This window comes from Cydia strobilella, chromosome 1 (genome assembly GCF_947568885.1).
Source record: "Cydia strobilella chromosome 1, ilCydStro3.1, whole genome shotgun sequence".
Classification (NCBI taxonomy): Eukaryota; Metazoa; Arthropoda; class Insecta; order Lepidoptera; family Tortricidae; genus Cydia; species Cydia strobilella.
The window spans coordinates 10,573,594-10,645,682 of NC_086041.1; the positions used below are offsets into that span (position 1 = coordinate 10,573,594).

The following is a 72,089-nucleotide window of genomic DNA, read 5'->3' on the forward strand; positions in this document are numbered from 1 at the left end:
GAGTCTCTTGCCGTCCGCATCCGTGCACTAAAGAATGCCAGACCGACCCGAGCTTGGAGCGGCGCGTCCTCATACCGGTCCCGGTACCTATATACGTCCCCGTTCCTTGCGCCATGTGGTCGCTGCCGTTCCCTGTCCCGGTGCCGATTCCGATACCGATCCCGACCCCGGTGTTCATACCGACGACTCGGAACTCTGCGAAGGGGATCATGAAGGAGATCAACAAGATCCATGACAAGATGCCGACGGATCCGTTCGAGGCGGAGCTGCTGATGATGGCCGAGATGGTCGCCGGCGACAAGAAAAAGGATCAGAGTGACTCTGATACTGATGATGATAACGGTGAGAAAGTTTTCCTATCTGTATGCGTTTATTTATCATTTTATCTCCCTAACCCTGCGGCGGTAGCATGGTCGCGTTTTTATCGCCTGTCACCATGCCTGTCACGTTCTAACAAGTTTGTAAGTGCGAAAGTGCTGCATGTAACGAAAGGCGATAAAAACGCGACCATGCTACTGCCGCTGGTTTTGAATTGTTGTTTTAATAACCTTTCTAAATGTCCTGGACATTATTAAGTGAATAATAGTTTAAACTGTAAGTCTAATATATATATATATATACCTCCTTAGTTAATTGGATAATGATAACCTTTCAGTACCTTCAAAGAGTAAGTAGCATTTATATAACTTTTTAGTTACACACTACAATTTTCGGAGAAAACCACAAACACTTGATGCCACCCCATGTTTTATGAACAATTTAAGCTTATGTACATGAAAGTAGCGCAATATTTATACATTATAAATAAATATACCGGGACTATCGCGTGTAAGCTTATGCTTCAACTCTTTGTCTTTTTCAGCAGAGGAAGGCTTCAGCCCAGTGGCCGGAATGGACGGCAACAACGCATTCGGCGAGGATATGCTGCAGATGGCTTTAAAAATGGCCACCGAGTACGAGGACCAGCCTGTCGACCTCGAGTCTGCCATGACAGCCAATACTATCACGCCGAGCTCGCACCCTGGCATGCCTGGTAAGTGACGAAGTTTGGCAACAATGCGTAGAGAGCAGATGGCGGCTATAGGTGGTAAGGTGGCCTACCGTTTATAGAAAACGAAAATCAAGACTTGAATAAATGTATGGAAATAATGACGTGATTATTCGTCGTATGTATAAACATCATCATTGTCATCCGGCTACGGCCCATGGACTATCTATTGTTGCGATGGCCAAAATCGTCATCGGCGATCTAGTAGAGTAATACTTATGATATGAGTATGAATCATTGAATCTATTCATATAGGGGCTGGGCAACTTTAAGATCGGACGTACATTGTCGATTTAAACTCGGACGTACTTGTTATAATAGGAAATAATGATGAGGGTCGTGAAACGTGTCGTATGTCGTATAGGTCTAGAGGGCGAGCCGATGCACCACCACCACATGATGGTGCTGGAGCAGCAGCGCGCGGTGGCGGCGCTGCGCGCCAGTGCGGCGGCGCCCCGCAAGCGCGCGCCGCCGGTGGCCGCCGCCGCCGCCGCGCGCCCGCCCACGCGCGCCAGCAAGCGGCGCCGCGCCGAGCCGCAGCCGCCGCCGCCCGAGCCGCCCCGCGAGCCCGCCGAGAAACCCGACGCCAACATGTGTCTCAAGGTACGAAATTTCAATGTTCGCGGTAGGCCCTCTAAGCTACCAAAATTTATTACACTCGGGTTGGACAGTCAGGTAGTTCTTACAAGACGATAACTATGTTGTGCGAAAACCTACACTGAAATATTAATAATTTATCCCTTTATTCTAGCTTTTTGCAAAATAAATATGAGATTTGGATTATTTGAATAGGTGAAATAGGTAATCTTTTTTAATAATTAATATATATTATACTCAACTTCACATAAAATTACGTTTTATCGTTCTGTTTTTGTCTATACAGTAGGCGCTCGGTAATGCGGCACCCGTTTTTCCCCCTTTGCCGGATAGTCGAATCTGCCGGGTTAGCGAATATGTATGGAAAATAAAAGCACGAAAACAAAGACGACACCACCGAACAATGCAACCGCTCTGTAATCTGGCGTTCGGCTGTGTAAACTGCCGCATTACCGAGCGCCTACTGTATTTGTAACAAAACAAATCAACTTATTCCAGTACACATTCGGCGTGAACGCGTGGAAGCAATGGGTCATGACAAAGAACGCCGAGATCGAGAAGAGCTCGATACGTCGGAAGCCGTTCAAGTCTGAGATCCTCCAGCTGACCGCCGACGAGCTCAACTACTCGCTCTGTCTGTTCGTCAAGGAGGTGCGGAAACCGAATGGCAGCGAATACGCCCCAGACACTATTTATTATTTGGTTCTAGGTAAGTAACATTTTTAACGAAAATGTGTGTTTTTAACTGGTCTAGTGGTGATGCGTAACGTTAAATTAAAACTGACGCAGTTCCATATATCTTGTATAGATAGATTTATAAAAGTTATTTCTATCCTATAATCCTATCAAATGCCGTGACGGTAGTACTCTTTATTATACCTACTGTGGCCGTGGCGTGGTAATATAAGCTATTAGTGTTGGAGTACCATTTTTATTATTTTATAATGGCAACTAATATAATTTAGGGTTTCGTACCCAAGTAAAAACGGAACACTATTACTAAGACTCCACTGTCCGTCTGTCTGTCTGTCACCAGGCTATACTGTGTGTCTCGTGAACCGTGATAGCTAGACAGTTGAAATTTTCACAGATGATGTATTTCTGTTGCCGCTATAACAACGAATACTAAAAACAGAATAAAATAAATATTTAACCTTTTCGACGCCGTGTCAAACACAAAAGCTGTCATCCAGACGCCACGTCACCGAAGTGTCAAACTTTTTTTTTTCTCTTTATTTAAGAGCTTGTCACCGAGGTGAACATGTCGCTACATAGAAGACAACAATACAATGTTCTTACAGTTAACTTATTCTATTAACAATAGCCTTTCGTACAAGCTGCAGTAGCGCCATGGCGGAGTCTGACAGAGGAGCAGCCAGAACGCTATTGCAGCCCCCAACATCAAAGCCCGTTGTATCCGAGCAGCTTCATTCCGGACACATTCCATTATAACATGGTACACGTCTTCTACTACATCACATTCATCACAATTAGGAGAAGGAACTTTCTTCATTAAATAACCGAATTGGTTCACTTGGCCGGGTTTTTTTTATTTGTAAGATGATTTCGACGCCGTTGATAGGGAGATAGGGACTAAAGGGAAAGGAGTCCTTTTCCCAGCAATGGGGCACGTTAGACATAAATATTGAATGCTAATCATTTATTTGGTTTTCAGGTATACAACAATATCTATTTGAAAATGGTAGGATAGACAACATATTTACGGACCCGTACTATGAAAAGTTCACGGACTGTTTGGACGAAGTCGCCAAGAAATTCTCAGTCTTATATAATGACTCGCGTAAGTTTAAGCAATATTTTATTTGCTACGTTTAATTAGACAAACATACGTTTTTTTGTAGTATAAAAAGTAATCCTTGCACACTTGGACTCACTTGACCGGTTTTCTTTCTTTGACAGAGTACATAGTAACGCGAGTGGAGGAGGAGCACCTATGGGAAAGCAAGCAGTTGGGAGCACATTCTCCGCATGTCCTACTTTCCACATTAATGTTCTTCAACACTAAACATTTCAACCTAGTTGTGAGTATCATACGACCACAAGAAATATTTACGTGTCTAACGGGTTTATATTAGTAGAAACTCCAAAGTGTAAAATAATATGTTTAATCTTTCTTATGGAAAATTCAAGATAGTAACGCGTAGAAATATTGACTGTTCTGTTTTCAAACTACACATTTTTAGTAGAATTACGGCATCGTTATATCCTCTAATATCCAGCATAGCATTTGATATGCATTTTTTTACCCCTGGTCGTAAATATCCTCCCCTGGGGGGTTACGGAATTCTATTTCCTTTATTTGACATTGGTTATTCCTATTTATGTAAGATACTCTATATTTAGCATTTCTTATAAATTACTTTTTTTCCAGACTGTTGAAGAGCATATGCAGCTATCATTTTCACACATAATGAAGCATTGGAAACGAAACCCTAACCAGCCAGGACAGGCCAAAATACCTGGCTCTAGGAATGTTTTACTGCGGTTTTATCCTCCTCAATCGGCGCTTGGTAAGCACAAAAGATTTAAAAATAGACATTACATGTTTTTAATTTACGCGTATTTAATTAAAAAAAATCTTTCTTGGTTATTAATCAGTAAAACATTGATATACTGAGTACTAACGTCTCTCTAATGGCTCCTTTACACTATCGGCGACGATAGACGATGACTGGCGGGCACGATAGTGTAGAGGGCATACTCGGCAGTACCCGTCAGTCATCGCCTCGACCCGTGAGTTGTCGGTGTTTTGGGCACACATCAAAGGGAATCGCCGGGTGGTTGCGTTGACAAACTACTACAGGCGATCGTGTGGATGCTTGCACGATTATCTTGCCGATGATACTATCAACAATCATCGGCGATAGTGTAGAGGAGGCATCAAATGGATTGTTTTTTTTTTTTACAGAAGCGAATTCCAGGAAAAAGAAAGTATATGAGCAGCAAGAGAATGAAGAAAATCCTCTTCGGTGTCCTGTCAAACTTTACGAATTTTATATTTCCAAATGGTATGTTTTAATCATTTGATGTTTAGGGTTCCGTACCCAAAGGGTAAAACGGGACCCTATTACTAAGACTCCGCTGTCCGTCTGTCTGTCTGTCACCAGGCTGTATCTCATGAACCGTGATAGCTACAGTTGAAATTTTCACAGATGATGTATTTCTGTTGCCGCTCTAACAACAAATACTAAAAAGTACGCACTTGGCCGGTTTTTTTTTTACTATCTAACTTTGAATGATGTAAATAAATATGTATCAAAGGACAATCTATAGTTGGTCAAACCAAATTGGCAGTAAACAAGAACCAAAAAAACTATACTCATGCTTTTCTTTTGGGTGCTAGTACTAGAGTAAGACAAAGATAGTATGATTCTCTCTGTCTATTTGAAATGAGACAGTCCTTTGACAAACTATAGTAATATTGCACAGTCTACACTGCGCGCACACGGATGCTCGAATTTTCAATGATATAATGTTTATTGCAAATAAACTCTTGGGCACAAGCCCTATTTTAGAGATATCTCTCCATAAACATCCTGGAATCAAACCAGGTAAACCCTGTAATATAGTTTTGTTTATCTACGAAATCGGCCTTGTGGTGCCTGCTCAGTTTAATTTACCCTCATGGTTTGGATTAAACACTACAGGTGCTACTCGTAGTTATCGTCAAAACTAACATAAACACGTATCCCGCAGCCCGGAGTCGGTGCGCACCCGCAACGACGTGTTCTACTTGCAGCCGGAGCGGTCGTGCGTGCCCGACTCGCCCGTGTGGTACTCCACGCAGCCGCTCAGCCGCGCCGCGCTCGCCAAGATGCTGCACCGCGTCAAGATGGTCAAGGAGATCAACATCGCGCTGCTCACTAGCTAAAGTATGTGTGTGTAAAGTATGGTGAAGTGTGTAAATAACTATGTATGTAATGTACGGTCAAAGAAATTAATTTCGATACCATATGAAATCAATATGAAAGTCTCTAGAGCTCATACTATTGTAACTGTGACAAGGTACGAAATGGTACTGAAATTGAATTCCTTGATCCGTATGTGCTAATATTAGGCACTATTAGCACATAAATAAATGAGAATAAACGAGAAAAGCACAACGCAGCAATTGTTTAAGTTTTATTTTCCATATTCAATGTCTTTGTTTATTGAGTTGAGAACAAAAAGGCTCCAAAAAATTGATAATTCGTGTCATGTTTGCGAATTTAACGAATTTTACTTTTATATTTATATTATAAACACCTAATCAGAGATTTGAAATGAATCAAAGATTAATAAAAAAACACACTGAAGTTAGCTTGGTACCGACTCTAAACCATAGTTGGTAGATATTCCTTGTTCTGTAGTGAGTGGCAGTTTTTACCCTCATCGAAGTCTGGACTTATAATATTTGTATTGTTACAGATTTCTCAAACCAGTGTTATCGCCGGCTTCTAGATTCGCAATGCAACTCCCTCGCGTTTGGTTTCGATCCTTTTATTTACTACGTACTAAGTCAAGCCTCAAAACAGTCTCCCAAACGTTGTAAAGATGGTAATTTTAAGCACAATGTATATTTTTTTATATCACTTTGTATATCAGCCTGCTGAAAGGACGGTTAATTTTAAATAAAAATGATTTATCAATAGAAACCTTTTTTTACAATGTTGCAATGTAGCTGTAAGTTCTTTGCGGTCTGTACAGTTTTCATTGGTAGTAGAATAATTATGAAATCAACGGTATTTTAGTTGGCAGTTATAATTCGAATATCAGTATGAACTCTGATAAAATTAATCTTACATTTGTATATAAGTACGCCAAGCGAATCACATCATGTTTTCGGCCACCCGAGAAATGTAAATGCTTCGATGTACATTTTGGTGAATGGCGAAACACTTTCCTCGGTGCCAGGAATACATTTCTTTATACTTACCCATGTGTAATAGACTAATATGAGATATTGAATAATAAATTAGGCTGTAGAATTAAGGTGAAATTCCAATTTTTGTGGCAGATAATCTTATTTGACTAGCATTATTTTTTTTAACGATTGATATGTAATATTGTCACAGATAGAAATTTTTATTATAGTAATATAGCTTGTGAAAGAGTCAGATTCGTATTAAATATAATAGCGTTAACCGTAAGTTTAGCTGTGTAAAAAAGAATACAGATTCTCCTAAAAAAAATTCTTTTACTTCTTATTTTTACCATTGTAGCTATTTTACAAGGTCTGTTTGTAACATATCTTGAAAGATTTTATCCCAGCTTTAAGTCGTACATATTTCGTTAGATTTATTAATCGCAAGCTAGGTGGAGCTGTTCTGTGTAGTAGAAATCCTGAATCGCGCTAACGATAATTTTTAGATGACCGCATTTCCTCGATTCATGATAATTTTTATACTTCGTTATTTTCCGTGGTTATTTTAGAAGTATCTAAATACGATCAATCGATCATGCACTTTATGCAGTAAAATGTGTCATTTCCAAGCAAAAAGTTCCACTTTGTCGCTTGGCATAAGGACGCTCTGACAGGTTATTAGTATAAAGATACAAGCAAATCTCGTCCTTATGGTAAGCTACAAAGACCTTTGACTAGACTAATAATCATTAAACCTCTCACGAAATCAATGGACGCCTTCTTTTTACTGGCTTATAGTGAGCGACGATCGTTAGCTTTCAGTTCAGTTCAGGTAACTGACGTAGACTATTTTTGCAGTGAATTGACAAAATTGTAGTTTATGACCGCAGGTGGTCACTGGTCACAGCAGGGGAGGCGATGATGCTAAATGTGTAGTAACTCGAGCGTCGTAGAGACCTACCGGAATCCAAAGATTAGATGACACGATGACAGGAAGAAAAAACATGTTATATTATATTTTCTCTTTTTTAGCGAGCAGAGCGTCTACAGATTTTTTTAAATGTACACAAAACCACCATGTGGAGTTACTCGAGCGCGTCAGATATTGGTAGTGTCAGTCGCGCAACATGTCTCTGGGGGCCTACCGCGCAAGCCGAAATTCGCAAATTGCGGGGATCTTTCTCTTTTACTCCAATGAAGGGGAGGTTTAGAGTAATTGAGAAAGATGCCGGCAATTTGCGAACTTCGATTTTCGCGGTTATAGCCATGATAACAAGGGGATTGTTAATCTGCCGATTTACATAGGCAGGCAGAAGGGAAGAAAATTTGGAAAAAAAATATATTTACTCGAGCGCGTCAGATATTTAAAGGGGTTGTTAAATGGACCCTACAAAAGTGTCTATTTCAATATCTGTCGATTTCAGCGATAACAAATAAGCAGATGCCATAGTCACAAAGTTGCAAAAAAAAACCGTTATCTTGAAATACTCGAGCGTGTCAGATTATTATACAGACAGGTTCAGATCGATGTCCCAGTTATGTAAAACCTTAATCTGACGATAATGTGGAGCAGTATCCCTATTCTGACGATTTGAAAATAGTTATTTGTTATCCAAGGGTGCAAAGTTGTATTTTACCCGCGAGTGTGGAATTGAAACACGAGCACGCGAAAGGATTCTATAGTTGAACTACGAGCGAAGCAAACCAAACACCTAAAGTCGATATGCCTAATGCACGGAATACCTAAAGTCGATATACCTAAACCACGTATTACCGAAAGTCGATATACCTAATAGTCGATACCCCTAAACTTGATTTACCTATTGAACGAAATACCTAAAGCTAATATACCTAATGCACGTATATTGGTCGTTAACGTTTACTTCGGCATACCAGGTGGAAAATACTATTGTAAATGAATCTATTGCTGTCTAGCAAAGTGTAATAATTTTGCATTATTTTTTTCCGTATTTTTGAGAATATATTTGTAGAAATAATACTAATAATATTTTTTAATACAGTTGCACAAAAAGTTCTACTTTATTTATGTAGCTTTTTAGCGTTCGCAAAGTTGGTTTTTTGCGAACAAGTGCTTTTTCCTTTTTTCAACTTTTATAAATTTAATTCTGACCGTAATCCATACGGTCCATACACACGAGAAGTAAAATACATTTGCACCCGTGGTGACCCGTGTGTAACACAAAACTTTTCCCCTCACTATAGCGAGGAAAGTGCAACATCCACAGGCGTTAGATAATCTTCATCACTGAAATCACTCATTTTTTTACAATAATACGATACTATTATAACCGAAAACTGGACGTTGTGTATTTTTACGTGTCGGACGGAGTCGGTAAGAAAATTTTTGTTGACAATGTTGACATTTCTGACGCTGCGTTTTGAAATTGCATCGACTCAACATGTGCGTTCAGAATTACATTCAACATCATTTAAAAAAACAAATGTTTCTTATGGAATTTAAGGTTTATGACTTAAAATCATTAAATAAAGCTAAATTTGGTATTTTTTATTAATTCTCAAACCATTAATTTAATGATTATTAATATGGAACAAACCATTATTATGAGCGTTTTACGTTTTGTTATCTGTCAAAAGCTACTTAAACACGCTCCATCCAAGGTCAAATTACTTTCCCCACTAGTGGATAAAATGCGTTTTTCCCCGCTTGTTTTAAATGATAAAAGACGGCTTTCCGAGCTAATGAGGGGAACTTTTTTTTATTTTTCAAGATAATTCAAGAAAATCCTTTCGTATGTATTTATTTTATTTGTAAGCTTTTTTGTGCCTAAAAACTGAGCAGAATGCCGCTAAGTAGATCATAATCGACCAAGGGGTTCAAGAGATATCACTGTTTAAAGATTTCTAAATAAATAGCTTAACAACGAATTTTTTTAAGCTCGAGTTACTTCAAATGTAGCATCTTGGGCTCACCTGTTACTAACATTGGTTAATTATATCGTTAAAAGCGTATTATTAAAATAATGACAACGGAGGGCTATATGGGAACAGTGTGAGAGAGAAAGAAAGAAAAAAATTGCCGCAACTAAAAATATAAATAACAATTAAATTTTACACCCGTAAGTTATATTTAACCTAGATACAATCTACAAAAGAGCTTAATTTACAAATAGGAGTCAGAGATAGAGAAAAAGTTAAAGGGAAAAAGAGCTGGGTGCACTAAACTTCATAAATGATTTTTGACACTTCTGCTTGCTAACATCAATATCAAACATTTATTCAGCAAATAGGCCACTGGGGCACTTTTACATGTCAAGCTATACTATATAACACTATACTACTCTTTGTCAAATCGGCAGTTTTTTTTAGTTATTCCATTGCATTATTCCCTTCAAAATAAAATAAAAATCAAACGCGCTCGAGTGAGTCAAGGTCGCGATTCTTTTTTTGCAACTTTCTGACCCTGCCACTCGCTTATGGATCGCTAAAATCGTCAGATTATTGAAATGGGCACCATATCTTAATCTGAACACCAGAGATATTACATGCGCGTTGCCGACCCTTTAAAAACCTGTACACTCCTTTTTTGAAGAACCCCATACTGCAAAGGATGCAAGGTATCCCCCATATTTTAATCTGACGCGCTCGAGTGACTCCAAAAATTCCCTCTTGGGCTCCCCGACCATCAGGCCTTTGCCTCGTCAGTCGTCACGTTTCGGGTCGAGTTCCACTCGCCTCTGCTTTTCGAAGGCTTGAATTCTTGTACTTACTGTATCAACTGTAAGTCTCCCAGTGCGACGGTTCAACGTCACACCTCCGCATGATGTGCTGAACTGCTACAATTCTCTTCGGCGCGAGGCACTACACACCTTTGTAGCGCAAAAGTTGGCCACGCTGTTTCCGCAGTTTAGTTTACTCAGAGTTGCAAAGTGGCAACACTTTGCAACTCTGAGTAGAAGATATGCGCTTCGCTTAGCCATTATACCTCGGCGAGACTATGTTCATCGCGCTGCCGCGATGTTGCCCGCTCCGGTCACACACTGCCCGTGCAGTACTCGCGCGATTAATCGCGACGCTCCATACTTCATATTGGCGGTCCTTTGACTCGCGCCAAAAAAGGGACAAAATAGGGAGCGGTGGGCATGACGAGTAGCGCGGCCACACTACGTCTCTGCCCACTTCCCATGCCACTCGTCGAGTATGTGGCCGAGGTATTAGCCAAATAGCCAATCTGACATTCATTCCATTCCATTGGACATACGGGACACATAGGGATGTTGCGAACATTCGCATCCGCAACCGCGGAACTTCCGCATTAATTTCAACATCCGCATCCTCATAAAATCGATGCGGAGCTTAATGCCGATGCGGATGTGGAACAGTTAGGTATATACAGGAACGTCTTAGCGGCGGCGTAAGTGCTAGGTAATTTCGTCATTAGCCAATAGGAATCTCGTTTCGTTTTTGTGATTCGTCGATCGAGCACTTTAGCCTATTATGGACAGCGACAAGAAGTGAATAATTTGTTTTATTTGGACTTTAGAATACTAATGCGATTGTGGGGCACCTATATTCTTGTTCAAATACTATGTTTCGTTTTTTTAAATAAAAATTACTAGTGTAATATAGACGTTTTTTATGTGCCTTTAAAAATCCGCATCCGCATCCGCGGATGTCAAAAAATCGGCATCCGCAACATCCCTGGACCACACCATCGCAGCTGGCGCCGGTTTTAGATGTCAATTTTTTATAAAGTTAATTTTTTTCGTCAGATTGCTTTACGATTGAACTGCTTATAAAGTTTCCTATGATTTTAGACCTTGTTTCAGTTGTTTCGGTAATTTTAGATGGACGGACGAACACACAATATGTGTGTGTATACAGGTTCCATTTTTTCCATTTGAGGTATGAAACCCCAATAAGGAATATCCCGGGCGATAATAGGTCAGGAGGTCAAATCGGAAGACGAAGGTGAACCCTGTACATTACTTCCCTCCCGTGACCCCATAGGAATAGGATCTCAAGTGCCATCCCTTATCCACCCACTGGTTGCGTACGTAAGTACTGTAAATAAACTTTCGCTGTGACATGCGCAACTCGCAGAGCGCTCATAGTCATGTCATGTCTGTGAATTGCTGTAAATGTAAAATAATCAAAAATTTTAGTTAAAATTATGTGAACGAAACGCACTGGCGAATCTGTTGTTTTTTTTTTGTTTTTCAAAATATTCCTATGGTTTCCCACCATTCCCACCGTTTGTCAACGACTCTTTTGTGTTGCTGCCCGATAGGAATTCGACTCTGTAGTGTTGGTCAATAGGTTGAATTTAGGTAGCACAGAGTGATTATTGTGGTAGTGAAATGAGAATTCAAGGCTCGTTTTATGATTGGTCGTGATGGCTAGCAAAGGTGAAAATTTAAATGTCAATGTGAAAAAAAGACAAAGTAGTTTTTATCTCACTTGCCCTCGAATAAACCGAAGGCGCCAAAACAGAACAGCACATCATGTCAAACGGCTCTTCATGCTATTCGGCTAAAATGGAGATTGAAGAAGTTTGATATACAATTTCTTTATTTCTTTTTAAAAATTAGTAAATACAGTTTGCAATGAAGACCCAGATCAATAAATCTAAAGACTATTTATCACTTGTGCAAAATCGATATTCCTCACGTTGGCCTTGAATAAAATATTAAACGTAATCTAATTTACTTACACGTGAATAGATAGTTTTTAATGAATGGGTGCTATGTGTGAATCTCTCAATCGCCATTACTATCGCTCTTTAATTGTCGTTAGCAAGATGCCATAACGTGTTAAGAAGTGCGTAATTAGCGAATTGGTTTATCAAGATAGTGGATATTCATTATTTCGTAAATAGAACGCGATTTTCTTTCAATTTTGGCGGGATAGCTGGCACGTTTCGGTAACGTTGAATGGCGGTCTGTCATCTGTCGTCGGTGGACTCGGTGGCCTCAAGTTGAGGCCCTGAACACCAAAACTAAGTTTATGTCTTGCAATCTGGTATCTTTAAATTAGCAGTGCCTTTGTGAAAATTATTGTAGGGGTCGTTCGATGTGGACGTTGGATGATGCGTCAGGAGTAGGCGCGTCGGCTATGGATGGAAGACGCGTGAGTCCACATTACGAGGCGGGATTCGATTCGTGCGATCCGTTGGGGTCTGTGTTGTGGTCAGGAGGGTCGGGGCGCTCGGCGGGTCGCGTTCTGCGCCGTCGCTGTCGCAGCGAGGGCGTGGATCGGTCGCCGTACGAGGATGCGTCGCGGGAGCCCCTGAGATCGGCAGACGGGATTCCGCGGCACCGGGCGCAGCCCAACAAGAGTTTCTTCACGTTGAATAACTCGCCCGATAGGTACAACCACGAGTGCACATTACCAAGAGCGCACAACGGCGACTACCTCATGGCTCACGAACAAAATAGACACCATGGGTAAGTGACGCACACAACATAACCTAACGTGTTATGATTCAATCACAATAAGCATGTTTCTTTTAATAAACATTTCTAATTTCTTTACTATGTTTCTTCATTTGTGTTTGTTCTCATGTACAGCTTATTTTCAATATGACAGTACACATATATAATGTTTTCTAGACAGTGTTTTTAGAAAATGTTTATCAATATAAATCCTGATAATATTATTATGAAATGTTTAAATGATTTTTTGTTTCAGTTACCAGCCAAGTAGAGCAATGTTCAATCGAACAAGCCCCATCCGACCTTTAATGGTGACAACATTATCAAATTCTAAATTAGAAGAAACTAGGCTGCCAAAAGTAGAAGAACTCATAGAAAAATTAGACCATGACATGGTTGAATACACTGTAAAACAACCTTTAAAATCAATACTCAATAACCCTTTACCAAAGTCATCGCCACCAGGTACAGTTGTTTTCTTAATTTTAGAGTATTACACTAAACTTTCAATCTTTATTTAACATCTGTTACTGTTTTGTTCATTATCATACATCAGGGTTTTTGGTGCAGGAATGATGTCGTGTATTTATAACTTTGTTTATTGTTAAATAATTAACAAACTTTTAATTTAAAATATTTAGGTATTAAGCTCCAAATGTGCTTCGAAATATTAAAATAGTATCGGTTTTTGCATATGTTTTGGCTAGTGTGAAACATTCCCGCACCAAAAATCCTGAAGTATGTTTATCATACTTTAATCTTCTTTGTTGTTAAAAGACCATAATATTTGTCATTAGTTTTACCAAATCAATTATCTTTTTATTTGTCAAAATATCAGACTGCTCATATAAAACCAAGAAAGTAATTCCCATATTATCAGGGAAGTTTTATTTGTTTTAAATATGTATATTGTTGTTTATTGTGTCTATTTAAGAATATTTCTAAATTTGTTTTAATAGGTATACTCAAGAAACCGAAGGGGCGATCACACCAGGAGCCCAGGAGTAGTGTAGAAGGTCGCAGACGACAGAGAGCTGCCAGTGAATCGGACAATATTTATACCAACTTTAATAATCTTGGCTCTCCTATATCTGGCTATGATAGGTAAGAATGCTGTTATAATATTTATGTGATGTGAATGGGACCCCTATTACTAAGACTCCACTCTGTCCGTCTGTCGCCAGGCTGTATCTCATGAACCATGATAGCTAGACAGTTGAAATTTTTACAGATGATGTATTTCTGTTTGCCGCTATAACAACAAATACTAAAATTTAAATTTGTAGAGAACCCTCGGTGGGCGAGTCTGACTCGCACTTGTTCGGTTTTTTTAAACTGTCCCAACTAGTTGCAAAAAAACAAACCAAGGGACTATTTTTTATGTGCACGGAACATTTTGATAAATTTAGAATGTCCTATGTGTGTAAAAATATGCATATAACATTCCATCTCAGTGTGCTATTATAAAAACTTGACATTTCGAACATATACATACTAAAGGTCAACTTAACAAGCCCTGGATCTACCGGGCTAAAGATCAATTAGTAGATGGTTTTATCTCTGTAAATACTGTGAAGGGTAATTTAAAATATTTTAAATCCACAATTTCCGCAATTAAATTGGTCAAAACTTATATTGAGAGAGAGTAAAAGAGAGTGGATATTATTTCACTGTTATTAATATAAATTAAGGTTCAACTTCCTTGCTTTTGGTATATGAGGAACATTTTTTCGTTATGCAATCTGTTAATTAATTTTTTTTTACTTTTTATTTAATTTTAAATGAGCATATATTATCATAATATTGTCTTTGCTTACCGCGATAGTTACTCATGAAATAAAACTATAATAAATTATGTATGTTGTGGGATGTATTTTATAAATTCAATTTCCGCAATTAAATTGGTCAAAACTTATATTGCGAGAGAGTAAAAGAGAGTGGATATTATTTCACTGTTATTAATATAAATTAAGGTTCAACTTCCTTGCTTTTGGTATACGAGGAACATTTTTTCGTTATGCAATCTGTTAATTTAATTTTTTTTACTTTTTATTTAATTTTAAATGAGCATATATTATCATAATATTGTCTTCGGTTACCGCGATAGTTACTCATGAAATAAAACTATAATAAATTATGTATGTTGTGTATGTTGTGGGATGTATTATAAATTCAATATACGCGATATAATCCGTTTTCATAGTTTTATTTCATATATTATCATTTAATATAAATTAGTTTGAAACATTGCTTGCGTAATGTAATTTTTTTAAAGTAATTTTTTTTTAAATCATATGACAACCGGTCTGGCCTAGTGGGTAGTGACCCAGCATCTGAAGCCGATGGTCCTGGGTTCGAATCCCGGTAAGGGAATTTATTTGTGTGATAAACACAAATAATTGTTCCTGAGTCATGGCTGTTTTCTTTGTATATAGGTATGTATTTATCTATATAAGTATGTATATTGTCGCCTAGCAGCCATAGTACAAGCTTTGCTTAGTTTGGGGCTAGGTTGATCTGTGTAAGATGTCCCCTGATTTATTTATTAATTATACATACATATACATATGTGAGTCTTAGTGTTTCATATATTTAAAGTTGTCAAAGGAAAGACACAATATTTAAGACTATTAATTATAGTTAACAGAATAAACCTACTTAGTGAGCACGTACTATGCCATAAATGACATAATCAAGTTGGCCTCATTGACATTGAAACTAGCAATTACATAAAAACTAACAAACAGAGGAACTATGACGGAATTTCTTTTAATATTTTGGGTTAATAGTTTATCAAATCAAAAGCTACATTAAGTCATGGTTTCTCAATGTTATAACATTTCAGAATAGCCTAAAACTGAGCCAGGCAACACCAATTACATTTGCAAACAAGTATTATATAGTGCCATCTACAGTGGTGCTTCCCACTCCGTCCAGTACTGAAAGACAAGAAGTAGGAGCGCTATAGATTTACAATATTTGAAATTTCAACTGTCAAGTGCACCCATTTCAAAAGATCAAATGTAATTCACGGTGCATTAAGCCGGTGCGTCTTTTATTAATTAGTAGACTCGAAGTTTTGATGTAGGAGACTGACTATATATAAACATTTATGAATTTTATGATAGTCTTGATTTATGAGTGTAATGAAGAGTTAAAATATGATAAAGACTATCATTTAAGTACCAATATGAAAACTTACCTAAAAAAATATAACAACACAAAGGTAGGGTCACTGCATCCATGTTATTTAATTTAAGAATTAATCTTGTACCTATATGGTAAATCGTTAATATATATCTAGTTTTAGTATTTTTTATTCTATCAAATATTAGACAAAATTAGATATAAAAATCTACTATAACAACCTATTGAAGATTATTACTTTCACATTCTTGTAATATTGAAATAGAAATTGTGTGTAAGGTTTTCAAAGACTCATTCTCATTACAGAAAAAAACTATTCATGACAAGTATTAGTCTCATATTAATAGTGTCTTGGAGTTTTATAAATTTAAATAGTGTTATATTATAATTATGAAAACTTTTTTTTTCATATGTTGGCTTCGCATTGTCAGGTGATATAAGGAAAGAGCCCTTTATTAATATTTTTATTAAAAAAACCCATTATGAAATTATGTCAGAATGAAGTTTGCAGTGCATGTAAACACATGCACTGCAAACATGTGCATGTATACATCAGGTTAACTTCCATACAATTTTCAAATCAGCAATGAATATTCTTAGCTACTTATTTATCTGACAACCTTTATGCGTCCAAAAGGTCTTTATGCGCCTTTTGGACGCCAATGACGGATATATCGGCACCGCAGGTCCGACGCCAAAGACCGATTAATCCGTCACAGAGCAACATAGACCTACGTGCATGTGCATAAAGTTCAATTTCAGTTTTGACACTTCGGTGACGTGGCGTCCGAGTGACAGCTTTTGTGTTTGACACGGCATCGACAAGGTTAATAACTTTGTCTATTTGTTAATTCATCATGTTTGTTCCAGCCGCATATCCTACCTCTCAAGCAACAACAAACGTCTTAAGGACAACTCGGGCTGTGGCTACTCGTACGGCACGGCCCTGGCGTCGCTCAGCGCGACCCCTCGTAACAAAAGCCCCACCTTTCCAAGAAGATGCGCCTGTAAAGACGCACCGCCCAAGGAGGAGACCATGCACGTACTTAGGACCACTGCCATCAACAACCACCATGATGATGTGGTAAGTATTTGTTTTATTTGGAGATCCAACAGCTGTGACATTAACATAAAAATTATAGAAGATACAGGAAGGCAATTATAGGAACACAGGTAGTGACATGATACTAAATAGGTACTAAACTAAGGTTACGTACTATCGCAGCCACATATGTGAACAAAGCGAATATAAATAATACCTAAATAAGGATAATTTGGGAGTAACTAAAATACAAATTAACTTAGCAAAACATAATGAGGACTAAGGTAAAAGAAAGAAAATAATAAATAAGTAATAGGCATTCAAGAAGGCGACAACCCGCTCACTCAAAAGACTCAAAATATCACTCAAACTAACCTTCTCACGAAAGGTAGACAACGATAGCTACTCGGGTCGCTCAGCCTAGCTCTTAGTCCTAAGAGACCCACCTTCCCCAGGAGATGCGCCTGTAAAGACTCACCGCCCAAAGAGGAGACCATGCATGTGCGTAGAACTACTGCCATTGTCAACCAGCATCTTTCTATAGATAAACCGAATGGTAGATAGCGAGGACAACTCGCGTCGGTTGTATTATATTGATTATGATGTATTTTTATTTTTATTTGTATTTTTATTTGTTTTGTAGTTCGCAGTGCCTTGGTAGTAATACTGTAATGCTGTGTGTGAGTGTATTCAAATTAGTTAATTTGAATTATAAAATAAATAAATTATGCTGTCCTGGGTTCCCTATTGTGTTGCAGAAAATATTTTGACATATTTTTGTATTGCATAATGTTACTTGGCAGAAATGTCGTTTGGCGGAATTACCTTTCGCATACTGCTTTTCGCATAATTTCTTTCGCATAGAGTTTAGTGTCGTTTTTAATAATTTATTAATTCAATAAATAGGTTTTCATGGGTGGGCAAAGTAACCTTATAAGGGCTAAAGTACCCCGACCTTACGGTACTACATTGTTTTAATATTAAGGTTCGATTTTTAAATGAGTATTTGGTGTGGGTTGGTTCCCGTTCGCATAAATACGTCCGATTTAGTGTGTGCGTGTAGCCGTAGGTTAATTGTATGTCAACAATATGTTTATTTCCTTTATTTCGCAAAATACGAAGCATAGTTGTAAATAGAATGTATAACTTCAATGTTTATTAACTAGCGCCGGATCTGTTGCGTTAGTAACTTGTTATTTATTCTGTAATGGTAGTAGTATAAAATTCTTAACAAAGCATCTTTAAATATTATTTAAAAAATTACTGTTAGTACTCTAAAAAATGCAAGGCATTTGAGGAGTTTAGTATGCCACCAAGCACGTAGACCGTCTCGATTATTCCGATAGTACATAAAATATTGATCAATACGAAAGTATTTTCTTTCACTAGTACTAAATCTCATCTTTATCTCTTCAATACTTTTTTCTCAGACATGCAATGAAATGTCATCATTACGTGCGTTATAACAGGCTTCAAAGTATCACGTTTCGGCCGGAGCAAAGCAACTCGAGAGAACTGTAAAGGAATTTCATACAAAATTGAAGGCCTAGACCGGGAAGTTTTTTTTTAAATTTTAATGTAAACATGGCGTCTGTCGGTGTTCATGAACCAGCCTAAACAGCTGAATTATATTTTTTAATTATTTTTTTCATCTTTATAGGGCCGTATCTCCTAAACCGTGCGTCGTAGCGCAAAAATAATCAAACATAACCAAAATTTGCGGAGTTTTCGTTCCCCTTTTTTAACCCATCAAGTGGCGGTCATCCCGTGAATGGTCGGATTGAAAAGCAGTAAACTGGCGGCCCACTACTCACTAGTCGATTCGAAAACCAGTAAACTGTCGGCCACCAGTGAATGGCTAATGAGGTGTTGCCGTATTTAGAGGTGAAATTGAAATGGTTATCACTGGCGAATTTGGTAAGGTCAGTACCTGTTAGGGCCACCCACACTAGCGTCTTTTGAGCGTCGGCGGCTAGTCAGCGGTCAGCGCTATGGAAAATGGCGTCACTGCGCAGTTGCGCCAACGTTGCGTCGAGCAGCAGCTATACAGTTGACTAGACGCCGACGCTGTCCAACATGAGTGGTCAAATGCTGTAGTTACATATTAGAATTTTAACCTAGAAATGTGGCAATTTGGCTTGAGATTGTAGCCATGTCAAAAGATTTGCGATATAACGAGGAAACCCATGTGGATTTCTACCTTAAGTGGCAATTTACTAAGCCTAATAATAGGTCTAATCCATCCACAGTTATCACGAATTTCAGGAGGGACAAACTTACACACAAGTGCCAAACGTTTTGTGATTACACTGCTGTTATCGTGTTATTTTAGTGAGTCTATCTTATAAAGATAACTAATTTGTGTACACAGAGCTTACATGAGGCTTCAGTGTTTACCCATGATGGGGGCCTGTAAATACGCTACTTGAACCGGCACTTTAGAGTGCCGTATAAAGTTAATAACCAAAAATCTGTAACCTGGCTCGACATATAATCCGACGCAAAGTCGGCGCAAATATGACTTCTTTGGTTCCATTGGGCTTTAGTCTTTTGCGTCAATTTTCGATTGGACGTTAAATATTTTGTATGGAAAAGTACATTTCTTTTTGCTATTTCAAAGAAAGGCTCCATATCAAAAGTCGGTATCACCTACCTACTAACGTCGTCTTGGGGTGATTCTTGTCTTCAGAAAATGTCTTCATGATACACTCAATTTTTATAGATTTTAAACCACAAATTAATAGAGTATTAATAGAGTAACCGATCTGGCAACCGGTCACCACTCGTCGATTACACGGGTCCTATCTCACTAATATCATGACTCACAATCGACGGCAATCGAGCCAAGTCGGTTGGTGTGGACCCTCCGAATAAATAATAGCTCTGACGATCATTATCATACACAAAAAAAGTACGTGCCAATAAACTAGAAAGAGACAGATATAATGGCAATTAGCACCGTAATTAAATTGCAAAAATGAAGTGTCACCCTGTATATCAGATTGCCTCTACACCAGGGTGTGATCTGTCCGTGACATTAACCGCGCCCTATGGCATAATTAAAACGTCCTTATACAAACACGGTATAGTCTAGTTAATTTAACGTTATCAGCTAGCTTAGCACGCATTAACTGTTTCATATTATCATATAAAACACGTATCATCGTTCATAATCTGTCCGACAGTTCTATGCAACGTTTGTCGAAGCGACTCTTTATTACAGAGATTTATTGGTGCTAAATCACACGAAGTAAATTGATTGTTTAAATCGCGGAAGTTTAGGAATTTGCGTATATTTTCGGTGACGACGTTCTAATGTTTTTATAGCTCGTGATGTGTCCGATTGACTTGTGCAAGAGGTGACCATGCCCTAATCGCCGGTGACCAAACTGCACCGACGTAAAGTGGATAGTCTCAGTTTATTATTAGATTAATAGTTCAGGTGCCTGAAACCAACTGAACTTTAGATTCAAGTGGTCGTCGGTATCAACGATGTGCTCGATCAAACAGATGTTTAAAAAACTTTCAGTTTCAAACTGTCGGAAAGTAAGTGCATTGTGTGTTGTTCTTTGTTGATAAACAGTGATAGGTAAATACACGTTATTTAAAATTTGCGGAACAATATTAGTCGAGTCAACAACTTGCTGGAAGATAAGTAAGGATAAAATCGAAAGTAGAATATTGCATAGTAGCGCAATAGCGCATTGCGTATATTTTTTAATGTACGGAGCATGACTTTTGCTTCATTTCCGCCGGGGCTGTGAATGTGTAGAGTTATCTGCAATCTACATTTCATTTATCGTTGAATGGTATTCATTCTAATCTGTACTATACATTTTACTTTTTCTACTGTTTAATGTAACTTATACATACCCCAAAGCTCGCCTTTGTACCTAAATTTATATGAATTTCATGTTAACAATTTTTGTTTTGTACAATAAAGTGATTTACTACTACTACTACTACATACATTATTGTGTCATACTTAATAGCATATTAAATGCGGTGGAATTATACTTAAAAATAATATGAAGTGATTCGTACCATTGCAAAATACTAAATATTATATTGTTTAAATTACTCGTAAATTATTAAATATACAACTGTAATACTCGTTAGCTGTTTTCCTAAATTATATACTTACGCATTAACGCTTCTCATTATGACGTAAATAAATAGCTAAAGATAATGCATGATGCATGAGCAATGACACGTAGAATTTTCAGTTGAACGGCTAAATTCCTACATAGTATACAAACCCGCAAAGCGTGTGACCTGCTTTGAAAATATGGCTTTATAAATACATAACCCATAATCTTGGTCAACGGCCTTTTGACCTCATTCCTAGCAACACTTGCCAAGTTAACATTTGTTCGATTCTTCCGAACACATACCCATTCCAACCCATGCTGTTTACGTGAAACTACTTCCTATTATAAACTAGCCGTGAATCATAGTCCCAAATTAGTTGGTGTAGTGTTGCTTAACCCCTTCCTATTGTCTTAGTTAATTCGGTCCCCCTTAGATTATTGTGGCATCAATTCCTTTGGGCGCTGTGCCAAAAAAGCAAAATGTCAATACGATGCATTATCACTGTTACCAGCGTGATGATAACTGCCTCAGTCGCCGGCCCATAAACCATCCAAAGTGACGCCCCTTTCGATTTAAAAAAAATTCCTCGTTATCTTACCCATGTTAACGGTCCTTTAAACTATAAATATCAAAGAAGTGATCAAAAGTGGGTTTTTAATGTTACTCCCGTTCGGAATGTTGACCTGTTCATCAACCTTGACATGTTTGTGTTGTTATATTTAAAGCGGCATCCAATGTGTGCAAGGTGTAATACAATGAGTTTTTCTTTTAAATTTACCGGCAATGCCTGCCAAATTTGTTAGCGAAATCTTCCAGCGTGGTGCTCTTGAGTCACAACACCTGGTTTATTTCTGAACGCCGATGCTTTCATTCAGGCCTAAGTCCACACTTACCTCAGGTGCCGAGGAGCAGAGTCCTGGAGCGGCTTATAAAACACATTCGGAATTCGAATAACAAACTCTTTCAACACCGTTAGCGCCGCTAAATAGTTCTCGTTCCGCAATTATAGCCCTTAACACCTGAGCGACATGGCGGTCATTTCGTTGATAATTGAAAAAGTGAGTTTTTTTAAAAATTATATTATTGCCAAAACCTCGTGGTTCTCAGCTGTTTGTGAGTCGGAACACGTGTGTCTATTTTACGCGATTGGTTGATTTTACTACAAAAAAATACGCGATAAAATCAAGGTCAGTCTGTTAAGTCTCGTTTCTGTTTAAGGTAGGATTCCTTAACAATATTTGAAATCACTAGACTTATATTGACCGGGATATGGACCGTGATTACCTTTTGTTTTGTTTTGTCAATATAAGTAGTGAAACTAACCGTGAATAATTCGAAACTGTTAATATTTGAGTTTTTTTTTATTAGCATAGAAAACCGTAATATCGTAGTCACTGTTGAATTAAGAAAGTTCTTTACATTTCACATCGTCCGATCTTATCATTTCGTGCATAGATAGATAGTATAGATACTCGTAGATACATGTTTTTCTTCTATCATTAAGTGGTACAATAGCGTGTTGTTTAAGGTTATTGACTACAGCAAAACGCGATTAACGTCGTTAATTGACCAACATAGCCTATCGGCTGCTTTTTATAGCTGCTTGAACCCAGAAGTGAAGTGTAGTTCTTTTTATTACGTGTGCGTGATCTTTGAAAGATGAGTTTATTGAGAGATGAGTTTAAACTTTTGTAATGAGACAGAGAACTGTGATTAAACTGTACCGTATGTGTGGTTATAAGTATTTTAAATTAAAGTTTTTTTATACCACGTCGTTGGCAAACAAGCATACGGCCTGTCTGATGGTAAGCAGTCACCGTAGCCTATGGACGCCTGCAACAGCAGAGGTGTTACATGCGCGTTGCCGACCCTTTAAAAACCTGTACACACTCCTTTAAAAAAACAATTGAATTTGAAAATTAATTGCAAAAGATTAAGCATCCTATAGGTAAAATATACTATACCTCAATTATTAGTACTCAACATTCCAATTTAAAAAGCATGTAGGTATTAAAACTACTAAAATTTCAGTTTTAAATTTTAAAGTTTTTACAATTAATTAATTTGAAATCGAAATTAAGCATAGTCTTAACGTATTGATAGTCGTAACTATTGATTTATAGTGTATAAGTGTCAAATTAATATGTATGAGTCATTATGCTACTCGAAATAAACGAATAGACAATTAGTTACAGATTGATGTGTGTCAAGTGAATTGAAATTGAAGTCGCCGAGAAAAAATATTATAATATAGCAAGTTGAAAGTATTTAAACATTATATGAATCACTTTTTGACCTACCCTACCACTCCTACCAGCATTTATATTTCCTATAGTTAAACCAGATTTATTTAAATTCCGAATTCTGGTTGCTCTTACTTATTCAATCTAATTTAATATTTTTGTTTTACTAAAATCTGTTTAACCAGCATTCGTATTATAGGTAGGTAGGTACCTAAGGTTAATTTATACGACGATTTCATTTCAGAACCTACAGCAATCGCCAACCCCCACTTGCCCGGCCATCAGCCCGGCCCTGCCGGTGAGCTCAGTGACCTCAATGCCGGTGCCAAAGAAGGTTGTTAAGACCGGCAAGAAAAAGGTCAAGTCGAAGAAGATTAAAGTTCCCAAGGTCTCTCGTAACGTGTGCAATCATGGGGAAGATGAGGCGGAAGAGTGAGTGTTATTCATTTATTACCCCTATAATGTATGTGCTCCGAGATTAGCATGTGCTCCTAGTACCTGCTTCCTAAATAAAATCAGTGCCCCGTCTTACATTCAGTAGCGGGATCTTCCCTATCAGTTACCTTAGAAGGTTTTCAATACCGACCAGCAAAAGGTTCAAGTTGAAAAAAGTTCCCAAGGTTTCTTACATACAATCTGCAACGTAGGTAATATAAGGCGAGGCCCTCTCGTGGTGCCCGCTGTATCAAAAGTCGAAACGAAATTTAGTTTAGCTCCCTTGGTTTAGAAAAGTAGTAATCAATCTTAATTATTAAGAGGAAGAACAAATTTTTCTCACTATAAACACGGCCGAAGTTACGTTATTAACAAACCAGCTAGGAACACCTGTTATAAACAAAATAAAAATATCAGGCGCGAATTTATATAGCTCAATTACAAGACTTATATTGACCGGGATATAGACCATGATTACCTTTTGTATTATTTATGAGCGGTCAATATAAGTCTAGTGAAACTAACCGTGAATCATTCAAAGCCCAATTACAAGTTCACGTTTAACCACTCGGCCGTTTTACTTTATTCGTTATCATATTTTATCATCAAAGAAGCCTTAGCTTAGCCTCTGCGAAAGCTCTCTTATCATCGTCTAGTGCCCACAATACAATGCTTATTGAGCTTACCGTGGGAGGAGGTCAGGTCGATCTGTGTAAAATTGTCTTGTAATATTTGTTTTTTTTATTTATTATATCTTAGATAACAGTGTAGTGTTATGTTAATTGATCCCAATTTTCACAGCGCCCTCAGCCGCTCCCCCTCCCCCGACGGCCACACGGACGGAGCCTGGCAGATGGAGACGGACATCATAGACGTGCTGAAAGATAAACCACCCAAGCCCGACTCCGTCGAGAGCCCGCCCTCCGCGAAGCTTGCCCCGAAAACCAACGGGATTAGCGCGCCGAAGAAAGTTCTAGAAGTGAAAGGTAAAGATTACTGACTGCGTTTTTTCCATAGGATTTGTCAGGTTAGGTTAGAGGTTAGACAATGGTGTTGCTGACATCGACTTGGGGCAGGCGTGGCCAGGGACCGGACAACCCTTTCCGCGATAAAAACCTTTCAACGGGCGACACTTAAACACGGCTAACACATTGAAAGACTTTCCCTTTTGAACTGCAAGCCCATTCATACCCTTTCCTTTGACTAACCCTTACCGAAAAGGTAACCAAAAATAAGGCTAGCTCTTAATAAGGGTTACCCTTATCTTTAAGCGCTTTTTATAAAGGTTTCCCTTTGCGTGAAAGAGACAGGATTAGTATATATCTACGGTAGTGTATGAAAAGGAAAGAAAATACGTGCCTAGTCAAAGAACGCCGCCGTCGCCGCCGACGATCGCTCGGATTCGAAGTAATGTGTGCTGTATGAACAAGGTTGACGACTTAAATTAGCACGCTTATATGCTAAAAGGGAAGCCCTTTATAAGGCTAACCCTTATAAGCAATATGCAAGGTGTTGGTGAGCGGATGATAAGGGTTTTGTAAGGGTATTTGGGCTACCGATTACTCAAATGTGGTAGCTTTATATAAGGGTTTCTAAAACCAAAACAAAGGGTTTCGTCTGGCAAAGGGTATGGTGAGTTAAGCCTTATGCAATACCCTTATAAAACCCCGATAAGGGATAGCGGGCCGGTCCCTAGGCGTGGCTCACTCCGCGATATCGCCGCGTCGCTACAAGTACATACGGTCCAAACCAATTTTGGTGTCTAGCCATAGTATTTGCCGCTCACCGCTACGCTACGGAACGGACGCCTGCTCGCGCCACCTTGCGGTCATCTGTCGTACTACTCGTAATAGACGCGTTTTGTTAGAGAGTGAACCTTCTGTACCTAGTACTATTATTTATTCTTTGCTTAGGGTCGGTTGCACCAATCTGTGACCGTTATTGTTCGCTAGATTTTTATTATAAATAGTTTCATAGTCCAGTGCTGAATGATATTGATCAGTCCGTTCATTGTGGTCTCTGGCCTCTAATCGTAGGCAGGTAGGTTGGTGGGATAGTACTATGATACTTCTTCCTTAATATTGATTGCGGAATTGCGGATTCTATAAGTAGGAAGTCATAAGTTATATGATACTTTAATACAGTAAAGTTTTCATTTATTTTTCTATATAATAAGAAACGAATAAAATAATAGATTGATCAATTTTCACTTCCAGAAAAAAAACCTCCCTTCAAAGAGGACATGTTCTTCACCGCTTTGCATACGACAAATCCCTTCAAATATGTGCCAACTCGTAAAGGTTCGCGTCACATTTTTTCAGTTTTTAATGTATTTTAGCAAGTCCTAGTTCACTGTTATTATCGTTTTAATGTGTATAAAATTATGTATTTTTTATTTATATCTTAATGTATGAAAAAATCTAATGGGTAAGAAAAGGAAATGAATGAATTGTTTTATGCTTCAATATTGGAGATTTAACTATTGTGTACTTATCATGATAGGTAATAGAGTAGTAGTATGTATTATGTAGTATTGTATTTTAATAAGTGACAAATGTCACACACTTTTCGTGTTTCATCTTAACTTCGTCATTCGTTCATTTAAAATGTAATTTCTGGTAATGTAGGTAATAGTAGTAAAAGATCCCATAAATTTGTCAAATCACGTAGAGTCGTTCGGCGAAGTAGGAGGTGGTGGGAGCCAAGCAGTTGTCAACAAAGTTATAAATTAGGTCGGGACTGACCTAATATAACATACCTACCGAAACTTCGCATGTACGGCAATTATTTATTGAGAAGTAATAAACATTCGCAGTATATTCGAAATTTTGTTTTATTTCTAGACGAAGTTCTATTTATATTCAATTTCCGAGCATGACTAAGTAAGATACAGTAAATTTATGTATTCATAATACCTAAATTGCATCTTGTTACTTGAAAAATATTTCAGTGTGATTTTTGAGGTAGAAATAAGGATTCCTAACCTAAGGGTACCTAACCCTTCCTGAACCATGTAGTTTACCGATATTGTTATTTTTATACAGGCCAGCAATAATGCTATGCTCTTTTAGCAATTTAACAACATTTCTAAATTCCAGAATCACCTCTCTGCATACCCGACACAGCATCAAATTGCCTGCGTCAGTCCCTCTTCCCCCGCGTGCCGCCTTACCTCAAGTTCGTGAGTTACGACGAGGCGACGGCGCAGAAGATCCCCGCGCCCATACAGAAGCACCTCAAGTGGAAGCTCACCAGCATTACACCTATAGTTGTCAAGAAAACGCTTACCAATTCGGGCTTTCGGCTTGTTAAGAGCGAGTGTGACACGTCCGAATGTCCTCAAGAAGGTAAATACTATTTAATCATACGACATAGGTATACAATTTCTGTTATTGCGAAAGAGGTTGATAATGAGCAGCATAATGTACTGACCGCAAGTATAACCTTGCGGATTTACCATAGCAAAGTTATTAGCGTTAGTGAAAGAAAGAAAAAGTGAAATCTCTCGAGTTCGAGTGAGTCGTCTGCTCGTTTGCTATCACATAAAATAAAATAAAAATTATCGTCCTCGCTTTCGGATCGTGCGACAAATTGATGCAAATAACTTCTGGTCGTGGTCTTATCATTTTAACGTTTAGTGTAATGTGCTTATTTTGCTTTTTTTTTTTACAGAAACGGTAGAATGGATCGGCATATGGGGCAAACACATGAAGTCTTTAATGTTTAGGGCGATAAAAGACGGCCAGAAAATGAACCACTTCCCGGGCACCTTCCAAATCGGCCGCAAAGACCGCTTGTGGAGAAACCTGCAAAAGCTGGTTGCCAAGTTCGGCGACAAGGAGTTTGGTATCATGCCCAAATCGTATGTTTTGCCGCACGACTTGAAGTTACTGAAATATGATTGGGAAAATTATGCAGCTAATAATGAGAGGTGGATCATCAAACCGGTAAGATTTTCACTTGCCCTACCTTAAATGAAATAATTAATTTTGCCATTTTTTTACTGGAACGTAAACATCTCGTAAATTTCGATAAACCATATTATGTATACTCAAAAATTATTCCTTTCGTTCTTCCACAGCCGGCATCTGCTCGCGGCACCGGCATCAAAGTGGTTTCCCGCTGGACGCAGATCCCCAAGAAACGGCCCGTGGTCGTGCAGCGCTACGTGTCCAAACCGTACCTCATCAACGGCAACAAGTTCGACATGCGGCTCTACGTGCTCGTCACGTCCGTGCACCCGCTCAGGATATACTTGTTCAAGGACGGACTCGCCAGATTTGCATCAGGTAAACAATGTGCAGCGCTACGTTTCCAAACCGTACCTCATCAACGGCAACAAGCTCGACATTCGGCTCTACGTGCTCGTCACGTCCGTGTTCACGCTCAGGATATACTTGTTCAAGGACGGTCTCGCCAGATTTGCATCAGGTAAACAATGTGCAGCGCTACGTTTCCAAACCGTACCTCATCAACGGCAACAAGTTCGGCTCTACGTGCTCGTCACGTCCGTGTTCCCGCTCAGGATATACTTGTTCAAGGACAGACACGCCAGATTTGCATCAGGTAAACAATGTGCAGCGCTACGTTTCCAAACCGTACCTCATCAACAGCAACAAGTTCGACATTCGGCTCTACGTGCTCGTCACGTCCGTGTTCACGCTCAGGATATACTTGTTCAAGGACGGACTCGCCAGATTTGCATCAGGTAAATATTGTGCAGCGCTACGTGTCCAAAATATACCTCATTAAGTAACATCAACAGATGTAAATTAGGCACTTCGATTCGATTCGGGTGTTCGATTTATGAAAAAAATGCAGAGCACTTTCCAGCATCTTTGAGAAACATGTGGTTCTGGCGAAGAAAAACATAAAGCATAAGAATTACTGTTCAAACAAGAGATTTGAAACTTAATCTTACCTTATAAAACGAAGTCCCCCGCCGCGTCTGTTTGTATGTTCGCGATAAACAAAAACTACTGAATGGATTTTCATGCGGTTGTCACCTATCAGTAGAGTGATTCTTGAGGAAAGTTTATGTGTATAATTTGTTAAGGTTTTGTGTAACCCATGTGAGCCCGGCCGGGGCGGGTCGCTAGTATGTCATTTAAATAAAAGCACTTTGTATTTTCCAGTGAAATACAATGATGAGCTGACGTCACTCAACGATAGGTACATGCACTTAACCAACTACTCCATCAACAGGCTGTCCAAGAACTACACGCCCAACGAAGATTTCGCGGCCTGCGAGGGTCACAAATGGTGAGAATATAGTTGTAAGAAAGAACAATAGGGTTGATTAAAAAAAAACAAAGTTAGGGACATGATGATGATTGTGTGAAATGGAGTAAAAGTATTCCTTTCATAATTTCTATTCATTTTATATATACCGTTGATACTTTTACGAAAAATACGACTAATAGTCAGAAGTATCCACTGCCATTACGGGAAAAAATGTGAAAAGGTGTGTTGGCTGATAATGCTAATTATGAATAGAGAGGAGTGTCATGTGTGAATTATGTTATATCAAAGCGTTTAACAGTAATTATTTTTCTTTCAACATATTATACCTTATCACGAAAAAGATGAAGGCGATTGATTCAAGAAATAACATTTCAGGACGCTTCAAAGTTTGTTCCAATACTTGAAAACTGAGAAAAACGTGGACACTGACGCACTATGGAGCTCAATGAAGGACCTCGTTATCAAGACTGTGATCTCTGGCGAAGCTAGCATCAGTTCGCTGACGAAAGCCAACATCACTTCGCGGTACAACTGCTATGAGCTCTTCGGGATCGATGTACTGCTGGACGAGGATCTGAAGCCGTGGTTGTTGGAGGTATGTTCAGTGACAGACGGCACAATTTGATTACTGCGCTTGTTTGAGGCAACTCTGTAATTTTCAGTTATCAGGGGTCTACGCATTCCAGCCAAAAACGGTCTTTAATATAATGTAGTTCTCTATAAACCTCACTTACAAAAGAGGATAGTCCCGTGTAGTAGAAAATAAAATTTCGCATTTTGTTGCCAATGTCTTATCTTTACAATACTGTATCTATCTATTGTAGCCTTTATAGCACCAGTTTTTGGACAATTTTTTTACACTTCTCATACATCTGCTCTTTCATGCTTTGTCATACGCATCGTCCTTCCATTCCATGTCATGTGTTGTTTGTCACAACCGCGGGTAACGCGGTTATCACAATGACACTAATCCACTGCGCTGCGGAAGTATGCTCGTAAATAGCACGCTTGCGCTCGCACACCGAAACGTGCGGATCCGCATCCGATGTGTAGCTGTAGACCGCCTAATTCTGAATAATGCTCGTACAAGATCGAGGTGCGCGGTAAACACCACGATCATCGTTCGCATAGAATCGTTTAATAAGTTGTATATCAGATGGATGCGGCAAGGTAATGGTTATACCTGTTGGTGGTCCCAGGTGAACATCTCGCCGAGCCTGCACAGCGCGTCGCCGCTGGACACGCACGTGAAGGGCCCGCTGGTGCGCGCCGTGCTCAACATCGCGCAGTTCCAGGTGCCGCTCAGGGTCAACCTCGACATGCTCGCCAAGGACCGCCCGCACAAGCTGGTCACTATTCCTAACCATTTTATTTAACATTATACACTCCATTTTATTTTAATTCGAAAATGATTATGTTATTGCTACTCAGAATCACGAGCTCTTTCGATCCTATATCCATTCCGGTACCATTTTTATAGACTGTATGACGGCAACGGAATGGTCGGAACGGAAAGTGTATGGAAATTTTAGGGCACTTTTTTCTATATTATTATTTTATCTTGATGATCACAGTGAGACAGTGACACACTTGGTGAGATTTTTTATGTGATGGCATTTACAAAATAAAATGTTTTTTCTTTGTTTAGGGTGGATTACCTTACGACAGCAGATTATACACGGTGTATTTGTCGAAAGAAGAGAGAGACAAGCATATTATTTACACTAATATGGAAGAGAGGGATTTGGTAAGAGTCTTTTCATTTTACTTCAACGGACGTCTTCCCTAAATAACGATGGTCAAATTTACCCTTAAAATCTAATCTGAACACATTGGTGGTCTTTTTTTGCTGCAATAAGGTTTGCAAATAATGGTTAATCAACTGATATTTCAGTACTTACGCGATATCCTGTCGACGCTGACGCCCGACGACGTGCGACACCTCATCCAGGCAGAGGACGAGCTCACGCAGTCCCAGGACATGGAGCGGATATTCCCCACGAAGAGCACCCACCACTACCTCAACTACCTCAGCGGGCCGCGCTACTACAACCGGCTCTTTGACGCGTGGGAGACGCGGTACGGCACCAACAGGGAAGCGGGTAAGATTTAACTGTTATATGGGGACAAGTTTCGAGATTGTCTGTGGAGTTAATCTAGTCCTAAAAATAAACTACGTATCCCTTACCGATCGCATCTAAAACTTTTTTAACTAACTTAGCGGGCCATGCATGCATGAGAATGAGGTTCCTTTGGCGATTGAGAGACGATTTGGCATAAATTTGGAAACATGTAAGCTACATAGCAGAATTAAGTCGGTCGAATTAAAGTTGATCTGTGAGCTCACCCAGTATTCAAATGTGAGGCGGATATTCCTAACTATAACGACTTGTGACACGGCCTTGGCGGACTTAGATATTATTTCGCCATTGAGAGGCTCCTGTGTGACAGTCGAGTGAATCCTCAACGATGACTAGAGATGGCACACTTACCGTTGCAGGGCTGCTACTCCTGCGCAACCTGTGCGACATCGGCTACCACCTGGAGGTGCCGCCCGTGCCGCTGAAGGTAACTATGCTGGCGCAGGCCGCGCGCACGATAAAGCGCCACGCACACAGACTGCTGCTATATCTCTGGTCGTTTGTGGTGTGGTGACCCTTGTACACCATTCTTAGCGAGTGCCGTAGACTTCAGTTAAACATATTTACATATTGCCGAAGCTATAATGCTGGACGTCTCTTAAACGTGAAATATTTAATGAACAGTTAATGTTTTCCAGTACGATTTTGCTAGAATTGGAATTCTATGGCACTCTGAATTTGTCTTTAGGGCTCTGTTATATTACTGGAATACTGCGCAGACAAAAATTAATCAGACATAGGTAATTGGCAACACTTACTCACTGACTCTTTCACCTTACGAAATAATACGCGTTTATTTGTTTTATAATGTTTTGCAATTTGTCATGAACCACTTTCCAGTTGTATTGCAAAGTCCCCCTACTCCCCCGCGGTAATATGACTTGGGAAATTGGTATTTATATATAGTCTGCCAAACGACTTTGTCAGTAGAAAAGGCGCGAAATTCAAATTTGCAATGGGACGATAACCCTTCGCGCCTACATTTTTTAAATTTGACTCTTTTTTTCTACTGAAGGAAATGGCTTGACAGACTTTATTTATGTTTGATTACTACGGAATAGAGAATGAGTTAACAGTGAGCGGCGAAAAAGCGGGGATTGTTAGAAAAAGATTATTACCTACTCAATAGTGTCTCCTCCTTTTGCCATTAACTGTTTACTGTTTAACATGAACTAAGTGTACGGTTTACCAAGACATATTGAAATACTTAACATTTAGTTGTTTCCAAGATTAATCCATTCTCTATACTGATTGTGATTACTATTTGACGGCATTATGTCTGGATCCGATTGGAATGGTACTTAAGGTGGCGTCACTTAGTATTTTCTTTTGCAATCTTTACATGGCTAACAAATATTTTGTCATAAAATTCTCATTATGTCAATGTCGTGCTCTGTAAAGATTGCAATCTTCATTATTTATGTTGGTTTGGGTTTCTTAATTACGTTACCTTCTTATTATTTACATTTGATAAGATATTATTACATATTTATATTTAAGCGTGTATTTTATATATGTATCACATTTATAATGAGAGATACTCGCCAAGAGTGATTATTTTGATTTTATTAGGCAAAAAATTTAGGAAATTAAAGAAATGACAAAACTTCTGTGAGACACAGACATATTAAATATATTAATAAAATACGTGAGTGACCCGTTATTATTAATATAATTAAAGAAATGGCTTGGAACTCCGTTGTATACCACGGAGTCGGCATTTATAATGCCAAAAAGCAACTATTTCGTTACGATTATAGACAAATGTAGAAGTATAACAGTTTGTGTACAACAAGAAGTTGCCGAATGTTGAACCATAAAATATTTTTATGAAATATTAACTTCAGGTCCTTCTTATAAAAACTTTTAATACGCAGCAGAGACCTTCTTTCAGATCCTTTTTAAAAAGATGTTTCCGCTTGTAATACTAGTTATATATTTTTATGAAATAATCCCCAGAACGATGGCTGTAGTTAACTTTATACTGTTGATATCTACTGTAGATTTAATCCATCCGAGCGGATGATTAGCTGTATAGACCAACTCAAAGAGTAAAAGGTGTTTATGAGGTTAGAGTAGAAGTTTTAGACATTTCAGAACTAAAATGCTGTGCATTACAGGGAAAATCCGGAGTTAGTGTGGTGAGAAAAGTTTTTACGATAATCGAGCATGTTTTTACTATATTTCTTATATCGATCATATGCTTTGGTATACTAAGTCAATTGTAACTGAATCACGAGTCACGATGCAAAGCGGCATTGTTTTTCATTGATTTTTCATTTGGCGTCTGAAAGTGTGAAATAGGTTTTAGATACTTAACGTGTTTTTGATAAGAATGTCTATCGAAGTTGGTTTTACTGGCGTATTCTTGTTTTGTGGTTGTTGACCTACACATTAATTTTAAATAATTAGCTATGTTTTGGGTTTTGACTACTTTAGACCCATTGACAAAAATAAGATACAAGGGTTTTTAAATTTTATCTAGTTACAAAGTTTCCGTAAAAATATTATAAGTATTTAATCAAGGTCAGAATTTGATGACTTCGGTGACTGTGAACGGCATGAATTAAAAAACCGGTACATTTGGAAGGAATATATCGATGCCGCGGGAAACAACTTAACCGCTCGATAGACATTTTTTACAGTTTGAAAGATTGCGCGTGCGAAATAATATAGGTTCTAGGATAGTCAAAACTCGGAAAGACTTTCCATGCCAGCTGCAGAGGCGGCTCCTAGCGAGAACAAAGCTAACGATTGGCTTGGCATCTCTTTTCATAAAAATTAGGAAAGTAAAACTGCACAATACATATTCAGTTTCACTTCAATATTGTTTGGAGGGTTCTTTGACAGCTAGCATCTATTAAAAAATTTAAAAATACGGATCCACAAATTGTTCATTGGTCTGTTGTTTTTTTTTTGTTCTGAGATGCAAAACTCTCAAATTACCCTTCTTACAAGATTTTTCAATCAGTGTTGCGTCAATTAAAAATAGCGAAAGCATTTTGAAGACATTTTCACACTAATTCACATCAATATTCATTAATTGATTGGTTTGTTTAAATTGTTTATTGACTGGTCATCAGGGCAAAGTGACAAGTGCGCTTAGGCGCGCCTACTTGGGTTGTAAGCACATCGCCCACAGTAAGTGCGTAGAGAAACGTGTACAGTGGTACGCCAAGAGTGAATCCGAAATAGATTTTTTTTATACGTAAACGTGTCGGTGTACCCAATAGGGATGCTATAGACGAATAGTAAGACGTTGACGATAGCAGTGGAAATGTTGGTAAGCTAGACGCATAGTTGAGGGGAAAGTGTATAGACTGAGTAAAATGCGACGTGAGCACTCGCACACACGTTCACAACTGACATTTATTGTTAATGTGTTAAATTTAAAGCAGACTTACTTGAATTATTTTTACTGTTACATATTAAAAATAAGTTGAAGCTTCTAAAATTAGTACCTAGGTATCTTAATGATTACGGAATTACAATTCCGGTTCTTGTTCTTATTTGCTAAATGTAAATCCAATAAAACGTGGTATTAAACTTTGTGAAAATGTGTGTGGGTTCGATACCGCTCGTTTATGAAGTTGACTGACGTTACTAATTGAAAAAAAAAGGTATCATGTACTGTCGTCAAAAAAAAGCAGTAACTATGTATGAATTGCACACAGAGTTACTGCACTGCAACTTTTATGAGCAGTATGAGATACGAGATTTTTTCAAAGTAGCGACATTGTTTTTCTCTGTTTATCTACTATGCTAGAACGTTGTAACGAGTATGTGTTCGGTTTAGAGCTAAATAGTATTTTTTATCACAACCTTGTTCATTTAGGTAAATTTTGTAAATGTTTTAGTTCATTGGAACGTTCCAATAAATCGACATATTGCAGTACGTGAATCAAATTGGCTTCACAAATGCATAGGACTACTAGGTTCAAAATCACCCGGTCCGAATAGTTAAAACAGATTTGAGCAGCAGGTGTACGTACACTTATTGCGTTGATAATGACACGACATGTCGTGAAGTGACGTATTATTTAACTTGCCGTTATCGACGCGAAAAGTGCGGTCATAATACTATTGCTTGCTGGCCCCAAACAAAACTGTTAAAACTAATAAGCAGTTTGTATGGATCGTCAGTCTTTAATTTATAATCCTTGTGGTTTAATATGGTTCACGTACTCTATGACGTCCGGATTCCTGCATCAACTCCTGAAACTACTTAGACCAAGCGTATACTCGCGAGTTGCGATTAAATAAACCAGTGTTTTGAATCTTACAAAAGCTTAATTCATGTATACCAGAACAGCTATACGTTGTTCGGTTACAAATTTATTTGCTTAAACTTAGAAACCTGTGTCACAGTACTTCAGCAAAGTTTCAAGTTTATATTGGTAGTTGTTACACGAAAATAGATAAAGAAATAGCTCTTAAAAGTACTTACTTAACAAGAAATGCCATATGATACCGTACTTGATTACGCATGGACCGAATGAATGTTATACAGAATTTTATACATAGATAATTGTACAATAATTGGTGCCTTATCCTTTTATAAAACTTTACCCATGTTACAGTATTTAGGTAGGTGAAAATATTATCTAGTATGTGTAGATTATTATGTAAAACTGTATGTTGGTTTTAGTAAGCTACTATTTCGGAAATAGATTTTAAGATAAGTCTCAACGTGTCACTTTTACCAGGTAAAACAAATTGATTATTTTAATATATTTATGTCATTTTTTCTAGTCGCTAGTAAATAGGAATACAGATTGTACAATAATCCATATCTATAATGTATGTACTTTACTGTTGTTCTCTCATTACAAACATTGGAAATAATTATAGGTCAACATACTTAGATAACTATTGTTTAATACATTTATTATTTTATTATCATTATAATGTACGTAGCATTTATTTACGCTATATTCTATGCTTTTGCTATTGACTCATTTTTAAGCACATTCATTACCTTTTTGCATGAGTTTGGATATGTTTTATATTTTGTACCTAAACTTAAAGAAATTGAACACAACTTTAACGTCAAAATACCAAATGAATTTATTTCCTTGCAAAATATGGCACTGTCCATACCGCTATCTTTTCATTTCATGTAACCTAACGTGTGTGTTGAAGTTGAAGGGTGTGTTTAATGCCTCATCCAAGAATCTGATACACTATTATAGTCATGGTAAAAATTGCGTAAATTGAGCCGTACAATAGCTATCAATATAAATATGGTTTGTTTGCATGCTAAAATATAAAAAAAAAAAAAAAACATCCATCTTTGTTTTTAGATGCCTTAAAGAAGCGCTTTCATATAAAAAACATATCTGCTTTATTTTCAACCTATCACTGTCGTGTGTCCGATTCTTGGCCGTGGATGGCTGCGGCGTTCTTTTAATCCTTTTTTTTTTCAAGTAACTCGTCCCTTTCTTAACTAAACTGACTGTTACGTTGACTACTATCTAAAAGAAAGTCGCGGCGAATTGCTGTGTGCCTTGTTTAGCATGGCGTGTAGGAAAGGGACAACTAACCTGGCACCATTCGCTCGCGGTATGTGCTGATCGTCCAACGCTCTATGAATAGGCATTCAATTTATGTTCAAATCCTCGATATTTCACTTTTATATTTTGCCAAAGCTATCTGCACAATCTCTAATACTTCGATATGCAACACATTTCCTTTTACTTAGTAGTTCAGCACGTGTTACGACGTAAGCAATACCAGTTAGGGCAACCCACACTAGCGTCATGAGCGTCAGCGTCTAGTCAGCGCTATTAAAAATGACGTCGCCGTGCAGTTGCGCCAACGTTGCGTCGAGCAGCAGCCATAGAGTTGACTAGACGCCGACGCTCGGGAGACGCTAGTGTGGGGTGGCTCTTAAAGTTTTGAACATGCATTTAATGTCTTGTAGGCCTCATGCGTATTTAGTAGTATGTACTTAAGTATTTGTCACCACCTAGAAAGTTTTAAATCATAACAGAAATCGGGATCCATTTGTAAGCCATCATTAACAACTTCGTAGATTCAGCTAAAGCTACTAATCAGATAATTAAGATTAGTCGTATTTAATGTAGTGTCAGTTGTCCTTTCTAGTCCAAATATATTGTTTTGTTCTCCAATTTTTGTTTTCATAGAATTAGGCCACGCCCATGAGTATTGTCATCAGCACAAATATTTAGAAACGACGCGGAGCTTTACGGTCTTCAGATTACTGTCTCGAACGTATTATTTTGAAAACGTATAATATTATTATAATAATACGCCAAGTGAAGGTAGAACGTCAGACAGTGGTCTCGAGGCGTAAAGCAGCGTTGTGAGCGAGTGAGTAACGGTGCGTCCCGTCCCCTCCCCTCCCGCCCGTCCGGTCCCCCCCGCTCCGCCTGTGTTGTAGCGAGCGGCCGTGGTGCTGAGCGCGTTGGATCGTTGCAGAATGATGTCGACGCTCCGTCACCGCCGCCCTCCGAGCGGGCGTCCGTGCCCTCCGTCGCGAGCCCCGCGGCCGAGAGCGGGTCCGCGGGCTCGGTGGGGGCCCCCGGGGCGGCCCGCTGCGGCGACGCGCTGCTGCTCCGCCCCGCCGCGCAGCAGCTGGAGTCGCGGGCCTAGCGCCCCGCCGTGTTCGCGCAGTGTCCGCGCGGCCGCTACCGCCGCCTCGCCGCCTGCCGCCAGCCCGCCTGCGAGCCCGGCTGTCGATCTCAACAGGAATGTGCGCTCTATCGGAGTGCCGTCGCCAAGGCCGAAGGTGCCCGTCGCAACCGCCCCGCCCGCCCGGGCGCCGACCTCATACTCATCTTCTTCAATTTCGCCCGTGCGTAGTGCGCCGACGGAGTGTGGACTCTGAGCCTTCGACGAGAGAGCTTAAATTTGTCGTTAGACTTAAATTAGCCGTGTAAGATTTTCTTTTCGATGTGTTGTATTTTCGATCGAGCTCCGGTTTACATTCCCGTCTTGAAATCTCTCATCCCTCTATTTATGGTGTAAAATATTAGAAAGATAAGAATAAAAAAATCGTAAAGTACCTTAATGCCCGTATCCTGTATGAAAAGACATAGCGTAGGTTGTCTGTTTAGAATGTAATTGAGAAGAAAATATAGGTGTAAGGCTGAAGGCGCGTATGCTCGTACTGGCTTGCTAATTTTTTGTAGAGCGAGGTCCAAGCTCAGAAGAGTACGAACCCTACGTCTAAATAAATTTCTATGAAATTGATACCCGTAGCCTTGTACTGAAGTTATTTTCCATTAAAAAATGTGTAATATGGTGGATGTGAATTTAGAAGAACTTCGTGATTTTAAAATGAAAAATAATGAGAAAATTATAGTAGGTATTTTCTAAATTACGATGTGTTCACTGTATACCTAGTGTTGCTAGAGTAGCTTCTCGGGGCGAGCCCGGACTTATTGGAATCGTGTTCAAAGTGTGCGATAGATTGGAAACCTAGAGTAAAAAGAGAAAAATTGACGGATACAAATTATTGGTAATTTTCATTCCTTTAACTTGATTTTTGCTGTTAATTTAGGTATAAAAAAATTAAATCAATTGACGAAATTAGCAAAATGTACTTCATATGTAATATGATCCAATGATTTAACCGTTAATGAAATTTAAATTATTCTTGATGATTGTAATTCCCAGTTTGTTTTAATTCAACTACGACATTATTTATGTTGTTTTGTCAATTTTTTTTGATGCTTAATCTTATTACAAGCGATGTAATTTATTTTTTGTAATAAATGGTCGGTTTGTCAAAGAATGTCGCGACGACATCTACATTTGCATTAAAGTCATTCCCAGTTAAAATATACATAACAATATACGTAAAATCCATCAAGTCGCCTATTTTTAGCCTCCCTACCTCTAATGGCTTTATGGCAAAATAACCTGACACTCCTGACCCAATAAATATAATTAAAGATGAAATTGTCACCTATGGTTTTTATTCACTGTCAACAACAAAACAATGGGTAGGGTATTTTAATGTATAGCACGTTTAATGTCCAGTTATAGAACGTTCAACCCTTTAAACGCCACACCTATCTTGTGCGGCGCGTAATCTTGAACCTTGGCGGAGTGCACGTCGGTTGATATTGGGCTGTAGCCACGCGCGTCAGCTCATGTCTTTGGCGGTCGTAGGGTTAACAAGTTCTAAGACTCCAAAACTAGTGTGCTCAAGATACCATACAAGTTATGAATGTCATGATCATGATTTCCAGTTTGCGTTTGCAAAAATTGGAGATGCCGGGGATCGAACCCGGGGCCTTTCACATGCAAAGCGAACGCTCTACCACTGAGCTACATCCCCTGTCTGTAAGGTGGCACGAAATAACGTATCACCATACCGTATATACATTCGCGTGACTAAAGCGTGTGCTAGACGGTCGCTGACAAGCCTTCAGACCGGCTGACCTTGGTAATGTTTGTATGAAATCTTGTTGGAAATAACTGTCTACACGGTTCGTCCAGACCAAGGCCGTGCGGTCCGAGGGGCTTGTCGGCGACCGTCTAGCAAGGGCTTCTTAATACGCTTATTCTAATAGGGTATTTGACTGTATGTAAAATAAATCATTTTACACCATGCAATAAATAAAGCACCTGAAGATTAATAGAGAAACGTAGACAGCATTTATTTTTAGACACTATTTCTTTTTTTAAACTATAAAGAGTAGGTAATTTGATCGTGACGTCACAGTATGCTAGTTAGTGTTTTATACTCATAATAATAACTAATTTTTCCCCTCACTAGCTCGGAAAGCCGTCTTTTATCCTTTAAAACAAGCGGGGAAAAACGCATTTTATCCACTAGTGGGTAAAGTAATTTGACCTTGAATGAAGCGTGTTTAAGTAGCTTGACAGATAACAAAACGTAAAACGCTCATAATAATGGTTTATTCGATATTAATTATCATTAAATAAATGCTTTGAGAATCTAATAAAAAATACTAAATTTAGCTTTACTTAATGATTTTATGTCATAAACCTTAAAATTCCATAAGAAACGATTGTTTTTTAATAATGATGTTAAATATAATTCTAAACGCACAAGTTGAGTCGATGCAATTTCAAAACGCATCATTGACATTTCATACGTCAGAAATGTCAACATTGTCAACAAATTTTTTACTTAAAAACTTCTCACTTAAAAATACAGAATTTCCAGTTTTTTGTTGTAATATCGTAATAGTTATTTGTTATACAAGGGTGCAAAGTTGTATTTTACCCGCGAGTGTGGAATCGCTACGCTCAGGATTCTATAGTTGAACCACTCGCTTCGCTCGTGGTTACTATAGAATCCTTTCGCTTGCTCGTGTTTTAACACACGAGAAGTAAAATACATTTGCACCCGTGTGTAACACAAAACTTTTCCCCTCACTATAGCGAGGAAAGTGCAACATCCACAGGCGTTAGATAATCTTCATCACTGGAATCACTCAATTTTTTACAATAATACGATATTATAACAGAAACTCTGGAAGTTGTGTATTTTTACGTGTCGGAGTCGGTGAGAAATTTTTTGTTGACAATGTTGACATTTCTGACGATGCTTTTTGAAATTGCATCGACTCAACTTGTGCGTTCAGAATTACATTCAACATCATTTAAAAAAACAAATGTTATTTATGGAATTTAAGGTTTATGACTTAAAATCATTAAATAAAGTTTTTTTAATGATAATTAATATCGAACGAACCATTATTATGAGCGTTTTACGTTTTATCTGTCAAAAGCTACTTAAACACGCTCCATCCAAGGTCAAATTACTTTCCCCACTAGTGGATAAAATGCGTTTTCCCCCGCTTGTTTTAAAGGATAAAAGACGGCTTTCCGAGCTAGTGAGGGGAAAAAAAAAGAGTGATTCCAGTGATAAAGATGATCTAACGCCTGTGGATGTTGCACTTTCCTCGCTATAGTGAGGTGAAACTAATTTTATATAAATTCCATACTTAGCAGCAAATCGTTTTGACAGTTCGAAAAAAGAGACCGATTTGACTAGTAAAGTCTGTCAAAGGACTGTCTCATTTCAAACCATAGACATAGTATATACAAGTAGTTATAGACGCGCCACCGAGCGACCGGGGGTAAGAGAAAGAATATTCATATAAAATTTGGGCAGCATAGGATTTTTTCTCTTTCACTCTTATAAATTTCGGTATTTCGCCATCGCCTCCTACCTATGATGCCACCCCATAAGGACAAAGCATGGCACTATTTTCTCTTTCCTTTTATAGGAATCGCAATAAGACTATAGTTTGACAAAGGACTGTCTCAATTCAAACATAGACAAAGAGAATCATACTATCTTTGTCTTACACTAGTACTAGCACCCAAAAGAAAGGGATGAGTATCATTTTCCTGGTTGGTACTAACTGACAAATTGGTTTGACCAACTATAATATCTTTCTCTATCAAAGAGTGTCAGGCCCTTGGTATTTTTCTGCCGAAAATACGCCAACTTATTTGAGACAGCTAGAAAGTCGCGGTACCAACATTATAATATAGTGTCAAGCCATTTTCGTCAGTAGAAAAAAGCGGCAAATTTCAAAAATGTAGACGCGCATCCCAATAAAAAAAAAAATTTCGCGCCTTTTTCTATTGACAAAGTTGTTTGGCAGGCTATAATAACTACTGATCACTGCCTGTTTAATGGGCCTATTATGGCTACATTTGATATGGCCATTTCAACTTGTTTTAAAGTTTGGAACTCTACAAATAATAATTTTTTTTATCTAAACATGCAATGAAATATTGATATTATGTTCCTTAGGCTGCGAAGTATCACGTTTCAGGCGCAGCTAGACTACATTTAATAAAATTTCGTACAAAATTGCAGGCCTAGGCCGGTAATGTGCTCTTTTTAGGGTTCCGTACCCAAAGGGTAAAAACGGGACCCTATTACTAAGACTCCGCTGTCCGTCTGTCTGTCACCAGGCTGTATCTCATGAACCGTGATAGCTAGACAGTTGACATTTTCACAGATGATGCATTTTTGTTGCCGCTACAATACAACAACAGATACTAAAAAGTACGGAACCCTCGGTGGGCGAGTCCGACTCTCACTTGGCCGGTTTTTTTATTCATTTGGAGGCAAAGTTGAACATTTTTCATTCTGTAATTCGATTTATTGTGCGTTGTTGATTGTATTATTTAATATGAATTCCAACGAAAATATGAAATGAAATGTACTCCTACGAAAGCCGCATTCACATTTGTCTGTCGTGTTGTGTTGTGATGCATCAGAACGGTATCGGTGTCATACATTTAATATGGTTGCGTTCACATTTCTCTGATGCCTTGTGTTGTGTCGCACAAGCGATCTCGGTCCGCGTCAGGACGGGTGAGGTGCGGGGGGTGTAGCGACACGACACAGCGCATCGGACTAGTGTGCACGCGCCAGTGTTGTGTTGTGACGCGTCAGAGCCGCATCAAGTATGGACAACACGACAGACAAATGTGAATGCGGCTTTATATATGGATGCTTAAGGCAATGTTATTAATTGAGAAACTAAGAAAGAAGATCAAAGATACATAAAATATATACGTGTAAATATATACGTTACGTGTAAAATATATACTTTGAAAATAAAACCGGCCAAGTGCGAGTCGGGGTCGCGCACGAAGGGTTCCGTTTGTTGTATGGGAGCCCCACTTCAATATTTAATTTATTCTGTTTTTAGTATTTTCTGTTATAGCGGCAACAGAAATACATCATCTTTGAAAATTTCAACTGTAGCTATCACGGTTCATGAGATACAGCCTGGAGACAGAGGGACAGACAGCGGAGTCTTAGTAATAGGGTCCCGTTTTTACCCTTTGGGTACGGAACCTTTAAAACTACATGTGTAAAATATGCATATGATAAAGATAGGTATTAGGTGTTAGTTAGATTTTGTGTCTAGTTTACTTTGTTTCTCTAGAAATAAAACTGATTTCGTGGAGATTTCATTATTCATTTGATTGCATGTTTGAGAAAAGCACTATACATACATCGGCATGAAAAGGGGTTGCCGGCCGAATCCATACTTAATATTATAAATGCGAAAGTCTGTCTGTCTGTTCCCTCTTCACGCTTAAACCGCTGAATCGGTTTAGATGAAATTTGGCATAGAGACAGGTTGAGTCCCTGAGAAGGACATAGGATAGTTTTTATCCCGAAAATCATCCCTTAAGAAAGTAAAAAGCGGGGTGGAATTGAGATAATTAATGAAGTGTCTGCTAATTTGTGTGCATAATATGCTCAAATTGAATAATTGCTATAAGACTTTCTCCAGGCGCTATTCTTACTCTAGCTGGGGTTACTAAGTCCACGCAGACGAAGTCGCGGGCAAAAGCTAGTACATAATATATAGACGGCCGAACGTGGTGAGGTCGGGTACTTATTACTTGGCCTGACTAAACCCTCTGTAGTAATGTACTATTGTGAATTGTATGCAACATTGCTGTCGCGCAATGGAGACTGATAGGCTGCAATGTTTTTAATTTGAGACTAACCATAAACTACGCCCTTCGCGACCTTTTTTTTAACTGGCAAAGCAGACTGCCGTCCATTTTCGAGAAAAATAATTTGGAATTTCTCTTCAAGGACCATATTACTATGGAGGGTAGACATTACCTTTGGCAAAACTACCTGTACTGTCAAATACAAAAAAGCAAACAAATATAACGTACCTAGGTTTATTCATAAAGGAATAGGTTAATTCATCAATGGCACTAATTTAATACATTTACACTTAGATAATAATAAATTAATTAATGAAATAGACTTTTCAAAAAGGTATTTTTTAGATTCCGAATCGTAAATGAAATCTGATTAAGATGTAATAAAGTATGTAATTGAGATTGCATACTATTTATTACTAGTTTTACTTTAATAAGCTACCGCCATCTATTACGAAACAAGATCCAGTAATGCTTTTAGCTTTGTTGCTTGCTAAAAACGCAATGACGCCAGCGACCTCATCCGCTTGCAGCGGCTTCTTCAGTGGCATGTTGTTGACAATATTCTGCACGACCAGCTCCAATTGGTCTTCCGATAATCCCGTATCACTCAAAATATTCGTTTTCACAAATCCAGGGTTCACCGAGTTAACGCGAACACCATCTGCCGCCAATTCCAGCGCTACACATTTTGTAAACTGGTCTAATGCGGCCTTCGAAACGTTGTAAGCTATGGTTGAAGCGTTAGGCTTCGTACTAGCTATACTAGACACGTTGACGATACAGCCTTTGCTTTTAATGAGATGAGGCGTAGCCCGCATTGTCAAGTGATAAACTGCGCGCATATTCGTAGACATTACTGTGTCATAGTTATCCATATTGGAATTCTTAATTCCACCCGGCTTTAAAACGCCGGCATTGTTGACCAACACGTCCAGCTTCCCGAAATGTCCCACGGCTTCCTCGATGATCCTCTCTACATCTGCGTCCTCAGTTACATCCGCGGTTATAGTGAGAGGGTTTACTCCTTTTACTTTCTCACAATATGCAGCGATTCTTCGCAAGTTATTTTCTTTACGGCCAACTAATACCAGCTTTGCTGACAGGTTGGCAAAGTAAATGGCGGTAGCCGCTCCAATTCCTGAACTGCCACCGGTTATTAACACAACTTTATCGTTGAAATCCATGTTGTGAGTTGGGTTATTTTGTTAGGTATTTATTGCACACAAGGTCAAACAGCTGACTGCCAGATACGAGCGCGCCGGCGCGTCGAGTCGTCAACTACTGAACTGGAAAATGTTGCCAGGCATGTAATATAAATTTATCCAAGAATTATTCTTGGTTCGTATACATCTCTTTCACCAAGATTCTAAATCATAATACTATTATTCATATTGCATTGTTTATTACAGGGACCGAAACGGGAATGAAAACGGTATTTTTTCGTTCTTTGTTAATTATTTCATTTCTAATTATGCAATCTAATAATACGAAGTCGTTACCTAAAGACATAACTGAGTCCTACATTTGGAGTATAAAATAATTGGAAATATATGATTATTTCGAAGTTTTTGCAAAAAACCGGTTCCGATCCCTGGACTTTATTACATTTGCATTTTTGTCGAAATTTAGTAGGAACGCCATAATAGAGTCAAAAATGGTGTAAAGAAGTCGGCTGGCGGCCTTCTCGGTAACTTTCACAAGGTAGATCTAAACACTAATAAATATTTGATGGTCAGAATAGACACAGAAAGTAAAGGGCCAATTGGCCAATTAGATCCACACTTGCTATCGGGCCCGAGCAAGCCTTTTTCCGTTTCACGGAATATTAGCACATCTAATTTAACAATACAATACAGTAAGTGTTCAAAGAGGTGTTGCCGTATTTAGAGTCGAAATTGAACGCTTTTAAGTATAGTTGCGCAAGTATCTATTTGAAAAGTCTCACGATTAAGTGTCTGCATAGTAAAGTTAGTAGCAGGTACATTATTTATATTTATTGTTATTTATATATTTATTGTAGTACCTATATATTTATTTTATCTACATATTACATTTATATTTGTGTCTATTAAAGCATTTAGTTTTAGTGTTCTTTACATACCCCGCACCAACTATGTTTCTCTGTTTGGCCTAAAGGTTGACTGGTAGAGAATGCTGTGTAGCATTACGTCCGCCTTTTGTCACTGTATATTCTTACTGTGCAATAAAGTTTAAAATAAAATAAATAAATAAAAATATAGTTACGCTCTTCCAGCGCCCAAAAATAGGTAGCGAGTAAGACAAGGCTAGCATACCGTAAGAAACACAAAAACACCTGGTATAAAATTTGTTGGTGAGGATCATTGATTCGGGAGCGACCGCCTAGTCCGAGTTAGGTTTTGATTTTTAATACATTGTTTTGTAAAATAAATTGTATGATAGGTTCTTTTTAATGATTTAATATTAAAAATAAGTCTTACTTTGATAAATAGCTATTACCTCCAATCATTAATTAGTTTTTTGGTGGCAGTCATTTTTGACAAGGAAACTGGAAGGCTGTCACTCTTCCTGAGTTTGATTAGGTTTGGTCAAATGTATAAACATTATAAGGATTTAATTGCTATATTCAAATAGCCTAAAGCTGATTCTAACGATATGTGATTTAATATACTTATGCTTTTAAATATAGAAAAGCTTAAATCGACGATTTTGTAAAATTCTCTTAATCTGCACTGACCACCCATCGGGGCCCCGCCACGTGACTGCTTTTGCGCAAATCCGCGGCGCCACTTGACTACTTTTCGCGTTTTCGCTGGCGCCACTTGAAGGGATATGAACCATTTTTTTTACATTTCAAATATTGTTAACGTGCTGATATTTGGTGAAACGGATATATAGTACTTAAGTACCTTTTCTTGCTCGGGCCCGTTCGCAAGTGTGGATCTGTGGATGTAATAAATAAATGAATTAGAAGATAATTGAATTAGTGTTTGCTTATTGTGATATTTATCTGGTCTGAACACAAATATGTTAGCTTTGTAAATATGTAGGCATATGAGTATAATGAAATCAAATAGCTTTACTGTCAGGCAACTAACGCATCACACGATCACATCACAGATTTATAGTTTGTCAAAGGACTGTCTCATTTCAAACATAGACAGAGAATCATACCATCTTTGTCTTACACTAGTACTAGCACCCAAAAGAAAAGGATGAGTATCATTTTCGTGGTTGTTACTGACTGACAAATTGGTTTGACCAACTATAATATATACGCGGTAAATATTTAATACTTACAAAAATCTGAATTTATACTTCCACTTGCAACATTGTTAAACCGCACGTGAGTCACGTGACGTGACGCCAATGGCGAATCAACCGATGTCCATTTCCAGCGTCCATTTACTGCGTTCCAGCGGCGAAAAATAGAAACTGAAATATCGCAAAATTCGCAAATATTTTGGAAAAGGTGTTTAGCTTTTTAATCACAGCGCTGGGGCAGCGCCATCTATCGGCGAGCGGCGGCGCTAACATGAACGGTTTGTGTTTAGCAGTGGCGCTCTCTATGTTACAAAAAAATATTTACCCTCCCATAAAAAATGGACCAGCCAAAATGTATGAAACAGCCAAATATTTTTTTGCGATTTCGGGGTTGGTCCCATAGTAAAAGTTGCTCAGTATAATCCCAAAATCTCCCTGGCAACGGGAATGCACTTATTTATTACCCACCATGTATAGTACAACAATCGTGTATAATCGTGTGTGTGTGTAAGATTAATCTGTTAATTAAGGAAGAGCGGTGTTGCCCAACACAGGCAAATTTTGCTTACCGGGTAGCACTATCCCCTACTTATAAACACCTGTGTATTTTACGAAAATAAATAATTGTAATTTTAATTTTTTTGTAACAACACAAGTGAAGTCCTTTTATGAATATGGCATGGCGTAAAGTACTGAAAATAGTCCCAGTCTCCATTAGATGTTGCGAAGCGGCCAAGATGTTCAAAAACATCTAAATATCCACTTTCTCTTAATAACAAACAAAGCCTATATTGTTCAGATATATGTGGATACATTGGCCTCTCTGATATATCACGGCGACTGTACCTAGAGCCTAGAGAACCTGAACCTAGACACATTTTATTATAATTTGTTTTTTTTTTTTACTTAGGATCAAGAGCACTTTCGATCCTGATAAGATCAGAGATCATTATTTATGTTACGTTACTATTTTTCATAGACTATGTATGCCGGTAGATAACATAACGGAATGGACGGAACGAAAGTATGGAAATTTTGGGAAATATAATAAGTAGTGGTATTTCTAAATGTAATAGAGCAAGCAAGGTACATAATATATTTTATAGTAATAGTTATTTGTTATACACACGGGTGCAAAGTTGTATTTTACATCTCTTGTGTTGAAACACTCGCGGCCCTCGCGGGTAAAATACAACTTTGCACCCGTGTGTAACACAAAACTTTTCACCTCACAATAGCGAGGAAAGTGCAACGTGCAAAGAAAAGCTCATAAAAATAGTTATTTGTTATACAAGGGTGCAAAGTTGTATTTTACCCGCGAGTGTTTCAACACAGCACGAGAAGTAAAATACATTTGCGCCCGTGTGTAACACAAAACATTTCACCTCACTATAGCGAGGAAAGTGCAACATCCACAGGCGTTAGATTATCTTCATCACTGGAATCACTCATTTCTTTACGATATTATAACAGAAAACTCTGGAAGTTGTGTATTTTTATGCGAGTAGGTGAGAAAAGGTTTTAAGTAAAAAAATTGTTGACAATGTTGACATTTCTGATGTATGAAATGTCAACGATGCGTTTTGAAATTGCATCGACTCAACATGTGCGTTCAGAATTATATTTAACATCATTATAAAAAAACAAACGTTTCTTATGGAATTTTAAGGTTTATGACTTAAAATCATTAAATAAAGCTAAATTTGGTATTTTTTATTAGATACTCAAACCATTTATTTAATGATAATTAATATCGAACGAACCATTATCATGAGCGTTTTACGTTATGTTATCTGTCAAGCTACTTAACCCTTAAATGCATAATGATGTATATATGCATCGTATATTTGATGGTCCGTGGCTCAATATGCAGCTATCCAAAATCACATTTATTACTTTTATACAGCATGACACATCTATTTCAATTTATTAAAAAGTTATACAAAAAATCATGCATTTAAGGGTTAAACACGCTCCATCCAAGGTCAAATTACTTTCCCTACTAGTGGATAAAACGCGTTTTTCCCCGCTTGTATTGAAGGATAAACGACAACTTTCCGAGCTAGTGAGGGGAAAAATAAGTTTATTTGTACACATTATAATCATCATCAGGTTAATTATTTATAATCATCAATATAGTATAACAGTTCAGTTCAGTTCTTGGTTCATTTATGTAAAATTTTTGTTGACATTGTTGACATTTCTGACGATGCGTTTTGCAAATTGCATCGACTCAACTTGTGCGTTCAGAATTATATTCAACATCATTATAAAAAAACAAATGTTTCTTATGGAATTTTAAGGTGTATGACTTAAAATCATTAAACAGAGCTAAATTTGGTATTTTTTATTACATTTCTCAAACCATTTATTGAATGATAATGAATATCGAACGAACCATTATTATGGGCGTTTTACGTTTTGTTATCTGTCAAAAGCTACTTAAACACGCTCCAAGGTCAAACTACTTTCCCCACTAGTGGATAAAATGCGTTTTTACCAGCTCCGAATTGCACCTTCCCATACAAACGTAGTACCGCTCTCATTTTAAAACTACGTGTTGGATTGTAACGAAACTTTGCACATACAATGACATGAGATGAGGTATATCTAGGTATGTAATTAGTTTATTATAAACGGGTGTTGACGAGAGCCGGGATCTCCGAATCTCATAGGTTAAGTATATTATAAAATGACCATACACACTGATAGATAATATATATAGTAAATATGAGACCATTTCCACTTGACACCTAAAACGTGCCAAAACCTGCAATACGGTCACATCTCAAAATTTATGATTATTGGAGATTCAGTCTTCTTCTTCAGCGTGCGATATCCTAAGAGTGTTTTCACATTGTCCGATCGGATGTAGAAAAAAAAGTAAAATGTAAGATATGTGTTCCTCTGTATTCATTTATGCATTTAATAAATCACTACTTAAAAAACGACAAATAACACAAAAAAGGCGGACTTAATGCCAATGGCACTGTCCTGCAGTTGTTTTTGTCATAGGCGCCTTCCGATATCCGATATCGGAAAGGCGCTTCCGATAAATTCAGCCATGTCGGAGACCCCCGTCAGCTGTCGAACCGATAATATTTGTTTGTGTGCGTATGTGTATTGTGTAGGCATAATGCTTATTGTAGTGTGCGTGACCGCTAAAGACGGCGCCCGGGCGTGCCCCCGCGGCTGACTATACATACGCAGATGTAGGATCCTACATCCGATATCGGATCGGACAATGTGAAAACGCTCTAACGGATGTCGGCGATCACCATGCGCAAGTCCTCTCTGTGTTTCGCCACTTTGCCCAGTCTGCTCATTTAGTCTTAATTAAAAATAATAAAGTTAAGTTTCCTTGAAACATTTTGGTGTCCAAGTGGCCGTATTGCAGGCACCACACGACAATCACCATTTAAAATTTTAAACATGTATATATTTTCATTAAATACCTAACCGTGTAATTGGTATTCGTATTTTTTTTGATGCCACGTCGGTGGCAAGCAAGCATACGGTTTGCCTGATGGTAATCGATCACCGTAGTCTATGGACGCCAGCAACTCTAGGGGAGTTACATGCGCGTTGCGACCCTTTAAAACCCCGTAGGTACCTTCCTTTTTTGAAGAACCCCATAACCCCTCTTAAACAGCACAGTAGGTACGCATTTACAGTAATCATTCTAGGCTCCACGGGGTGTAAGAGTGAACGCCCTGCGGACGGAAGAAAGTAACCTTAGCCATCATGTCAAACAATTACCCACTGTACAATACAATACATATAAGGAGGCAAAGTTACTTAAGAATGTGCTTAAATATCTATTGATGAAACATAGACAACCGTCTCCTCAAGGTGAATCGTTAGTCTGTCTGTTGATCCAAATTATGTGCATAATAAAAACTAATAAAAAGGTGCTGTTTTTAAGATCAAGATAGTCTTTGAGTGCACCTTTAGTGTCGGATTAACACACAATACTTATAACAACATAATTAAAAAATTGTGTTTAGGTAATTGCAGTGACAACACGCCTTTTTGGGAGTGTTGATGTTGATGAATTAGGACTACCATTCACTAACTAAGAATATAGGCAATAGCTGGACACCGTTATTCCGTTAACACGTAACTAAAATTGAATTTTTAGGGTTCTGTACCCAAAGGGCAAAAACGGGACCCTATTACTAAGACTCCTCTGTCTGTGTGTCCGTCTGTTACTAGGCTGTATCTCACGAACCGTGACAGCTAGACAGTTGAAAATTTTCACAGATGATGTATTTCTGTTGCCGTTATAACAAGAAATAGTAAAAACAGAATAAAGTAAATATTTAAGTAGGGCTATCACAAACGTGATTTATTTGCCGTTTTTTTGCGTAATGGTACGGAACCCTACGTGCGCGAGCCCGACTTGCATTTCGCCGGTTTTTTGTATTGTTGCGATACTTGCGATAGTGATCTACTTATAAGGCGAGGCTTAGACTTGTATGCAATCTACGTTATATTGCCGACTACTAAGGGAGACTGCATTCAAAAGTTTGATCAGATACCGCAATGTAATGAAAATTGCATGCAAGTTCTTGCTAGTCTAAACCTCGCCTATGAATTATTAGTTGGGGTTTTGGAAGTTAACAGGTTAGAAACAAAATCCCGGCCATGAGCGTGTCGGGGCACGCTCAGTGTAGAGTTCCGTATTTGCCCGTCCGTCAGAAGTGTCACAACACCCCATCATGTGAATCCCGGGAAAGTATTTCAATCGTTTCAATAATATTAAATATAGTTCTTTAGAATCTAGGTAAAAACAGGCGGTCTTATCGCTAAGAAGCGATCTCTTCCAGACAACCTTTTGTTTGTCTCACCTGGACAACTTCCCGTCCCGTGTACTTAATAGTACAATAATTATATAATGTTTTTTTAGTTTGTCCATTACTTAGGAACTTCCCGTACTATTTTTGCTACAATAAGGTGATAATTTCCGAGCATATAAAAAAAGAATGTTAAATTGCTTTTTAGAAGAGTCCTAAAGTAACAAAATTTCGTAATCCAGCCTCCCTGGTTCTGACATGCTAATGCGCAATAGATGACACCCTGCTGTCACCTCTATTGACAATGAATTACTTTAGTTTAAAGATGACATGTAAGTACCTACTAACTGGGACCGTGGCGAGCACTGCTACGTTTACCTTACTTAGGTACAGATGTCCGCACAGCGGGTCATCTAGTATTCTACTCGTAGTACAACAACACAACACATGGAATCATGCTGGTTCTCGATCTTGAGCTTGTTACATATTGCATGACTTCAGTAAAAACTGATTGAGATCTTGCGTTGAGATACTGACGATTCTAAGTGTAGATAGACGGTAAAACTAGGTACTTGGGCCTTATTTGTGATACTATTGAATACGATATTGGTAGAATACTCGTAGGTTTTATTTTTCGACGTAGTGGCACGCGCAAAGCTTTGAAAATTATAGTTAAGTTAGGTCAATTGCCGCCGTTAAAATAATTAAGGTCAACCCGGCGAAGACAAAAAGTTATTGGATTGTAGGCGACTATAATTTCTCGACCTTGGCTTGGAAGAAATGTGGAAATTTCGCAACTCTGTCTCCGGGTGAACGAGAATCTAACCACCATAAGTGTCTTATTGACTTTATTTCTGTATTTAATCTCACACAATATAACACATATTTTAACGCGGGCGGTAAAATTTTAGATCTATTTCTCGCGAACAACTCTGACTGCACCAGCGCACCTGCCCCCCTCGCACTTGTTCCTCCGGATGCCCATCATCCACCATTTTATGTTATTATGACCCTACCTAATTCCCATAATAAAGCGTTGTTCCCTAAACCAATATATAGGTATTGTTTTAACAAAGCTGACTATTCTAATATTAATAGCGATATTGATAAGATCCCATGGTCGGACCTCCTAATGGATCTCTCGGCGGATTGTGCTGTCTCAACGTTTTATGAATGCATTTATAAAATTAAAAAGGACCACGTTCCCTATAAGAAAACACACTCAAACACATTCCCATGCTGGTTCTCACCTGCATTAATTCACATTTTTAAAAATAAAAACAAAGCATGGATCAAATGGAAAAAGTACCACAATTTGATTGACTATGAAGTATTCTCAAAGTTAAGAGACAGATTTAAGACAGAGACAAATAAATGTTATAAAAGATATCTGGAACGAGTGGAGGACAGTATACATGACAACATAAAATATTTCTGGACCTATATTTCTAATCGAAATCATTCATCTCATATACCTAACACTATGAACTATCAAAACGTAACCTCTGATAACAATACACATATTTGTAATATGTTTTCAGATTTTTTCCAGTCGGTCTACCAGCCCTCCACTGTACCAGAGAACTTTAATGTTCCGGAAAATAACCCAACATCTAACATTAACATACACAACCTGCATATCTCAACCAGCCGCATATCATACGAATTGAACCATCTTGATTTATCAAAGGGTCAGGGTCCTGACAATATTCCCCCAATATTTCTCAAGAACACAGTTAAAACAATAACTACACCTCTCGCTATTATATTTAATAAGTGCCTGAGTGAGGGTGTCTTCCCTTCTATTTGGAAAACCGCAAACATAATTCCAGTGCACAAAGGTGGTTCCAAAAATAACGTAGAAAATTATAGACCCATATCAATCTTGTCCACACTGTCAAAAGTCTTCGAGAAGTTAGTACATAAACTGATTTATCCAATTCTACATACTCAAATTATTCCTAATCAACATGGTTTTGTCCAACATAGATCTACAACCACTAATCTTCTCGTCTATACCTCATACCTATTTGAAAGCCTTGACAGTAATACGCAAGTAGACAGCGTGTATACTGATTTCCGGAAGGCTTTTGATAGGGTGGATCATCGACTGCTATTAGAAAAGATTGCTTATAATGGTATAAGAGGAAACCTGTGGCGCTGGTTCAAGTCCTATATCACAAACCGAACTCAGAAAGTAACAATTAACGGATGCGAATCGCATGCTATTAAAATCAGTTCTGGCGTACCACAGGGCTCAATTCTGGGTCCCTTATTATTCACACTATTTATAAATGATATTGGTACTTGTTTTAAATTTTGTAACATCCTTTTATACGCTGACGATTTAAAAATATATCATACAATCTATGACGAAAACGATTGTAATAAATTTCAACAGGATCTTGACTGCTTCTCAGACTATTGTGCTGCAAATAAACTTGAGTTAAACCTTGATAAATGCAAACTTATAAAATTTACCAAAAAAAGATTAATTATAAATAGCTCGTACATCTTATGTAACGCAAATCTTGCAATAGTTGAATCTATAAGGGACCTTGGAATCACACTTGACTCAAAGCCGCACCTTGACTTACACATAAATAGCATAATAAGTAAAGCATTCAAGATGTACGGTTTCGTTATGCGGTCTAGTACTGAATTTCGACGACCGAATACTTACTTGCAATTATTTAAGTCCCTAATTCGCTGCCACTTAGAACACGCTGTCACAATTTGGAACCCCTACTATACTAAATACTCACAGGCTCTCGAAACAGTCCAAAAAAAATTCTTAAATACTATGCACTTTCGATGCTACAAACATAGATTATCTTACCAGCAGTTACTAAAAAAATATGATCTGTTAGATTTAAGTTCCAGGCGAATGTTACTCGAGGCTATGGTACTGTACGGTCTCTGCAACAACCACTATGATTGTGTTGCCCTTAACAATAAGCTCAGTTATAAAGTGCCCACCCGTAGTATACAGCGAGAGGCGCGCCCGCACCGGCTGTTCGTAACCGGCCGCTGCCGCACCCACGCCGGTGAGCGCGCTCCTCTTCGCAGGCTCGTCCATACTTATAACACACATTTTAACCATCTGGATATTTTTGGCTGCAGTACTGGTGTATACAAAAAGCTTGTAATAGATGTACTTAGAGATAGTAACTAAATGTAATATCTATATACATATATAAAACGTAAGTTAGTACCTATTTTTTTTTATATAACGTAATACTGCATGCACTTCACTGTTAACTGGTTAGCGTTAAGGTTTTTTTTTTTATCTTATCTTCTTCATGAATTTATAATGTATTAATAATACTTATATTTTCTTTTATCAATGTCTCCCGGAGCCTTAAGCTCCAGTTGTATATAAGCTCCGAATAATCAAAATTTTTGTATTTATTAAGTGGTGAACGGTGTTGGTCACACATACTGTAAATAGTGTTAAAACTACTATATTTAAGTTTCCCTTGTAGTGATTGTTTGTTTACCTAAATAAATTGAAAAAAAAAAAAAAAGACCGTCTGACGGCGAAGGCCGTCTAGCAAGAATTACAGCAAATTCTGCACAGCTACGAGGATGGCAACACAATTTACGTAATGATAAAACGGTTCTAGTTCATACTAATTTACACAGATGGCGCTACCTCTAGCATGAAGAGAAAAACCGGCCTTTCAAGTTTAGTCAGGTTCGCAACTCGTATTGGGAGTACAACACGTTGTCGGAAAAAATCTTTTAAGTGATTAAACTGAAGTGTTTTTAAGATCGATGCAGGTAAGTCTATTCTTTATTAATGTATTTATATGAATATTATATTACAATAACGTTAAACTCGGTGTTTCACGAAGATATTTCTGGTGGAAATAAACTAACCTCAAAATGTAGTAGTGGCGAAGTCCGTCAAAAGTTTGGAGGCTAATATCGTCATATGCCGGTCTTCACCGTTTTCAGAAGTTGCCAACTTTTTCTGTACCTTATACCTTATACCTTCCACCACTCTTCTCTTTCCGAACAAACTATATAATATTTGTTACTTTTTGTGGTATTCTTGGCCTCAATTTTTAATAATATACTTAAATTAATACTCGTATAATATTTTACTTAAGAATATATTGATCTCAATGTTTGATCTCATTGTTTGAATACTTACCTGCGTGTTTTCTACCCCTGCATGGCGATGTATGCCGGTCTTACCCGACAAACGAAACTTTGCATGAAATTAGCCATAATAAACCATATTCTTGAGATATTAGTCTACATTCAGTTGTTATTGTAGTTCGCACTCGTACAAAAATCTATAATTACGTAGGTTGCCTATGTGTAGGTAAATTCGCCATTAGACGATCTTATCCGACATTGGCGCTGAGTTCGTCCATTGCGACGTGTTTTTAAAACGAGTGTTTATTTCACTATCCGATGCCTTATATGAAAATTTGGCAAGTTTAATTAGAAACCAACGAAATATTTTATCAACTTGTTTCAGAAAATTTTACTTTCAGGTAACGGGATAGCTTTTTTAAATAAAGTATGGCGGTCTTCGCCGAGTTGACCACCTTAGGTATATATATAAATGAATATAAATTGCTTTACTTATGTTATTTTATTATTTATTTATTTTTATTCACTATCCTCGGGTACCTACCGCCTTTTCTAGTAACAACAACAACGCCAAGTAGAGATCTAATACATACGTAATGCGAAAGAAAATAGTAATAAATAGGAAGCACTTCATCTAAATCATTCCTTATCCATTTCTGGGCCAAGCCATACGTCTTAGGGCCAGATTTACATATAAAACATGCCGATATATCAATTCGGCCACGAATGCAATTTGTGAGTGGCCATAAATAACAATTTCCCGTTTGACACATGGCGACCCGAGCTAAAGCGGGCAACGCCGCGGTCCGCGCTTTCCCGCCGTTATTTGACAGATGCGTTTGGAACTCGAAAACCGGAATAGTTTTTCAAGCGGCGCGGCCGCTTAAATCAAGTGTGAAATTCAATTGGAGAACCATACATTTTCTCAGTTTGAAAAATGTCACCGTTTTATTTTTCAGTTACTGCGGCGGTGGCTTTTCTGTTTCAATACATCACTTGACTACTAGAAATGTAAACTTGGCTCTTTTAAATGGGACACTGCTGGGATAAAGAAACTTGCAGGAGACACAAGAAAGCTGTCTTAGAAAGAAACCATTCTAAAATAAATGCATCCATTCTATGCATTTCGTGGCATTTTACTGTAATATGTATTGAATATTCATAGAAACATAATCGATTTTAGATAACTACTTATCTATCTTTTTAAATTACGGGTATCAATATTAGCAACTTCGCCCCCTTGTAAAACAATAAACTATTCCCAACGCGAAATATACAAGCGCGCGAACTGTGGTACCACAATCCATCTCAGTAAAGGATTGTATTGCGTGGGAAGTGAGACGTACCTATTGACTAATATTTATATACGTGATAAAAAGGGTATTTGACTACTTGTCAAATCAGTATCTTTTTTCGAACTGTCAAAACGATTTGCCACTATGGAATCTATATGGGACTTCCGGTTCGAGCGCCATCTTGATAGTTAGCATCGTGATTAATTACTTTGTTTTTTGCTCATTAATATTGTTTAAAGTGTAATATCGATAGCTTATTATACAGTAAACTAATGTGGTAGTGTGCAGTGAATGGAGAATTAATTTTGAAGCGCGTTTAACCACCATCTTGGAGTCAACGGCCGGTAGTCCACGTGCTTCTTGTAATGTCTAGCTATCGATTTACAAGAGCTAACGAATCACCGTACACTGTCTTGTACAATCGTACAATTTTTGTAGTTTTTAAACCTCTTAATACCTTGATACTGGCGAAATAGTCCCACTGGGCTGAAGCCATAATTTTAAAAGAAGAAGAAGAATCTATATGGAACATTACACAATGACGTCACGGTCAAGTTACCTACTCTTTATAAAATAAAAATTGTGTCTATAAATAACTTTAGCCTACGTTTCTCAATTAATGGTCTGGTGCTTTATTTCATGCATGGTGTGAAATAATTTATTTTAAATACAGTCAACATCCCTATTTATGAAGTGATGTGTAATGTAACGTGGTATTTAAACATAATAACCTCGCCTAATTGGATACGTCGCGTGTGTTAGTCATTACCTGGACTGGATCCAGGACATACACACGTTACACATATTAGACTTATTCTTCTTCTTCTTCTTTCACAATTGCATACATGTAGTAGGTACAAGAGGTATTAAATATTACAAGAAGTTCTTACATGATACCCGATTCGGGTGTTGCAACATCTACACTAATTACTCTAACATTAAATAATCTCTAATTATTCTAACATTACATTCTAGACTTATAGATATCTTAAGAGGGGGCTAATGCAAAATTATAGTCTTCATATTGAATTCATACACGTTATAAATAATCAAAGGCAAATGACACGAAACAAATTATAAGGAAACTAGAATTTATATTTGCAAGGACATTAAAGTTGGCCCGACCGAAAAAAAAACCGGCCAAGTGCGAGTCGGACTCGCGCACCGAGGGTTCCGTACTTTTTAGTATTTGTTGTTATAGCGGCAACAGAAATACATCATCTGTGAAAATTTCAACTATCTAGCTATCACGGTTCATGAGATACAGCCTGGTGACAGACAGACAGACGGACAGCGGAGTCTTAGTAATAGGGTCCCGTTTTTACCCTTTGGGTACGGAACCCTAAAAACACGAAAGTATATCTAATTTTAATTTATTTTCAGTTGTATATCGTTACCCTGCATACCATAACAGTAAAAATTTTGTATAAAATAGCTAGTGTATAGCCGAGGGATCTGACGAGCGAAATTTTAAACAGAAGTATATTTTAAAGTACATTATTGAAATAAAAGGTAAAAACCCGTGCGACGGCCATATTTTCCATCGCAAGTTTCGAGCGCCGCGCCATATCTTTTGTTTTTTTGTAATTTTCAGGATTTACGCCCTAAACCAAGACGGAAGACCAATATTTATAATATTGTTTATTTCAATCCGAACAACTATTCTCGCCATTCCAGCGGTAGATTTTTGGTAGGATGCCATTTTTCTGCTGCGGTGTTGGCATTAAACATTCACCATAATGTTGCCAGCCAGGCGAAGCATGGCGCTATTACGCGAATGTATGGCAAGCGGGGCCTGATCTATCGGCCATATTGCGATTGGTAAGTAAATGGATGGCTGGTTAATAACCATTGCTTTACATTAAACTAAAAAAATATGGGTAAATACTCAAAATAGTTACCTAATGGTTGATTTGAGGTCACGATTCCAGTTGAGCGTCAAATAAAAAAAAACCGGCCAAGTGCGAGTCGGACTCGCCCACCGAGGGTTCCGTACTTTTTAGTATTTGTTGCTATAGCGGCAACAGAAATACATCATCTGTGAAAGTTTCAACTGTCTAGGTATCACGGTTCATGAGATACAGCCTGGTGACATACAGACAGACGGCCAGCGGAGTTTTAGTAATAGGGTACGGGTAGGGTAGGGTAGGGTAGGGGTAGGGGACGGGGTATTTGGGTACCTAACCCTAAAAAACAAATCATACAGTACTCAAACATTCAAATACTATTAACATAATAAGAACATAAGTAATTAAATGTAGTCATTAAAAATAAAAGGTTGTTAAGATAAACAATATATACTTAAATTAAAACAGCACATCCTAGTGTAAACAATAAAAATCGAAATTCTGTCAATATTTATACGAGTAAGGTCAGGTGGGGTAAGAGAATATTGAACACTTGTATGAAATCGTCATACTGTTTCTCTTGCCCAAGCAAAATATAGTACCTATGTTTCACTTACCCAACTAGACCTTAGAACGTATTGTTGTAGTTTATTTTTCTTAGCAGCGTAATGCGTAATTCACCTGAAATGAGGCACTTTCTCAACTTTTGGGAACGGGTCTCCCTTGGATTTACTTTGATATTATTGATTCTATTGGATTTTCCTATGATATTATTTCAATGTTTATTTGCAACCAGGAGGTAATTGACCCATGCTCCTTAATGCTAGGTACATAGGTATATTACTACAAGGACCCGGATAGGACTTAGCAAAATAAGTTTTTAAACATATTTCTAATCTGAATTTCACTTGGAATTTTTATTAATTCACTCTTTAATCCAATAAGTAGTATAACTACATAATTCATTAGTGAAATAATATAACTTTTTTTACGTTAAAACACAATAATAGTACATTTCGATGCTAGTGCGGAAAGTATGTCATTATTTCACGAGTACTGAGGTATCTTGCTACGAGCCGTAGGCGAGTGGCAAGACTCGGGACGAGTGAAGAATGACATTTCCACACGTGTATCGAACGACGTTTTTTAATACAGTTGCGAAAAAATAAGAAAAGCAACAAGTAAGGAACGGAATTCGAAACTTTTATATTATTAATTCTGTGACATCATTGACACTGGCATTATGAAGAAGTTTTTTTCTAGCTTTTATTCGACTAGAATAGATTTTGTTATTATTATTGAACCCACTTCAATGAAAGTTTTTTTTCAAATGCATGTTCTATAAGACAGAAACAATTGTAAATATTAAATCATTGTACTATTATTACCTAAATATCGTTATTTATGATTATTTGTGTATCGTATATTTATAAAAACAATATCGAATGTTGCCTTTGGAAACTTAAAACTTCGTGCAGTAAGAAAATACCCCTCTTCTTTGACAGGCGTTCCGTTCCATTCAGACAACTTATTAAGAACGGTTTTTCAACATTAAAAATAAACGTGTTATAATACTTATAATGATGAAGAGGTAAGTAATAAAATATGAAATATGCATATTTTTCGTTTTCTTACATTAACAGTAGGTTTTATGTTGATTACGACGTTTAAATGAAACTAATATTAACACTCATCAATAAGTAGTCATAATTGGAACAAGTAAAAATTTAGAGTTTTGAATGATTCACGGTTAGTTTCACTAGATTTATATTGACCGGGATATAGACCGTGATTACCTTTTGTATTATTTGTGAGCTCCCGATATGTCGACGCAGCTTTTGGGAACTCACAAATAATACAAAAGGTAATCACTGTCTATATCCCGGTCAATATAAATCAAGTAAAAATTTAAAAAAATTGGAAAAGTAATAAGCACTAGTTCGCGAAAACTAACTCTCCGCACGCTAAACAGCCACGAAAAGTAGCACTTTTTGAGCAACTGTATTAAAAAAGAATTAAAAGGTGTATGGCACGAAATTATAAATTATAACATTTATCTGATGCTATCCTACACCCTAATTTTCTTTTTTTACAGTCATTTTGTATAGAAAACCTAAACTTTAATTTGTTTCATTGTAGTACCGTTAATATAAAAGTAACTGCATCTAAAACAACCATTCCGGAGGCCTCCGTTAACAGTACCTACCCCAATTTGTAATCAAAAAGTAACCACAGAGAACGTAAACAGCACAGATAAAACAAACTCAAGTTCATTTACAGGCAGATTGACAATGGCTGTAAAGGCAAGAAGCGCGGGAAATGGCCAGCCGGGAATTAGCAATAAAAACTTTTTTACAATCGACAAAAGTAGGGGAAGGCATTTATCGATATATGTCATGAAAATGGTTTTGGTTTCTTTATAAAAATTATATGTTTTGGAAGACTAGAATAAGGGTACAGTTGAGTATTGTTTGTACGATTTTTCAATTTCACGCTCTCACTGGGCACAATTGTTAAAGTCATTGACAACATTTATTATATAAACCTATTAGATATAATTTAAAAAATCTTAATAAAACATAAAACTTATTGTAATTTCACAATTTTTATCATGATCTGAATCTTCAATATATTATATTGTAATATTTGTAATGCATTTTGATAAATCAATATATATTTTTCACAGTGGGTGGGATACTATCTCAAACGTCGAAGACTAGTGACTAGGCAGTCACTCAATAATCGATGTCGATCAATACTCTTAGTTAGGTAACTAAGAGTATTGATCGACATCGACAAAAATGTAAACATGCTTTCGTGTCGCGTCCCTAGCGCCGGGCAATAATTCTCGCCCTCTCATTTGCATTTCTTTATTGGATCCGGTGAAATTGAGAAAAATTCGCGCGCTTTTAATTACTACACGACATTTACATTAATTCGGAACGAATTTGTTTATGTCGCGTTTAATTTCATTTAGGTATATGTACAGGCAGCACTAATAGAAGCGCATGAGATTATGCTTTAAAAGTATTACACCATTGTCTAACTATTAGTCATAGTCCTCTTTTTAGGGTTCCATACCTCAAAAGGAAAGAACGGAATGCTCGTCAGCGATAAAAAAGAGCAAAATTAATAAAACCAAATCGGTTATAATAATTCGAAAACCGTGCAACTTTTACTAAGGTCATGTTAAGCTGGTTTGGATCCTCTTAGGGTGTCCTACCTCCAGTGTCAGTTTGATGTGCTATTTTTGGGACACCCTGTACTGTATATATATTTTGTCGGAAATTTTATACAAATTATTTTTTGCTGTGGGCTACCGTTTACGAGTTATTTACGAAAAAATAAAGAAACGACCTTAGAACAAATTTTAAGTAACTTTCCCACTTTAATATATTTTGATATATTGATCCTAACGAAAAAGTTCACTGAATCTTTTTTGTAGAAAATTTTATGTAGATTTAGTTATATAGTAGAACATTTTTTGCTACGAGCCACCGTTTAAGTTATTTACGAAAAACTATAAAAAGGGACCCTAAACCCCCCCCCCCCCCCTACCCGTTATCTTCACTCCCACCCCACCCTCGGGTACTTTTAGTATGTTGTTTAATACACCATTCACTACAACTATGCCAAAATTTGCTTAACTATACATGAATTATTTCCCCTGTATTTCCTTCGTTTGGTGGCCTATATTCGCCGATATTGATGGTGACTGTAGTAGAGTTATTTTTATCCATAAACAAAAACCGTAGACGTGATTTCTTTCATCCAATCATTCTATCGCTGCTTTTGCATACTTATAATCCACTAAATAATAGAGTAAACCGTCAAATGAGGTCTTAAATCATGATATTGTCAGGGGCGCCGCGCCGGCATCCGGGCGCGCCCATAAAAATACTTGCACGCCTGCAACGGGGGCAACCCTATAAAACAGACTTATTAGAAATTGTTCGAGTTTAAAACGCAAGTATTTTAGATTAAACCTCGTTTAATTATTAACATTGCCTCCTCGTATTTCTGACAATTATGAATAATAATAACCTGGATCAATAAAAAGGATCCAACAAAAGTAGCCTTTCAGATGTTGAAAATTACAAGTTTACAGAACAAGCGCGTACTTAAACCTTTGAAATTCACCGTCACGTGATGAATCACCAGCATGGTTGACGTGCAATTGATGACGACTTGACGACACACACTGCCTATATCACCAGAGCTGGCCGGTATAGGTCTCCATTATTAGGCAAAGTTATTACGAATTTCTGATTCATATTGTACCAGGCAAGATCAATGGAGACAAAAAATAATTATTAGATAGTGAGTAGATAAACGGACGTGTCCAGCTGTTCACGGCACGTCACGTCGCCGGATCGATGCGGGGGCGTGCCGCGCGATCTTTATAGCCGCGGACTTGGGCATTGTGCGTTCCGGTAGCAAAATTAGAAATATAATATTCTAAATGAGGATAACACAACCGACTTTTTATTCAATATGTATTTATGCACAAAATGACGGCCTCCTAACCTAGCCGGTAGGGACATTGCCTTTGAAGCAGGAAGTCCCGGGTTCGAATCCTGGTAATGGCATTTATATATACATATGTGTGTTTATCACTAATATTTTTTGTTTTGCTATGTTATGGATGTTTCGTATGTATACATATTAAGTATTTTTATATAACTAGGTATATATTATGTGTACCCACAACACAAGCCTTATTATTGAGGTGGTGTAAAATTGTAGTATAAAAAAAAATATTTATTTTGAAATCTGTGTCAATGGATATTAGCAGAAAAGTGGATCGTCTGTGATGTTTTTTTTTTGTATTAATATGTGTATGTACATACAAGGTTAAATACATTTTTTAGATCCACCCGTTGCAATGGTTACGGTTGTGCGGTTAGATGTTCAGCGGAAAAACTTAAAAATCCTCATTTTATGGAATGTAAATTTACCAAGCGTGTATTTTTGTGGTATCTACTAAGCACGTTAGTAGAACATGATATAATATTTTTAATACAGTTGCTCAAAAAGTGCTACTTTTCGTAGCTGTTTAGCGTGCGGAAAGTTGGTTTTCGCGAACTAGTGCTTTTTATTTTTCAAATTTTTTTAAATTTACTTCAATCCTTCTTACTTGTTCCAATTTATGACTACTTATTGATGAGTGTTAATATAAGTTTCCTTTAAACGTCGTAATCAACAAAAAAACCTACTGTTAATATAAGAATACGAAAAATATACATATTTCATATTTTATTACTTACCTCTTCATCATTATAACACGTTTATTTTTTTAATATTGAATATTGAAAAACCGTTCTTAATAAGTTGTCTGAATGGAACGAAATAGCTATGGAAGGTAGAGGTAGGAATAGCTGCCGAAACGCCTGTCAAAGAAGAGGCGTTTTTTCTTACTACAAGCATGTTAAACATTCGATATTGTTTTTATTCCTTACTTGTTGTTTTTCTTATTTTTTCGCAACTGTATTAAAAAACGTCGTTCGATACACGTGCGGAAATGTCATTCTTCACTCGTCCCGAGTCTCTCGGTACTCATGAAGTAATGACATACTTTCCGCACTAGCATTGAAATGTACTATTCTTCTATCAAACAGTGCCACTTCGAGTATTATCCCTTTGTTTTGTATTGACACCAAAATACAACACAAAAAAGTTAATTCACCCACATACGATTTGCAGACAATTTTTATTTTATCCAAAATAACTCATTAGGTTTACGTAGCTCGGATAAAATGGCAAACTTGAACTTCCTAATGCGCAACTTTTCCATTACTAATCATGGCGGGATGCCGGTCACGTCGTGTCGGCGGGATGCGTCGCACTGGAGGGCTAACTTCTTAATACAGCTGAATATAAAAAGCAAGATATATATACATATAGCTACGTACGAGTACTTAATGACGGTTAATACTAAACTGATTTTGTTATCTAAGCTCTGTCCTGGGTGCATCCTAAACTAAACGTTCCTTTAGGGTCCGCTTGCCAACGCAGTACTTAACAAGAATGGTATCTAAATGTTTGTAAAATTGTGGTCTGACATTTTATTACAGATGAGAAAGGAGACCGTTGTTGGGTTTATTCTGATTTCCTCGCAATATAGGTAGTTAAAGAAACCCTTATATCGAATAGTGCAATATTCCTGAAATTTTCGAGGGCATTTTCAACGTTTCGGAAACTATCTGCAACTGGATCATCTCTACTTTTCCTCTCTCTCTTGTACAGCCATGAAATGCCACACGTCATGGTCTTCTTGCAGTACATGATATTTAATCGTACATATTTTAAAACTACCCCTTATTTATGGAATTCATTACGCATACGCAGTTTATCTTTATAAGTTCTTTAACACATTGAGTGCCGGGAACCCGCTCGGCGGGCGTTCTGTTCGTAGGTAGTCGCTTTCCTCTACAAAGCGGGAAAACGCTGGGATCGGCTACGCGTGTAGCGCTACGAAAACGTTGGCAGTGTATGTGTTGAGTAACCCTAACCGAACAGAATTCGCATCTCGGTCGTGTGAAGTTTTTGTTGGTGGATTTTCTAGCCCGTGTGTCGATTTCACAGGTTTTTCATAGCCCTTGCTTTCCTTTCAATTATTTCTTATTTCTAATAGATATCTTCGAAATACAGACAACTCTTGTTACGTAGGTACGTCATTTATTCCATGTGGATGTCCTTTATGCAAGATTAATATTTTTTATTTAACTTTTATTAACTGCTTTTGTTATATTTTTATCTTGAGATTATTTCAGCAGGCACTTACACCCTCACGGGATGTAGGTAGCTAAGCTACGCCACCGTACGTCACTGAACCCTTAAGCGGATGCATGTCACGTACTACCACCAGCACGTGTCGGAGCTGTAGCTATGGACGCGTGTTGTCGTACCAATTAATAACCTGTAGACACTATCACCAATACTTTTAACTGATGCTTTTTAACTGATTGCTCGCTGTAAAACGAGCTTATACATTATGAATGGAATTCATTCATAAAGTAGCTGTTCACTTTGGCCGCGTCTTAACCACTGAAGCACCTTGATAACCCTATGAATCCTAGTACTCGCTATTATTTAAAAGTCACCTTTAACTTACAAGGAACTTTTCTCATATGCTGAGCTTCTAATGCGATTCTTACTATGCGCCCTGCGTACTCAGGTAGGGGAAGGGGGTTTATTTTTTATTTCATTACCACCCCTACTTAAGTAGGTGATAGTGCCCCCTGATGGGCCCGTCTCGGGTTATTGGGAGTTTAGGGTGAATTTTTAAGAAATTTGGAGTCGTTGTACGAGTTAAATTAGGGTTTTCCTTTGTTATTTAAAAAAAAAAAAATTACAATAACGTTTTACGATTCTGATTAATTTGTCATTTTATTAATAAATCTGCCAAGTTTGTAAGAAAAACATAATATTTTTGGTATAGGCTGCTAACAGGATTCGAATTTTATGGATAGCAGCTGAATAACTGACCTGACATTACCTCATAAGAATTGTGAGCACAAACATTAATAAAAAAAAGAACCCAAAAAACCGTAGCCAAGAAGTCGAAACAGATTGTTTTGCGACAGGCTGGGGGACAGTGGGCAGTTTTTGTGGAGATTAAAAAGCATAGTAAGTGCAATACGATTGCTGCAACGTGTGGACACAAACTCCGGGCCATGAGACAGGCAAATCGGGTTTCGTTCTAGGACGTAAATATATATATATATATTGCAAAGAAGCTATACAGACTGAGTAAGTCCATTCGGCAAGACATGGCATGGTTTTCGACAACGACCTAATTTACCTAAAAAATCTGAACCTGAGAAGCATATCATCGCTGTAACTGTTATTCTTGTATTTTAATAGGTCTAGGAATTTCGTGAAGATATTTGGTTAAAGCAGCTAGGGTATACAGGGTGATCAATCCAGATGGGTCAGTAGGGAGAAATCAGTAACTATGAGAGATAGCGACATCTGTTCTTAGGAACCATCGCTTCGATTTTAGAATTAATAATTATGGCATTCAAAAAAATAATGGTCGTTTCATAGCAAAATTTGGTCCTTATACTTTCAGGATGAATTATGCAAACAAATACTACACGCGATTACATAGTTCTATATTGACCAGGTTCTATTCGCTCTCAAAGACTCGCGCACAAAGGGTTCCGTACCATTACGGAAAAAATCAGCGAAAAAAACAGCAAAAAAATCACGTTTGTTGTATGGGAGCCTCATTTAAATATTTATATTATTCTGTTTTTAGTATTTGTTGTTATAGCGGCAATTAGAAATACATCATCTGTGAAAATTTCAACTGTCTAGCTATCACGGTTCATGAGATACAGCCTGGTGACAGACAGACGGACAGACGGACAGCGGAGTCTTAGTAATAGGGTCCCGTTTTTACCCTTTGGGTACGGAACCCTAAAAAAAGTTTGAATGTCATTATTATTAAATCTAAAATCGACGCCATGGTTCCTAAGAACTATATTATAGTTTAAACTGAGTAAATAAGTTACCTACTTAAGTTTGACATGATGAATATTTGTATTTCGGAATATTTTATAATTAGAGTTTTGAATGATTCACGGTTAGTTTCACTAGACTTATATTGACCGGGATATAGACCGTGATTACCTTTTGTATTATTTGTGAGCTCCCGATATTTCGACGCAGTTACATGCATCATGTTCACGGGTGACTGAAGATAGCGGGTGGGTGTCAAAGTTGTGTAGACAGCGCTCTGTCTACCCTCATTCTTGCGCGTCGGCTGCGTTCACTTTCAACCGTAATCACGGTCTATATCCCGGTCAATATAAGTCTATTTTATAATTTTTTAGGGTTCCGTACCCAAACGGTAAAAACGGAACCCTATTACTAAGACTCCACTGTCCGTCTGTCAGTTTGTCTGTCTGTCACTAGGCTCATGAATCGTGATAGCTAGACAGTTGAAATTTTCACAGATGATGTATTTCTGTTGCCGCTATAACAGCAAATACTAAAAAGTACGGAAACCTCGGTGGGCGACTCCGACTCGCACTTGTCCGGTTTTTTTAGAACACAGCGCGACAACAGTAGACAAATCATTCAGCTTTTTGATCTCTCGCAGTCGGGCACAATGTCAGATCCGGATGACCCTAACCTTCCTTTAGCCGCAGCCCGCTCTCTGTGTGGCCCACTAATGGCCGCGCCGGGGCCTGTAATGCAGTAGACATTCCTCGCCCCTCGTAAATCATAACTAATCCGTCTTGGTCTCCGATTGGGGTGACGACTTCACATTTATTGCAGGCTAGGTGTCTCTTTAGTCTCTTAGGATGGCTTGCATAGATGATACTGAATATTTCAGTTAGGTACTGTTAAGTATGGCACCAACAGCATTCCTTGAGAATTAAAATACTTATAGGTCAAGGACGGAGGACGGATGTACATCCGAAATAAGAGAACGTAGGGAAGCTGGTTGCTGTTTTTATTTTATTTAATCCTATATCATTGTATGAAACACAAACACGAAAGCATCTACATATAATTATTAAAATATGCATACATATATAAATACTTGTCAGTCACTCGATAGCCTCGTCGCTGAAGGCAACGGTGTACGTGTGGTACGGCTCCGTAGCGCAGCAGGTTGTTTTAGGGTTACGGAAAGCTTTTCGGCAACTGTCGTGTGTATAACACATGATATTGTAAATTTATTGTATTATACGTAATATAAGCTACGTGTAAACTTTAGCACGAATTTGTGCTTCTAATTTGAGAGCTTAATTGTAATGAAGATAAATACGGCTGTACATTATGCGGTCACTCTGGTTGTCAAAAGTTGATATTTGACAATAAAATTCGGTTACCTACAATAGAATATTGCCGCCGTACAGTGATATCTTCTTCAGATAAAACTCGAAAGCACGTTTTTTTGGACTTTACATGTATATTATAATCAATGAATCTTTGCTATGTTTGATTTAGATTCAAAATATTTATTGATCGCTTATTTAATTAGTTAGTTAGTAGTCGCGGCTATCTGCGATACAAGTATTTCTAATTATATAGAAAAGGAATAAGGAGAATGTGGTGAAATGTAATGCAATAAAGAGGATATATTTATAGAAATCAGTATCTACAAATACTGTAAAGTCTGTATACCACATTAATAACCACAGTAGGTATCTGTGATAGTAAGTCCGAAAAAATCTTTACTGTCATTGACTACAATGCCAACTATGATGGCACTGGTACTGGTGTTTAAAAATCCGGCGGACTAATTTATTCTATTTTTTGTTATTCCTTAAATCCTCCAAATCCTTCAACTGAATATATATCTATAAATAAATCCGTCGCAATAAGAAATCGATCGGCAATTGGCATCTTCGTCAGGGCTTAATAAGTTTCTGCTTACTCCTGGATCATCGCACAGTTTTTATCCTGACTTCAATGCGTTGTTATCAAAAGTCTACAGGTATCATCCGAAAACCTATCTTATCCTTACTCTTATAAGACAGAATTCACGTTAACACTGTGACATGAAACACTAACTTTGGTTTAAATTGAATTTGGAATCTATAGAAATAGGTTTAAGGCTGTTTTTGAGCCGCGACAGGCAACTTCAAAGGGCCCAGGACAAGTGGAGCGACGGCTTCTTACGTGTAGTTCCGACTCACTTATTTTGTCCATACTAAGACAATGTATGCGATGAATTCGCAGTTCTGTGTAAAAACAATCTTGCGAGGGGACAGGGCTGCCAGCGACCAGTATACCAACTAGGTAATACCAAGTTCACCAAGCTGGAGCTTGGTATTGGTACTGCTATATAGGTTCACCTGGAATTAATTCCATATGAATAAAAAATAATAAGGGTCTGTAAGAACTATTTTTTAAATAAACAATATTTTCAGAAATAATCACTGAAACAAAAAAAAAATGTGTCACGCCCCCCTCTAACTTTTCAACCATGGGCCTGAAAAATGTGAAAAAATCGTAAAAGTAAAGCTTACAAAGACTTTCAAGGAAAACTACAGCTAACATGATTGGTTAAAAAGCTGTTTTTGAGTTTTGCATAAAGTCGTCCCTTAGTAAAAGTGCTAAAAAGTTATTCCGTTTTGCTTGTTATGTACCTACAGGGTACCCAGTAATAGCCCCCGTTCAAGGCAGCTTATTTTGACGGGCAAGTAACAACGGAACCCTACACTGACCTTGCCCGGTTTTTAAATTGTTGTTGTGTTGAATAATTTCCAAGACAGCTTTGCAGTAGTGTGCGTTGTACTTTACAGCATTTTATACTATTGTCTTGTCTTCTTGACGCTTCATAAATCACGTTTGTCTACCATTCCATCCATCTCTGACACCGCGAGCCTATGGCAGCTCTATTGCCGGCGGTATAAGGATCAATTCAACGCCCCGTTATGATCGCCGGAAAAGATACATTTTGATGGGTGCTGTTAAAGATGTATGAATAAAATCTAATAAAAAATGTAAATAAAGAGTATTAACAATAAAAAAAAAATAAAAAAAAATAAAAATGTGTCAATTGCGAAATATGATATGCGCCAGATTTATACAGGTATTCTTTTATTAGATACCATGTGCATATTTGTGCAATCGTCATTTTGTTATTGCTAAGTACCTACAAAAAAAACTTCCTACTTAATTCTTAACACAAATATTTGTCTATTTGATTTTCCACGGGCCATAAAAAGAAGTACTAAGACGGTATTCATTCGTTCTGATTTTCTGAAGTCAAAACTCCGGCGTTGATTGTACGAGTAGGTATATACAGGTTGATTTTTCTTAAATGTGGCACTGATGGCAGCTACCTGATTCTGTGCAGCGTATATGTATCGGTTACTCGAGCTGTGTAGCCACAGATTAATAAATAGTTACTGTGTAGCCTAATAATTGTGCAAGCCTTGAATAGTTTTCAGGACTCAGTCAATCTGTATCAAATTGCTCTGAAATATAAAAATATGAAATATTTATTAGGTTCTACAATTCAATATTTAAAAAAATCTAATAACTCGAACTCGTTACTTTCACATACTTATTAGGTATGGGCAGGTACTTACTACTTATGACTGTCAGAGATATTCCGGGTTCAATCCTGCACAGGTCCTCGTAAATAACTCAACGCCAAACGGCAAAGCAGCGTAAGTGAGAAAATGATAAATATTTTAATTGAAATAGCTTTTTGCCCGTTTTCACGGTTAGCGCCCTCTAAGGGCATTGCCGGAAGCAAAAAGGCGAAATGAAATTATCTTTGCCATATGGAATAGCGGCAGCAGATTGTCTCATTTTTAAACCAAAAAGAACTTAAGGTTGATATTCGGGTTCTGGAAATACGATATATGTTATCCCAACGTTAAATTTTCAATATGTTTTTTGGAATGAGTACTTTGGACACACCCAATTAAAATTCTTTCTCTATACAATACGTATACAAAACCTATAAAGACTCAATAAACAGGATAACAATAGCTGCCATACACGTAGCTTGTCAAAAATACTGTACATTTTTATTAAAATTGATTTCTTTTATTTACTGGAATGACTGTTATCGTTTTATTTTTAAATTCATATTTGTAAAAATAATTATATTATTTGTTTCTTTTGTATGTATGTATATACTTTATTGTACATAAAAAATAACAACACGAAAAACACAGTCACAGAGTAAATTAGATACAACAAAGCGAACTTATCCCTGTAGACCCTGTATGGGATCTCTTCCAGTTAACCTTTGAGGAAATGAGTTTAACAGAAAGTAACGACGAATAACAAACAAAAACAACAGTGTACAATCAAGTTTTGAATACACATATTATTGCTACAAATAAACTTAAATAGAAGTATAATAATAAAATAATGCATATATACATAAATAAATATATACCCTAAATAAAAATAAATAAATACTCAATATATAATATAAATAAATAGATGAATTCGAGTTTTGAATGATTCACGGTTAGTTTCACTAGACTTATATTCACCCACCCGCTATCTTCAGTCACCCGTGAACATGATGCATGTAACTGCGTCGAAATATCGGGAGCTCACAAATAATACAAAAGGTAATCACGGTTTATATCCCGGTCAATATA

At 37.6% G+C, this 72,089-nt stretch overlaps 3 protein-coding genes and 1 non-coding gene across 10 annotated transcripts in view; 2 read left to right on the top strand and 2 right to left on the bottom strand.

The window, feature by feature from the left end:
* Positions 1–6,756, top strand: part of LOC134740961 (zinc finger MYM-type protein 3) — a 13,657-nt gene extending 6,901 nt beyond the window's left edge. For 2 of the 4 annotated variants that reach the window (XM_063673649.1, XM_063673667.1), the window contains exons 11-20: positions 1–342; positions 866–1,033; positions 1,413–1,651; positions 2,144–2,354; positions 3,321–3,446; positions 3,566–3,687; positions 4,038–4,176; positions 4,575–4,674; positions 5,363–5,538; positions 6,074–6,756. The exon at positions 1–342 is cut by the window's left edge and continues 324 nt beyond it. In XM_063673649.1, the coding sequence (XP_063529719.1) occupies positions 1–342; positions 866–1,033; positions 1,413–1,651; positions 2,144–2,354; positions 3,321–3,446; positions 3,566–3,687; positions 4,038–4,176; positions 4,575–4,674; positions 5,363–5,537 (1,622 nt within the window). In that variant the 3' untranslated portion in view covers position 5,538; positions 6,074–6,756. Of the gene's footprint in view, positions 343–862; positions 1,034–1,412; positions 1,652–2,143; positions 2,355–3,320; positions 3,447–3,565; positions 3,688–4,037; positions 4,177–4,574; positions 4,675–5,362; positions 5,539–6,073 lie in introns of all 4 variants that reach the window. The other 2 variants (XM_063673641.1, XM_063673658.1) reach the window with 1 other exon arrangement.
* Positions 6,757–12,007: 5,251 nt separating this feature from the next.
* LOC134741001 (tubulin monoglutamylase TTLL4-like) lies at positions 12,008–39,025 on the top strand. 4 transcript variants are annotated; one of them, XM_063673723.1, is made up of 17 exons: positions 12,008–12,934; positions 13,179–13,387; positions 13,882–14,026; positions 16,940–17,153; positions 23,691–23,878; positions 24,683–24,867; positions 26,980–27,228; positions 27,554–27,828; positions 27,963–28,170; positions 29,017–29,143; positions 29,501–29,720; positions 30,325–30,474; positions 30,774–30,872; positions 31,020–31,227; positions 31,626–31,693; positions 33,387–33,407; positions 37,670–39,025. In XM_063673723.1, the coding sequence occupies exons 1-17, from the start codon at positions 12,561–12,563 to the stop codon at positions 38,114–38,116; spliced, it is 3,387 nt and encodes a 1,128-aa protein (XP_063529793.1). In that variant the 5' UTR covers positions 12,008–12,560; the 3' UTR covers positions 38,117–39,025. The 4 variants fall into 4 exon arrangements, with proteins under 4 accessions (XP_063529793.1, XP_063529802.1, XP_063529810.1 ...); XM_063673740.1 differs by having other exon boundaries at positions 12,019–12,934; positions 37,708–38,022; XM_063673732.1 differs by lacking the exon at positions 33,387–33,407 and having other exon boundaries at positions 12,011–12,934.
* A 477-nt stretch (positions 39,026–39,502) lies between these two features.
* On the bottom strand, positions 39,503–39,574 carry Trnaa-ugc (transfer RNA alanine (anticodon UGC)). The gene has a single exon. It is a non-coding gene; the product is annotated as a tRNA-Ala (tRNA).
* Positions 39,575–43,940: 4,366 nt separating this feature from the next.
* Positions 43,941–44,996, bottom strand: LOC134740888 (3-oxoacyl-[acyl-carrier-protein] reductase FabG-like). Its single transcript, XM_063673543.1, has one exon. The coding sequence runs from the start codon at positions 44,889–44,891 to the stop codon at positions 44,130–44,132; it is 762 nt and encodes a 253-aa protein (XP_063529613.1). The 5' UTR covers positions 44,892–44,996; the 3' UTR covers positions 43,941–44,129.
* Between the last annotated feature and the right edge of the window lie 27,093 nt (positions 44,997–72,089).

Coding starts and splice junctions, on each gene's coding strand:
- LOC134740888 (XM_063673543.1), bottom strand. CDS start 44,891: ATGGATTTCAACGATAAAGTTGTGTTAATAACCGGTGGCAGTTCAGGA.
- LOC134741001 (XM_063673723.1), top strand. CDS start 12,561: ATGTGGACGTTGGATGATGCGTCAGGAGTAGGCGCGTCGGCTATGGAT. Junction 31,694..33,386: donor TGCCGCCCGTGCCGCTGAAG/GTAACTATGCTG, acceptor TGTGCATTACAG/GGAAAATCCGGAGTTAGTGT. Junction 33,408..37,669: donor GAAAATCCGGAGTTAGTGTG/GTGAGAAAAGTT, acceptor CCTGTGTTGTAG/CGAGCGGCCGTGGTGCTGAG.